This window comes from Cryptomeria japonica, chromosome 9 (assembly GCF_030272615.1).
Source record: "Cryptomeria japonica chromosome 9, Sugi_1.0, whole genome shotgun sequence".
Classification (NCBI taxonomy): domain Eukaryota; kingdom Viridiplantae; phylum Streptophyta; class Pinopsida; order Cupressales; family Cupressaceae; genus Cryptomeria; species Cryptomeria japonica.
In genome coordinates this window covers 119,162,839-119,234,927 of record NC_081413.1, presented here as the reverse complement: position 1 = coordinate 119,234,927, position 72,089 = coordinate 119,162,839, and the positions used below count along the sequence as shown (strand labels likewise).

General features: G+C 35.9%; 1 protein-coding gene across 1 annotated transcript; it reads left to right on the top strand.

Moving 5' to 3' along the window:
• Nucleotides 1–32,385: 32,385 nt before the first annotated feature.
• On the top strand, nt 32,386–45,119 carry LOC131062771 (peptidyl-prolyl cis-trans isomerase FKBP62). Its single transcript, XM_057996500.2, has 13 exons — nt 32,386–32,785; nt 34,550–34,636; nt 39,872–40,132; nt 40,536–40,616; nt 40,737–40,817; nt 41,676–41,870; nt 42,215–42,304; nt 42,483–42,658; nt 42,911–43,033; nt 43,274–43,420; nt 43,769–43,896; nt 43,997–44,117; nt 44,693–45,119. Exons 1-13 carry the CDS (start codon nt 32,581–32,583, stop codon nt 44,777–44,779), a joined length of 1,782 nt encoding a protein of 593 aa, XP_057852483.2. The 5' UTR covers nt 32,386–32,580; the 3' UTR covers nt 44,780–45,119.
• Nucleotides 45,120–72,089: the final 26,970 nt, after the last annotated feature.

Here is a 72,089-nt window from a genome sequence, read left to right as displayed (position 1 = left end):
TGTACTATGACTGGCATTATTTTTTGACTAGACTTGATGTCAGAAGCAAGGTTTTACCACTGATAGAGGAAGCATTTCAGGAATATGAGCATTTGGTTGAAAATGAAAATGAAGTTGCAGTTGAATGTTTGGTTCAGCATTGGAACAATCTTCCAGAAGACCTAAAGCAGGGTGAACCCCATTCACTGCCTAATTATCATGCAACCACACAAAGAGCTCCCAAGTACATCCACTTGGGTAGGACAAAAAGCAATAAATGGCTACCCTTGATATTTCAGCCACCTATCCTTATGTGGCCATTGAAGGGATGCAGGGCTGCAAACAAACCATATGAGGAGGCCACAGAGGAAGCCAGGTGGACTAGGCTGGAAAAGATGAAGGGGTTTTATTGGAACTTAGCTACAAGAGGAACATGACAAGGATCCATAGGTGATTTACGAGTCAGTGCTTGGATAAGAAATTTTCCTCTTGCTGGAGGATCAACAAGACATTGAGTTGGGGGGCATGATGAGTTGAAATATTAGCTCTTTTATTCCTATAACTGATAATTTTTTGCCATGTTTTAAGTTGCATACTGGGATAGTGTTTGAGTCATGTGATGTATTAAAGTTTGACTATGTGCATTTTGGATGATTACTAAACCCATTAAACCCTGTACTATTATGACCTATTATTCATGTTGCCATGCAGATTATTATAGGCAATATCATGTGTGAATGTACAAGTGTTATGATTAATGAAAATAGATATATATGTATGCTTGTATGTTCTATATTTTAAATGCATGAATAAATGAGATGTTGCAGAAGCTGTTATTGCAAGCCAGATGGTGAATCACGTCATAAAAGTAGTTGGAGACATTCAAGGGCAGTTAAACATTCAAAACAATAGAGAAGATGGTGTGCGTAAGAATCGACAAAAGAATAGCAAGGTGATACCAGATTCATTTATGTTTGTCTTTAGCAAACGTCAATCTTGAAACACCACCATGCTATATTCTTGGCTATGGTTTAGCTGAGTTCCACGTTTTCTATGGATTAACTTCTCTTAGTAGACATAAATATTTTTTGCCTCATTTCTTGGGTGTGATCTAGATAGTAGGAAGTTTTTTATATTTTTCTTATAAATAAAAGCCTGCACCTCTTCTCAAAGGTTAGACAGGGGTTAGAGGCAAGTTTAGACAGTGTTTTTAGAACTTGAAGCATTTCTTTCATTTCATGTGTTGTATCGACTTTTGAAAACAATGAATAAAAGTGATATTATTTTGAGTATATATAATCATCTTTGAAGTATGGATACACTCATCCAAAGGGGCCCACTTGGCGAGTATTCCCATGCATTTGTTAGATTAAGTTTTCCCTTTGCTGCAGTAGATGTTCTAGCGATTGACTATTCCTGCAGCCACTAGAACCAGATCTTGTGATTGTTTCTGCAGCCAAATCAAACAGAGTATTTCCTGTTTGTCAGCTCTAAACTTAGTTAATAGTTATTTAGTTTGAATTTATTGTTAATGTTAAGATTTCTTGTAGTCATTCAGTTGTTATGTTTTCACTTATTTATTTCGAATAGATTTAGATGCTGCAGTAGTGCATAATAGATTTAGTTGCTGCAACAGTGCAGAATAACTATCGCAGGAACTTAGTGCATATACCGTGTAGACCCATTTCAATTAATACGTCCCTGGGTTGATAATTAAATGAACTTCAATCATGGAGATAATAGCTACACATAATGAATGACCAATCTCTGGGTTTATACTTTAGCTCTAGTTATTGTTCCTATTGGCACAACAAACATTTTTCAAGATATGATTGAATCACAATTGCTCCCTTGAATGTTTTTCACTTGAGGATTAACATAGACCTCCTATAAGGGTTTAATGTTTCTTTTAAAAGGACCCTCAATCTGTAAGAATGTCTAATGAGGCTTGTTCAACCATTGGTGAACCTGTTGTACCCTGCTAAGTCTTGATGATAGGTCTATTCAATGAGCCCTGGAATATTATACTCCTTACTAAGATTTACGGTGATCTTTATGGACTATCTTTCAAACTTGTTGATGTTATATTTCATTCTCTATTGTGTGCTCATTATTGTACTATATCTTTGGTTTTAAAATCTGCTCCATAATCTTTGACAATCATTTATCATATGAATGTTGCTCTTGGTCTTGAACATGAGATTTACAACTCCACACATTCATTCATGGCAATGAGAATACTGTAACAACAAATACTTACTAGCTTTTATGATGGCTTCCACATGTGATAGGTATCATTACTTGAGCAAGCACACTTCTTGAAACATCTTCAATTCCTCCCTATAAAACTACAATATCCAAACCATTCTCCAACTGTTGGCAACCTTTGAAGCATGAGAAACTATTAATAATAAAACCTAAGAAAATTAGGGATTTTCCTCTCCTTGCGTGGGAAGCCAAACCATGGTCAATGATTCTAACCCAAGAAATACTAAGTGAAAAGGTAAGTTTTTTCAAACCAACAAACTTCCCTCCAATTCATGCGTGCTTCTGGTTAAAACTATTAGGGAATTTAAATATGACAACAATACTTTGAGACTCAAAATAGTCTTAATGTCTTGTAACATGGATCTTGGACTTCTCTCTTTTTTTTTTCTTTTTTTTTTTTTCTTTTTTTTTTTTTCTTTTAAGCAAGTCTAAGGCTTTTAAAAAATGAAAATGTCAAACCTCTTTCACAAAGCGGAAAAACCTACATAACTTGTTAACCTTTAAAATGCACAATATTTGATAAACAACCATATGCAACAATCTAGACCAAAGGTCAAAATTGGCTAACAATAACAAAATTGGGCATAACATCTTCATCCATATATTTGTATGCATCAAAAAGATCTATTACAAAAATTGGGTGTACATCCTAGCATTACTGACAGAGATTCAAGAAAGGAAATCAACACAGAGGAATGCCTAAAAATATAAGCTATCCCTAGTCTTCATTAGAATCCATCTCGACCTCTGCACACACGTTTCACACCACCATTGCTTTGACAATCACATGACATTCTGGTCCACATAATGCATGATCCTGACCAACATCAACCTCCTTGACGTCTCTAACATCGTTTGGAATCTATTCTTCACCCAAGTCCATAACCCAGTCATTCTCCTCCTCCTCATTTCCCATCTCATCGACGCCAATATCTCTACAGCCTCTCAATCCTTCCTCCATGACATAATTATAGAACCCACCCCTCTGATGACCCACCTTAATGCCCGAGATTCTCAATACAAGGGTGATACTTTTGTCCTTGTCCGACTAGTACAACTTCAGACTCTCTAGTTCTAGTGTTTGGACAATCAAATACTTTTTGACTTCTAAGCCCCTTCATAGTGACATGTAGTAATTTTGTGCCAATGCAATGCAAAAGTTCCTATATATGTTGCCCAAGACTGCATCTATTTCTCCCAAGAAGGTGTGCTTGAATATCATTTGGTAGACCTTCTTAGCCCTCAGTTTTCTAACACCCATATAGACTAACATTACTAAGAACATGGCAGGAATGTCCATATTGACCCTATAGCAGTGCTACGCTTTCAGGAATTCATCCCCTGGGATCTTCTTCACCGCATGTAGAACAAGTGGATGGATGGTCTCCATTACTGAAAGTAGCCTCTTGTCTGATATTTACCCCAAGAAAGTCATTTGTTTCTTTGAGGTCCCTGACAAAATGGGTGTATCCATCTTTTGCAACACACTTCTACCCAACCAATTTCCTGATTTGATGGGTTACTATGAAATTCTTCCACCTAGCCCTACCATAAATAACCACCCATCATTTTCAATAAATCTTTGGCACAAATTTAGCAATTGTAGACACCTAAAACTTACACAACTAATACTTGATCATTTATATCATCCCATCTGAGGAATAGTCCCATGGTGGGCATATTCCATCTTGCACTTCATCTTTTCATATCATTTGATCATCTAGCTAGGATTATAGTTGTATTCATTTTGATCTTGGCATATCCTTCAATATCGCTCTTTAGGTTGACGCTAACTTAGTTTAGTTTCTATTTTGATTTCTAACTCTAACATAATGTTTCATGTGTGTGTTTGATGTTGTTTGATTCTCTTTTGCAAATTCCATGATTTCCTGCACACATTTTTGGTGCCCATTGTGGGGCTAGACCCCTAATTTGATCAAATTTTTAACGCTAACTGGGCAAGTCTGACCCATATTTTATAGAGAATATTTTAGTGCATGCAAAGCCTGTAACAACGCAGTCATGGTACAAAGTAGCACATACATTGACTGTTTTAGTGCATATACCTGATCCTGTAGTGCATATGTGCAAGTTTTAGGTGTCTACAACAATAATATTTTTGATAGCCCTCTTTGTCCTCTAAATCTTACCTATGTATTACGAGATATTTGTCATCTTTGCTTGCCTATCTAGATCATGCAAAATTCCATTCTCAATACAGATCGCCACCGCCAGTGATATGTACCTCATACATTCCCTAGGTCAATGAAGCATGCTGCCATCCAAGGATATTAATTTCTCATATCATACTTTAGCTTCCTTAGGTTCTTTTTTTTTGTGATGACTTGGCAGGATTAGCCCCACCAAGTCATCGACACATCATCACCATATCCTTTTGTTCCCTGCCACCCACCATCTCAATGATCTTGCATGTCCTTACATCTTGTGAGTGTCATTTCACATATTTCCCACTTTATACTCCACGTACTCTCCCTTATCAATACTTGGTTAGTTGTCCACACCACCAGACTAACTCTCCCGAGTAAACTACCATCTGATCAATCACACACTTTCACATTTGAAATTAAACCTTCGCCACCTGATCCAAAGATATTCATGGCTTGTATATCTTATTATTGGTGGATCCTGTGAGAATAATTACCCTTTAAGATGTGCAATTTATGATTCCCTTGCTTTGTCCTTATTACCCTCCGTAGTACGCTTGGCCAACTCATTCGCCATATCATTCCCTTCTCTATAAATATGGTTGATTCTAAAGCCCTATAGGCTATCAATCTTTTTTTTATTAGCTCCATTCATCTACTCATCTTTCAATTTGGCACATGATTCCTTCTAAATTCATTGACCACGATGAGGGAGTCTACTTTTAAATGTATTTTTCCTACCCTCGCTTCCCCTCCCAGCTGTAATCCCCTCAAAGTAGGTCTAATTTTTGCAATGTTATTAGCTATGTGCCCAATTGGTTTTGAAGATACTACCATCACACTGACCTCCTCATTCCTCACCACACAATCGATGCCACTAGGACTTGGATTTCCCTTTGAAGCAACATGCACATTGACACCGATACAACCCATTTTAGGGGGAGACCATTTAAATTTGTTTAATTTTGATGTTCTCTTCGCATTGTATACAATTGGTGGGGTCGTCAGTCCTTTGAAGATTTTGGTCATCTCCCCATCCTAATTGGTAAAAGTGCGTACCTTTGTTGACTTGCAACTACATTGGCAATTTTTACTACCAAGGCTTCAATCTTCTTTATTAGACTTTCTTTGGGCATCACTTGATACTTAAATATTCTTCTATTATGCTCCTTCCAAACCACCACAGAGGGAATAATCTGCCATAGACAACCAAATACACCTATTTATGCCACTCTGGCCACATATTGAAATAATCTCTCAACTCATTGGAGAACAACATTTGCAAATTTAGTTTCATGGTGAAGTGTTTCCAACATGACTCTGAGTATGCACAGGTGAGGAGTAGATGATTTGCATCTTCATTATTTATCTTTCATAGTGGACATCTTCCTGGACCAAAAATACCCACCTTTGCTAATTTGTCCTGAGTTAGAATTCTTCCCTCAATGGTCATCCATGCAAAAACACCAGCTTTAGGGAGATAGTTCTTGCCCCATAATAAACTTTTTGGCCAATTACTATCACCCATGATAGCTTGCTTGATTTTGTATCCCAAATTGACTTTATACTCCCCATTAGTAGAAGCATGCCATTTGATTAGATCAGCATGCTCAGTGACTTCAAAACACCTATTTTCCAGAATCTTTGCTAGGGCATTTTTTTGATCTTGAGGGACATTCAATTTATTGAAATATTTCCACTTCCATTTCAGAAAATTGTTGACTATTGATATATGTTTGTAGTTACACACTTTACTCCCCCACACTCTTATGGTCTCCCTCATAATCTTTGCTAGCTGAGGATTGTTTCGAAGTGCTAAAAAGCCTTCCCATGAATCATCCCAAAAAGATGCACATTGACCATTCTTTATTTCCTAGGTGATATGCTTGGTGATCATGTCTTTGTTATCCAATATGAAGTTCCAAATTACCGAGTCTCTTAGCATATCTCTTATAAAGAGGAATCTGACAAGATCGTCAGAGTCTAGATACTTCCTCCTAATCATTCTTACCCATTTGTGGTTTCTCATGACCATACTCAATCCCAATTTTGCACCCATGACATGGTTCATTATGCTAAGTTGTTTAATACTAGTCCCTCCAACTCTTGATGGTTTGCATATTTTGTCCCAAGATATCAATGGTGTTTTTTGACTTTCATTTGTTCTATTATAAAAAAACCTCCTTATAATACATGTGTGATAATACTCTCAATAGCTCCTAGAATCTTCATGCACGACATGAGTATATTGGTATTGCTGCCAAAACCATCTTTATTAGCAAAATCTTCCCTGTCGAGGTCAACCACTTCCCTTTCGGGCTTCCATCTTTCTTTTTCAACTACTAATCAGATTAGCCATATACCCTTTCTTGTTTTCTCCAACAAATAAAGGCATTCCCATAAATCTCCTAGGTAAATTTGCCACTCTAAGATCCAGAATTCTTGCAATGTCTCTTTGCAAGCTAGGTTGTATATTTAGAAAGAAAACTTCTGACTTACTCCAATTTATGCTTTGCCCTGACACCCTATTGTATCCATCCAATAAACTATTGATCATCCTGGCTTCACTCCTAGCAGCATTGGCAACAAGGATCGTATCATTTGCAAATTGTTCTTGATGTGTTACAACTTCAATACCCTGGGGTGACACTCATTCCTCTCCAACTTTCATTATATCGCTTTGGCACAATACTTCTCCCTAGAGCTTCAACCATGATTATGAAGAGAAAATAAGAGATGGATTCCCCTTACCTAATTCCGCTCAACAAGTCAAAGAAGCCTTGGGAAACACCATTGACAAGTATAAAAAAAATTAGGTTTTTTAATGCAACTTCCAATCCATTCCACCCATTTATCTCCAAACCCAAATTTAGACATCACGGATAGGAGAAATTGTCTATCTACTAAGTCATAAGCTTTCAAAATGTCCAGCTTTATGACCATACTAGGAACCCTTAGTTTTTTGGTTGAATGAATTGCTTCATGAGCCAGAATTATGCCCTCCACAATAGATCTACTTGGGGCAAAACCACTTTGTTCCTCTAAGATGATTTTGTTGAGTACTTTTTTTAGTCTATTGGCTATCACTTTTGTAACAATTTTATATGTTATATTGCATAGAGAAATTGGACAATAATCCCCCATACTCCTTGCTTCTTTCTTTTTTTGGAATTAATTCTAGAAAGGTGTGGTTAATTTACCCAACCATGATTGTCATTCTTCTTGATTCCTCCACAACATTGGTTAAGTCCACCTTTAAGTTCTCCTAGAACACCTAATAGAATTTGGTCAAAAATTCGTCAGGCATCGAAGCTTTGTTAGGGTTTAGTTGAAATGCAACCTTTTTACTTCCTCCATGGATACTAGTTTGTACAGTTCTAAATTATCCGCCTCATTGACAATACTTGATATATTGCTTAAAAAATGTTCCCTTTCCTCTCTATAGTCTTGACTTTCTTGGCTCAATATAGTTTGGTAATACCTATCTACCTCTTGATTTGCTTCTTCTATTGTTTGGTCACATTACTATCCTCCTCTATTTCTACAATTCTCTTCTTGCATTGATTGAGATTTGTTGATCTATAAAAAAAATGGTTATTTTATCCCCTTCTTTGAGCTACACCTCTCTTGATTTTTGCCTCTAGTAGCATTCCTCCCTCGCCATTAGCTCAGCTAATTCATCCTTTAGTTCTTTTATTTTTCCAGTTGCATGCCTCTCTCAGTGACTAAATTGTTCAAATTCTGTAATTCTTGTTCCACCCTTGCCTGTTCCTCAAAAATGTTCTTGAGGTGATTTTGATTCCATTCCTTCAATCTACTTTTTATGTGGGATAAATTTTTGTTGAAAACAAACAATTCAGAATGGTTTCCAGTTTTATTTCATCCCACCAGGTTTTCATTAGTTCTGCTAATTTTCAGTCTCTCAGCCACATATTTTCAAAGCGAAAAGAGGAACCTCCTTTTGAATCATCCAAGTTGATTGTCAACTGTATCGGGAAATGATTTGAGCCTGAAAAATGGCAAGATTGTGGAATCATAGAAGTTTGTGGTCTTTTACCAATCCACATATAAGAAAAATCAATCCAGCCTTTTTGCAATGTTCGTGAATCCTTTCCTTCGATTGGTACATGTATAGATCCCATTCTTGTTTTGCATATCCCACAAAATATTTTCATCTACAAATTTTTGAAAGTCCAGCTGGACCCTTGTCAAACTTTGAAGACCCACCTGTTTTACAGTATTATCCAAAGTGGTGTTGAAATCTCGCCCAATGATGACTTTCTCTTCTCTCTAGGCTTGCATCCATATAGTCAATTCTTTTCATAGCTCTCTTTTTCTCATTGTTGATGTAGGACTGTAGACATTAATTATCACAAAGTTTATGATTTGATGAAGAGATTTACATCGTACTATCATCTAGTTCTGATTTTCTACTAACATACTACAATTGATTGTTAAAGAGTTCCAAATGACCCCCATGCCTCCTGAAGCTCCATTAGCCTCTTTGAAGACTCCACTCCACTGTCTCCATGTGTTCATTCTGATATGAGATTCCTCCTTACTCCATTTGTTTCTTGTATGAGAACTATATCGGCTTTGCTAGCATCCAATCGACGTCTGAATAAACATCATTTGATAGGGGCATTTATGCCCCTAGAATTCCAAGATATTAGTCTCATGGCTCCTCAAGAAGGAGATTCTCCTTCCCTTCAATTAGTTTCCTTTGCCCTTTGGCATTCCCTGTGATGACCAATTTGGATTTGTTGCATTTTCTTCCGCCCTTTTTTTTTGTTTTTCGATGAAAGGCTTTCTCACATTTGATTTTGTTTGCTTGATGCTTCTTTCCATAGCTATATCTATCATATCCTCTTCATAGTTTCCATCTAAGTTAGTGTTGGCATTATGTGAACCGGTATGAGGACATGATGACATTGTATATTGTCATTGATGTCAATATGCTGAAGAGGAGAGAACCGGTATATGTGAGAACCGGTATATGTGAGAACTGGTATAACACTGCAAACCGACATGTGTGCCAAAGTGAAGTGGTGTGTTTGTTTAAGGTGAACTGGCATGTGGTTATGGGAACCGGCATATGTAAGCTTTGTATGACTACCAGTTGGTAGTCTCAACTTCAGGGTTTCCAGTTGAAGTGCCTCAAGCCTGTGTGACTCAATTGGTGACTTTGTGTGATGAGTTAGCATTGTAACGAAGAACAAATCATGCTGCCACGTCAACCTTGTGTGCGTGAAGGATCTTGCATGAAGGAGATTGTTCCTATCTACCTCGGGAATATGCAAAGTCTATAAACGGTGATAACATGTGATGGGTTATCAACTGCCATGAAATCAGTGGAAAACAAACGATGGAGAACGTCTTGAGATTGGATCAAGACTGTTGCATTTAATGCAATGTGCTCAACGGCCAGGATTGAACCGTTTGAATTGCTTAACCTAACAGGTTTAGGGTTTAGGGTTTATGCTACCGACCTATCTGTTTCCTATAAGGTCGATGTTGTGTTTCTTTCTGAGGTTGTTGGCAAAAGTTGTGTGTATGTATCCAAAAGAAGAGATACATGATTCTTGGCAGACCAGAAGAGAGAAGTGATACCTGCAGAGTGTAAGTGCAGAAGGTGAAGAGGAGCTAAAGCGGATCTGCATTAGCATTGAGTGCTATTACTAGATCATTGTAATACCTGTTGATCTCTAACCACTTCAACAGTTGGGAAATCCCTTAACAGGGTAGCCTTAACCAGCTTACTGAAAATCCTTTGACAGGGTGACTCAAAACCATTGAGTTCTTGAAATCCTCTAAGGTAACCTTTAACAGGGTTTAACCCTTAACCGGGTATTCTAGCCATCCCTTAATCGGGTGATCCCTAACAGGATCGGTTCCTAACAGAACCTATTGTATCAGTCTTTAACCGGACAAGGCTCCTAATAGAGCGAACTTCTAAAGAGTTCAAAAATAGCTTGTGGGTATTCATCCCCACTGTGGTTTTTCCCAGTTGGGTTTCCACGTGAAAAATCTGTGTGTCATGTGTGGTGTTATTCATGTGATGATTTGAGTAATTTGTGTCTGAAGGAAAATCATATTGATCTAGCTGTTTATATATCTTTTGATGATAGATTACCTTTTCATGCACTAGGGTGAAATGGAAATGAAGCATTAGATTGTATGAGAAGATAAGTGTCAACCGGTTTATGCTTGTCTCAGTTATTCTGGGCTTTGCTGGTTGTACTTTGTTTAAGACCGGTGTTACTGTCTGTCTGCCTATGCACAGTGTCTACTGACAAACCGGTTTTAGTATTGTGCATTTGTCTGTCCTGATTCACCCCCCCTCTCAGTACTGATTTGGTATTATCTGTTCATCATTGAGTTATCAATTGGTATCAGAGCGTCCTCCAGGTCCTCTATGTTATAAGCTTAACCGCTTGAGGTAAAGATCCCAGTCTAATGATGAAGAGGGAAGGTCCAAAGTTCAACAGAGAAAATTTCAGTATATGGAAAGACATAATGAAGATATACATGAGAAGCATGGGTGCTCAACACTGGAGCTATGTTGAGAATGCCTATGTTTCCCCTACCAATACTCTCACCGATGACCAAAAGAGAGAGATGTAGGAGAATGGGAAAGTCACGAAAGCCCTAATTAGTAGTTTATTTGACATTGAGTTTATTGATGTCCAAGATAAAGTAAATCCCAAAGAAGTATGGGATACTCTTGAAAATATCTATGGCGGTGATGAGCATGTTAAACAAGCTAAGGAAGAAAGCCTTAGAGGGAAGTTTGAAGACATGCGGATGGTTGAAGGTGAGACCATTCAACAATATGGAATAAGAATCAAAACTGTTGTTGGAGATATCAAGAGTGTAGGTGGTAAAATGGAAGATTCGACTATGGTAAGCAAAGTCCTGAGATCCTTATTACTGGTCTATGCAATAAGGGTTGCTGCTATTCAGGAGTTGAGATCAATAGACAAGACTAAGGTATCCCTAGACTCCATCATTGCAAAGTTGACAACTTATGAGCTAAATAGTTTTGATGGCAATGTTCAAAAGACTGAATCAACTTTTAAAGCTTCTGTTGTACCATCCAGAAAAGGAAAAGAAGCTAGCACTAGTGGTGAACCAAGATAGAGCGGAGAAATGGATGATGAGAAGATTCTGATGGCATTTGAAGCTCTTCTTGCCAAGAAACTCCCTAAAGGAACCGATAAATACAGAGGTAAGCTCCCTTTGAAATGCTTTTCTTGTAACCGAATAGGACATATTGTTGTAAACTGTCCTAATGGTGACACCAAGGACAAACCAGAAAGGTTCAAGAAATTCAAAGGAGGAAAATAGAGAAATTGTTTTGTGGCAGTTGATGAAGGTGTCACAAGTGAGGAGTCAGAAGATGAAAAAAATGAAGATATTGTGTTTGTTGTTGTCAAGGAAGATGTGTCAGACAAGAAGGCTCTTGTCTCCCGCTTTGATAATTCCAATGAGTGGATTATTGATAGTGGCTGTTCTCACCATATGACTGGTGACTGGAGCAAGTTTCTATCCTTGGAAGAGTATGATGGTGGTGTGATTCGCTTTGGTAATGATGCACCATGTATGGTCAAAGGTAGAGGGTCCATCTCTCTAAATGGAAAGAGTAGTGCTGACAATGTGTATTGGGTTGATAGTCTCAGACACAACCTTCTGAGTGTTGCCTAGCTGAATGACAATGGTCTCATGCTGGAATTCAAGAATGAAGTGTGTAGAATCAAAGGAAAGAATGGTGAATTGGTGGCCACCGACATGCAAACCAAAGGTAACCTATTTCAGCTGAATGCAAATATAAGTACATGTCTTTTGGCTAAATTTGATGATAGCTGGATATGGCATAAGAGACTCTTCCATGTAAACTTTGATAACATTGTGAAGGCTAGTAAGATCAAGGCAGTTAGAGGATTGCCGGTGCTGAGAAAACTGGAAAATACCTTGTGCAGAGAGTGTCAATTGGGGAAAATGTCTTCCTCAACCTTTAAAGGTAAACCTTTCACTACTGACAATTTGCTTGATCTTGTGCATACTGATTTGTGTGGTCCTATGAAAACTAGGAGTGTGCAGGGTGATAGGTACTTCGTGATTCTCACTGATGACTGCTCAAGAATGATGCGGGTCACATTCTTGCAAGATAAGTCTGAAGCCTTTGTAAAGTTCAAATATTTCAGAGCATTAGTGGAGAAGGAAAACGTCAAAAGGATCAAGTGCCTGAGAACTGATCAAGGAGGGGAATTCACTTCTGATGAATTCAACAAGTACTGTGAAGAACATGGCATGAAGAGGCAATTGTCTGCCCCCCGGACTCCACAACAAAATGGCCTAGCAGAGAGGAATAACCTGACTGTGGTTGAAGTAGCTAGAACTATGTTGATTCAAGGAAAGGTAGCTCACACCTTTTGGAGAGAAGTGGTGAGCACTGCAGTCTACACAATGAACTGGGTACTCATTAAGAAAGGTAAGGATAAAAATCCTTATGAGTATTGGACCGGTAAGACACTTGTGGTTAGCTACTTTAGAGTGTTTGCTAGCAAATGTTACATTAAGAGGAGCAAACACTAGAGCAAATTTGATGCGAAATGTGATGAGGGAATATTCCTAGGGTATTCCACCAAGAGCAAAGCTCTCAAGTATTTCAATAATAGGACTCAGAGAATTATGGAAAGCATCAATGTAAGAGTTGATGAAACCGGTAGTGAGCAAGCGGTAAATGAACCGGTTGTAACCTTTTGGGAACCGGTTGTTAGTCAACAAAGTACCAGTAACAGTGTTCCTACACCGTTAGATGTAGATGCTGATACTGATGGAGATGAGGATGAAGAAGAAAAGCAAGAGGAATCTGTCAAGACCATTCCTCGGTATGTCAAGATGAATCATGATCCTAAGCAGATCATAGGAGATAAGGATGCAAAAATTCTTACAAGAAGAAAGGTCAGAGAAAACTCATGTATGATCTTGGAATTTGAGCCTAAATCATTCAAAGAGGCACATAAAGATGAAGACTGGTTAAAGGCAATGGAAGAGGAACTTGACTAGATAGAGAGAAATGGTACATGGTCTTTGGCACCTAGACCGGAGCATAAAAATGTCATTGGTACCAAATGGGTTTTCAGAAATAAGCTGAATAAGGATGGCACAGTGATTAGAAACAAAGCCAGACTAGTGTGCAAAGGATATGCCCAAGAAGGAGAAGACTATGGAGAAACCTTTGCTCCTGTAGCCAGATTGGAAGGAGTTCGTATGCTTCTTGCATATGCAACTTTTAAAGGATTCAAAGTATATCAAATGGATGTAAAATTTGCATTCCTAAATGGTGTACTTGAAGAGGAAGTGTATATAGAGCAACAAGAAGTGTATATAGATAGTGACATGGTGTGTAGGCTACATAAAGCCTTATATGGTCTAAAGTAGGCACCTAGAGCATGGTATGAACGCCTGCATTCCCATATTGTGAAGATTAAATTTTAGAGAACAAGCGAAGATAGCAATATCTACTTGAAATCTTAAGGAGATCAGATCCTGATCTGTGAGGTATTTGTTGATGACATTATCTTTGGTGGAGATGACAAGATGAGTCATGAGTTTGCAGATGAGATGAAGAAAGAGTTTGAGATGTCACTCATAGGGGAGATTAAGTTCTTCATTGGATTGCAGATTCAGTAGATGAAAGATGGAATCTTTATCACTCAGTCCAAGTATGTCAAAGAGGTGTTGAAGACCTTTGGCATGGAAGATAGAAAACCGGTTGGTACACCAATGGTGACCGGTTGTAAACTATCCAAGGAGGATGACTTAGCATTGGTTGATGAGAAGGAATATCGATAAATGATTGGTAAGTTGCATTATATAGTGCATAGCAGACCAGATATTGCACATGCAGTTGGCATAATTGTAAGGTTCCAAAAAAGTCCAAGAGAATCCCACTTGGTTGCAGTCAAATGGATTCTTAGGTATCTGCAGGGAACTATTGATTATGGATTGTGGTATCCATATAGCAAGGATTTCAACCTGAAAGTATTCACAGATGCTGATTGGGCAGGTAATGTGGATGACCGGAAGAGCACAACCGGTGGTGCATTCTTTCTCGGTGGTAGACTGGTCTCATGGATGAGTAAGAAGCAGAGTTTTATCTCTTAGTCTACAGCGGAAGTAGAGTATGTTGCAGCTTTCATGAACTGCACTCAGACAATTTGGATGAAGCATGTATTAAATGGCTTCAAAGTTCCTGTATCTGAACCGGTAAGTATATTTTGTGACAATACTAGTGCAATTAACATCTCCAAGAATCTGGTTTTACATTCTAGAACCAAGCACTTTGAGCTTAAGTATCATTTCTTGAGGGAAAAGGTTCAGAACAAAGAGATTGCACTGGAACATGTTTCCAGTAAGGAGCAGTTAGCAGACATATTCATCAAGCCTCTCCCAAAGGCTACATTTATGTACTTAATAGGTGAATTAGGGGTGTTGCCCCTTCAGGAGGTAAACTAAAGGTATATGCTCCACATCAGTCAGGTATTGCATAGTCAAATTCTTTTTGGACTGATGTGTTGAAGGATGCTACTCCTCAGGGGGGGCAGCATAATGGAATAGGGAAGTTTGTGCCTCCACTTTGGCATTGTTGTCAAAGGGGGAGAAGAAGAGAAGCAAAGCAGATATCTGCAGAAATTGGGGGAGAAGATGTGAAGCGGAGAGATATCTTTGTATATTGCCATCAATGCCAAAGGGGGAGATTGTTGGCATTATGTGAACCGATATGAGGACATGATGACATTGTATGTTGTCATTGATGTCAATATGCTGAAGAGGAGAGAATCGGTATATGTGAGAACTGGTATGTTACCAAGAACCGGTATAACACTACGAACTGGCATGTGTGCCAAAGTGAAGCATTGTGTTTGTTTAAGGTGAATTGGCATGTGGTTATTATGGGAACCAGCATATGGAAGCTTTGTATGACTACCGATTGGTAGTCTCAACTTCAGGGTTTCCGGTTGAAATGCCTCAAGCCTGTGTGACTGGTGACTTTGTGTGATGAGTTAGCCTTGTGCGCATGAAGGATCTTGCATGAAGGAGATTGTTCCTATCTACCTCGGGAATGTGCGAAGTCTGTAAACGGTGATAACATGTGATGGGTTATCAACCGCCATGAAATCGGTGGAAAACAAACGATGGAGAACATATTGAGATTGGATCAAGACTATTGCATTTAATGCAATGTGCTCAACGGTCAGGATTGAACTATTTGAATTGCTTAACCTAACAAGTTTAGGGTTTAGGGTTTATGCTACTGACCTATATGTTTCCTATAAGGTCGATGTTGCGTTTCTTTCTGAGGTTGTTGGAAAAAGTTGTATGTATGTATCCAAAAGAAGAGATACATGATTCTTGGCAGACCAGAAGAGAGAAGTGATACTTGCAGAGTGTAAGTGCAGAAGGTGAAGAGGAGCTAAAGCAGATCTGCATTGGCATTGAGTGTTGTTACTAGATCATTGTAATACCTGTTGATCTCTAACCACTTCAACAGTTGGGAAATCCCTTAACAGGGTAGCCTTAATCGGCTTACTGAAAATCCTTTAACAGGGTGACTCAAAACCATTGAGTTCTTGAAATCCTCTAACAAGGTAACCTTTAATAGGGTTTAACCCTTAACCGGGTATTCTAGCCATCCCTTAACCGGGTGATCCCTAACAGGATCGGTTCCTAACAAAACCTATTGTATCAGTCTTTAACTGGACAAGGCTCCTAACAGAGCGAACTTCTAAAGAGTTCAAAAACAACTTGTGGGTATTCATCCCCACAGTGGTTTTTCCCAGTTGGGTTTCCACATGAAAAATTTGTGTGTCATGTGTGGTGTTATTCATGTGATGGTTTGAGTAATTTGTGTCTGAAGGTAAATCATGTTGATCTAGCTGTTTATATATCTTTTGATGATAGATTACCTGTTAATGCACTAGGGTGAAATGGAAATGAAGCATTAGATTGTATGAGAAGATAAGTGTCAACCGGTTTATGCTTGTCTCAATTATTCTGGGCTTTGTTGGTTGTACTTAGTTTAAGATCGGTGTTACTGTTTGTCTGCCTATGCACAGTGTCTACTGACAAACTGGTTTTAGGATTGTGCTTTTCTCTGTACTGATTCACCCCCCCTCTCAGTATCGGTTTGGTACTATTCGTTCATCATTGAGTTATCACTTAGAATCAAAATCAGGGCACTCCCAATCTGAGAATCAGGTCTGCCCTCATTCTTAGCTAGTCCAACACCAATCTCTTTTCCTTCCTCAATACTATGTTCTTGACTTTCTTCATTTTCCTTGCTAATTGCCTCATGATTTTCCTTCGATCCCATTTCTCTACACTTTGTGCTGACCATCTTGTTACTTGCTATCTCCTTTGTCCTATAATTTGAACTTTCAATCCCCTTCCTACCCCTGCATGTCTGTTTTCTTTGATCAACAATATCTATTGCAAGATTCCAAGACACCATTCCTTCCTTTTTATCAGCCCTATTCTTGTCTTCTCCCTTATGCCATTCAATTGCCAAGGTTTCACCTTTTGAGGGCCAATATTTGATTTATTTTTCAATTTCTTCCTTCAAAGATTTCTTATCTTCTAATAGTCTTCTAAGATATTCTTGCCCTCATTCTTTACTAGTTTGGTTGTTAGCAATCCTAATAGGGGGGCTGTATTATTTACATTCTTTGCCATCTCAATATGTTGTATTTTCCTTTTTTTTGAAGCCTGTTTATTGGGAGAGAGGGTGTTGTTGTTTCTTTGTGTATTTTCCTTCCAAAGGCTTATGTGTATGGACCTTCATGTAGTCGCCATATAGTTTGATTCCAACCCTTCCTCGGGCCTAAAATAGTTACAGGGTGATACCACAAATCCATTCACTAAAATGCAGCTACTTCCCATTTTGTTGGTGTCCAACTCCACCTTTTGCCTCCATACTCCATTATCGGTTATTATCTCAAGATCCTCTATTCTATTGACATCATTATCTACTTCCACCAAAATTCTAGGGACTACATCCAACTTTCCAAAAAAGAAATCTTCATCTATTCCAATGAATAAACCTATCTCTTCTCCTATTCTACTGATGACCTCCAGTGACCAATATTCCGTAGGCAGGTTTTCTAGCTTAAACCACTTAGGAGATCTAGATATTGCATGTTTTTTGGGGTTAAATTTTTCTTTCCAATCCAGTATGTGAAAGGTATAGCCTTCGAAAAAATAAGGAGCTCAACCCATAATAACTTTCTTCAAACACTTGTCTATGCATTTTATAATGAAAAAACCTTGAGAAAGTGTTTTGACACATACCTAACCTTAAAAGTTGTTTTGTCACCATTATGTAATTATTTCCATTGGGCAAGTTGGTCCATGACATTTGGCAAGAAAGGCACAGTTTTACAAATGCTCCCAAACTGAAATCATTGTCTTACCCAAGATGATAAAGGCTTTAGATCTGGGATCCAACTTCTCTTTCCCCTTATCCTACGCATTGGAATTTTCTGCCATCCTTGGCTGTCGAGAATCTTGTGAATTAGGGTTTTTTGGAACCCACATCTCTTTCTTTTTCCATGGTCTGTTGGTCCTTTCAAATGATCTCCTCCAACCATTTTTGCTTCTCCAATTGCTCACTCGATTCGATACTGATGAGGTGTTTTCCCTGAACATCCCACTCTTGTAGTTATTCATCGGGCCACGATGGCTCATTCCTTGGTGTCTCTATTTATCCCTTTTAAAGCCTTGGTGGTCATCAATCCTTCGATACTGCGAGTGTGCATTCTCCTTCCCTCCGTCCTCCCTACCTTGCTTAAATCCATCATGTGGCTGCCAAGCCTTGTCCACCCATTTACCTCCTACATAGACCCATTGTGGTCTATATTCTTCACCGCCTTTTTTTTCCCTTGATTCTACTCTTTCCTCCACTTCAAATTTGACTTCGCTCCATTCCAAATCCTTCAGGTCCTCTACGTATTTTCGCCATGGATAACTTTAAGAAACCACCCCCGAGCAACTGTGTAAAATCCTGGTGAATCAGACATTATTTTCGAGGGGAAATTTTCATATTGATGGGGAATTTATTTTTCAAAATAGGGAAAAAATTATTTTGTATCGGCGATTTTTTTCTAGGGTACGAAAATTCCATAAATTTCTGACGAATAATACCTTGTTCTATGGGGAAAATATATATTGTAGGAGGCGAATAATTTTTGTTAAAAGGAACAAATATATAATTGTATGGGCGAAAATTTTTACTCCAAGGAAAAATTATTTAAATGTATTGGCGATTTTTATCCACCGCTTGAAAATTATTTAATTGTTTTGGCGAATATTTTGTTATTTATGAAAAAATATATAATTTATTGGCGATTTCATGAATTCATTGCCATTAATAGACAAGGCACATCACATCACATCACATCAGTACATCACATTAAGTCCGGACTCTGCACGATGTATCAATAAGCGTAGCCTCTTTTACACATGAAGGGTGACACATACTTAAAATCCATCAATCATTTTAAACCATTTGATGATCGTAGATCAATGGCTGAAGTTTCATTTCGACCCAATATTTTGAAGAGAACATAGCTCACCAAAAAGTGCCCGGAATGGAATTGGATTCAATAGACATGTATCAAATGTCACGAATCATGATCGATTATTTTGGTCATTTAATATATATCTATTCACTTACTACAATCCACTCTGTCCCCACAACTTCCAATGTGGTGCTTGCCAACTTGGTACTGGTTTATAGTTGTTTCCAATTTCACACACTAGTGCATTTATGGGAAAGATTTGCAGAGATACGAAAGATTTAAAAAAATTTAAAGCATTTAATACAGTTAGAGGAGTAATTATTACAATCAAGAGCTTCAACTATTTATATACGATCTCTGCTTCTTTCATCTTCAATTAGCCTTTTCCATTTGGTAGATAAATCGTTGGAGCTCACGGTATTTAAATTCTTCCTCTGGTTTAGGTTTATAGGCTCAGGTTGTTTAATTTGTTAATTTGATTTCTCAATATGGACACTCCCATCCACTTGAGAAGCATTTCTGTAGAGGACCAGAGAGCCTTTCTGGGCTCCGTTAGAGACCCAACCCTCCAATCAGTCTGCAAGGAGGTTGAGTCATTCACCAATGAGGCTATGCGGGTGGTGCTGGGCAGAGAGTTTCTGCGAAACGAAAATAGATACCATGTTAACACGGACATTACATCCCGGTTCTTGGCATCTCTTCTGGACCTCGAAGGAGACAAGGTGGATATGTTGATGTTGTTGAGGAAGGTTTTTAAGGAAGACTTCCTTGGAGATGAAATTACTGTTGTCGTCCTTGCAGAAGTAGGGGTGGGGATCCCTTGGGCAAGTGAATTATCCAAGCTTCTCCTCCCTGACCAAACAATGTCAGTGGCCAAGCAACCATTTCTCCTGAACCTGAATGCGAAGCACTTGACACATCACAGGAAATGGGCGCGGATTGGTAGGGACTTCCTTTGGAAATGGTTGCTCCTGGATGAATTTCCAAACTACACGTGGCTTGAAGAATTCTCTCAGCTTATGCTATCTGAAGAATTCTACATGGAAGGAGGGTCAGATTCTTAGGGAAAAGTTGTAAATCATCCACTACTTGTGCCCTAGCCCTGACCCCCTAGTAGTTTTTTTTTGCCTATGTCCTCGAAACCTCACAGGCTCAGTGGCTCACTCATTTTGGCTTTTAAGTTTTTGAGGGACTCAAGTCTCAGACGTAAAAATTGTAAATTTCTAAAGCATAAATATTAATAATAATTTTTCAAATTCCAGTTTGTTTCAATTTGCCTCTTAGAGTCTTATGGATATAAAAATGCTTTCTATAATTCTATTTCATTTTTATTAATGAAAGTTTTTCAAATGCTTTTTGTCTATGAGCTATGTTATTTCAATATTTTGTTAAACAATGGAAATAAATTTAATACTGTGATCTTTTTTATGTAATGCTTCTTCCTCTATATTTAATATATAAAAAAAAAATTTAGTTCGTTCCATTAATTATTTGTACATTGATAATGGTTGATTATAATTTTATAAATATATATAAAAAAGAAGTTTATCTCACGAAAAACAAGTGAATTAAAACTAAAAGACCAACTTACTTGTTGTTGAAGTTTTGAACTAGTGCATGTGTGGGTTGGTACTGAGTACATGCTATGATTTATAGTTAAGATTTTGTCATAATGAAGAAATTTGAGACATTTATGAAGGGTAGATGGGATTGCTTTCATGGAAGAGAACCAAGGGCAAGGATGTCCCAACCACACAAAATTGATCTGAAGTTGGTTTTAGGAATGATAGCAAAAATGACATCCAAGCACTTAGTACCAACCTTAACGGGAAGAGTAATAGAAACTATAGTAGGACAAGAGAAACCATCTAAAATCTTAACCACTAAATCAAATTTATCATATCAATATGTTACTTCATGCAATTGTAAAGTATAAAGATATTCTTAACTTATTACATTCACCATACATGTTGGATCAATCATCAATGAGAACCCCTCGTGAGAGTATGTCTTTGATCTTTGCAGGTGATATATAGACTTATAGTGGGCCATCAGGTGTTTCAAATTTCAATAGTCTCACTAGGAATCTAGGATCAAAGGTAATGCATATTGCATAGGTCCTTAGGAGGTGCAGGTTTATCAATAAGATTCACCACATTATTTATCAATAAAATTATATTAAATTAAAATTTATATTAAACTAAATTTATGTTGAACTTTTATATATAGTTTTAGTCTTTATTTATTTATTAAATTAAATTAAATTAAAATTTATATTACACTAAATTTATGTTGAACTTTTATATATATTTTAAAACTATTTTTTAAAATTATATATCGTAAACATATTTTTAAAGAATTTTGTTAAACTTTAAATTAATATTTTAGATTTAATATTGAATGTTTTCTTTTTTATATTAAACTTTTACCTTTCAAATTCTATATCAAAATTTATATTTTTATTTAGTTATTTTTTTTTATTCTAGAAACTAAGTTTCATGTTCTATACTATTTTTGAATTTCATATTTTTACAAATAATATATTGTTAAATATTTAATAGTTATCTCAAACTATTGCACATCTTTAAATGTCTCTTATTATGGGACCCACGACATCTGACAACAGGTACCATTGTCCGTTGGATGAGCAAAGATCAACGGCTTAGGGTGGATTTCGGCCCGAATGTGGGAAGTGAACACATTTGTGAGAACTTCGCCCGGAATTGAACGTTTTAAATTTAATTAAATATAATTAAGTTTATAAAGCTCTTTTCCGGGTGGAAGTTTAAAATTTTAAATGATTAAACAGACTTAAAAACCAGTCCTGAAAAGTGACACGAGTATGGTGACGTGCCTGAAAAATGGCCGAAGTCGTGGGACCCACGACATCTGACAATAGGTACCATCGTCTGTTGGATGAGCAAAGATCAATGACTTAGGGTGGATTTCGGTCCGAATGTGGGAAGTGAACACATTTGTGAGAACTTCGCCCGGAATTGAATGTTTTAAATTTAATTAAATATAATTAAGTCTATAAAGCTCTTTTTTGGGCGGAAGTTTAAAATGATTAAACAGACTTAAAAAATAGTCCCGACTCTCGAAAAGTGACTCGAGTGTGGTGACGTGCTCGAAAAATGGCAGAAGTCATGGGGCCCACGACATCTGACAACAAGTACCATCGTGCGTTGGATGAGCAAAGATCAATGACTTAGGGTGGATTTCGGTCCGAATGTGGGAAGTGAACACATTTGTTAGAACTTCGCCCATAATTGAACATTTTAATTTTAATTAAATATAATTTAGTCTATAAAGCTCTTTTTCGGGCGGAAGTTTAAAATGATTAAACAGACTTAAAAAACAGTCCCAAAAAGTGACTTGAGTGTGGTGACGTGCCCGAAAAATGATAGAAGTCATGGGACCCACAAAATCTAACAACAGGTACCATCATCCATTGGATGAGCAAAGATCAACGACTTAGGGTGGATTTCGGCCCGAATGTGGAAAGTGAACACATTTGTGAGAACTTCGCCCAGAATTGAAAGTTTTACATTTAATGTCCTCAGAATTTAGACTGAAAGTGAAGTAATGAATGTTTTATCCTTCGGCGGCGAATTGATATTAATAATAATTAATAAAATTACAACATGATTCTAGATATTTTGCCCTAAGTATTACTTTTGTACTTTTCAGAGTTTTCAAAATAAGTGACTCATAAATCATAATTGTATTTCATTTCATGGACAAACCAGTAAATTGAGGGAGATTCTGAAACAACTACTAGATTGAGGAATGCAAGTTGCAATAGAGACTGTCTGCGCCAATCCAGTGAAATAGAAATTTTGGGTAAAATCTAGAACACATCCCGCCTTTTTTAATTTTTTTAATCTCATTGTCCAATTTGAGGGTTAGCATTTTTAGGTTTGTATCTAGCATTATTTTGAATTATTAACAATAACAACGATGGGGAAAACGGGAAGTAGTAGTTCAACATGAAGGCAAGTGAAAAAAAATGTACCTAATTGAACTGGTTAAAACACCAGGTTTCATTGATGAATACCATGATATTTATGACCCTGCTATCCATGGTGAAAAGCGTATCATAGATATTAGATATGCATTGTCTAATAAGGCAGATCCATCCAGGGCAAAATTTATTGTTTTCAATGCAATGTTAAAACTAAGAACAAATAAAACCGTATCGTGGGATGCTGGATTGGGAAGCACGGTGTTACATGAAGTATTCCCTTGCCCTAATTTTGTCATGCTCTGCATCGAAAACTATGATGAAGATAAAAAAGCAATCGTCAATAAAAATACAAAAGAGGAAATTCTATCCATAAACGTGGGAGAATTTGCTCGTTTGTTGAACCTAGGGTTTGAAGCACAAAACTCAAACGTCCAAATAGACCTAGGAAAGATGAAAGAGAATTATGAGAGTCTTGATTCAAATCACAAAGATTCATTTATCAAAGCTCTAATAAAGCATGGTACTCAGTTGGATCAGAATCATAAGCCTCCTTATGATTCTAACATTTTTGTTCCATGGGTTGGAGATACTATTTCCTTGCTGTTGTTTTGCCTGGGATTGGAAAATGATAGGGAAATGGGTGCAAGCCTTCTTGAAATGATTTTTAGGATCCATTGTGTAGGTTAGCCAGTAAGATATAATTTTATTGAGCACATTGTTCAATCCATGCAAAAACAATTACTAAAGATTAAAAAGGTTCTTGTAAGACATTTAGGTTCTCATCCTACTTGTTCTATCTCCTTCTATCCAAGTATCGTGCAATATTTGAGATCAACAATCTTCAAATTGTGAACTATAAGATTGATGAGAATACTCGGAATAGAACAGTGTCCAATATATGAATGGACACCAAAGATAAGGATGCATGATAACAGAAAGAACTACAACCATTTTGTAGACTTCTTTTTGGCACAAATGTATAATGAAATTACAAGCACTCCAATGCCTAGATTGCCTGTGTCTTGTAGAGATTGCATCCAACTCATAAGTCAAATACAATTGGCTGACTAGTTCTTCATGGAAGAATTCACTGTGTTAAGGTTTTACGGATCAACAGTAAAACCATACAAACTTCTAATACATGTGACAAAGAGGGTATTTGCATTGGAATATGTACGACAATTGGAGAGCATAGATAGACACTTCTATGGTCAACAAAAGAAGAGGATATTTCCTTCCTTGCCTTTCTCATGTGGAGGGTTCACATTTGAGAGAAAAGCATTCAATATGGCACATGATTTTTTGACACTTTTTAGCTTTGGTGATGAGGGTCTCTGGTAGTATGATCCAATCGGTGTAGTTCAAGCAAGGCTTAAGAAAAATGGGAACTCTTCAGCATTATGTCAACATGAAAGTAAACCATTGCTAGAAAAAATCTTAGAAACATGGACTCCTGGGATGAGGTAAAAAAAGAGATGGAGAAAATTGCCGCTGACAATAACATTTCAACAGTAGAAATGTCATCACAAATTATGGCATTGCACACACAGAGGACAACAGAGGATGGCCAGGGCATCCAAAATAGGAGGTCCTACAATTTCTACCAAAAATCTGCTAATCCATCTAATAAATCTATTCCCAAATCAATTCTGCAAGAATGTAAAGAGATTTATTGGAATCAAACCAAAATAAATGATTTTTGGACTATGAGGAAGAATCTCGGTGAACCAAAGACCAGTGCAGAATTTGAGACCATCGACAAGGATGAAGAGTTTAGCAAATTGCGGAATATGGAGAATCCCACAACAACATATGACAAGAGTGAAGATGATGATGAGTATGAGGTTGAGCCCACTCCAACAACTACTACAGTCCCTAAAATATTAGGTGGAGTCAATGAGTCCATGAGAGAAAAATATAGCAAAGGGGCAAACATTGTGGAAAAAATGGGTTTTGAAGGTGGTGGTCTAGGTCCCAGAGGAGAAGGCATTTGGTATCCAATTGAGGTACAACTTCCATCAGATTCAAAATCAAAAGCTCTTGTTAAAACCAATCATTGGACTTGATTCTTCAGATTCATCACGGAAAGATACTACTCATTACCCTCAGGGTCCACCTACATTTGTTTCAAGTTCAAATCCACAACCACCACCACATCATGGTATTCCCATTGGTGGTGAATCAAGTGCCATTGCCATTGGTGGGGAATTTGGGGATAGTATTCCTATTATTGTTCAATCAAGTGTTGTTGTGATTGGTGGGGTTGGCATGGGTACTGCTACTGATACTAATTGTCTTGGTGTTGGACAAAGGATACAACAAAATATCTCTCGCAAGAGGCCACTAGTGGTAGATACTCAATCTCATACTATTGAGAATCCTATATCAAGTGCCACTGACACTACAAATCAATTATTTGTAGCTTCAGATCACACACCTCAAAAGATTATGAAAACTACACATGAAAGTGTCAGTGGGACAGGATCAGGAAAGGTTGTTGGTAATCCTAGTAATGCATTAGTTAAAACCACAAGCATAAGTGGAACTGGAGCCTCTGTTATTCCTATGTCACCTTTCAAACATTCAATTGCTTTAGCAAGCCCAGATTTTCAATTTCATGATTAGTATGAAAAATTTGAACACACAACAAATGCAAATAAAGAAAAAAAGAGAGCATTTCATAGGGCTGCCCTGACTGAAGTTTTAGACGAACAACCTTCAAGGAACAGGGTATTTCCAATATATGACCCACACAAAGATATGATGGAGTTCATGGTTGTTATGCCCCCAACTAAAGATAAAAATCCACCACACAGTCAGATAGATCCCTCTGAATTTCAAGTTGGCACCCTCCAAATGGATTTTTCCAAAGTACATAATGTGGACAAAATTAGTGTGTCAAAAAGAACTAATGAAGTGGTCTACACTTCACTGCTAAAGGTGAAGAGAGAAAAAATAAACTGGAGAAACAAATAGAAAAGTTATAGGCAGACCTGGCAAATGAAAAAATCAAAGAGGAAAGCAACAGATAGCAAGTGCAATAATTTACAGAAAATGATGAAAAATTCGGGCTCTACAATAGAAATTGCAGAGCAAGAGAAGATGGATGCAAAATTGAAGGACCTGAGAGAAAAACTGGCTAAAAGCAGTAAAAAAAATTGATGAGAAAAGAGCCAGTTTTAAAAAATTATACAAAAGTTATGAGCCTGTTGCTGCCGAAATAAGAAAAACACAGGACCTATTGGACCATGAGAAGGAAAAAGAAAAACATTTGCAAGAGGAAGTAGAGGAAGAAAGAAAAAAATGTGCACAAATGAAAGAAGACCTGCACAATGCAAATGATAAAATTAAAACTTTGGAGGATAGATTGAAACATAATATGAAAAATACAACGAAGTATATACAAGAAAACATTTGGTGGCAAATAATGCAGAGGAGTGACAAGTTGTGTGAATGGTTTGAATTGAATGAAAGGTTGAGAGTAATTTATATGAAAATCAAGGGGCACTTTGAGAAGAGCATACATGTTTATTCAAAAGAGGATATGGCAAAACAGATTCTGCAAGTAGTCTATAGTACCAGTGACAGCTACTTGGCATCCAAGGGAATTAAGAGCCGCATTGATGCAACAGTTAAGACATCATCTATCATTCAAAAATGCCAAAAACTAAGGGAAACATCATAAGTTATGGATAAATGTGGCAAAAATATATTGAAGCTGCAAGAAAAGAAAACTAATTTGATTAAACTTGGTTTGCCTAAGACCATTGACCCATCAAATAAATTCATTGGAAAATAAGCTTACAAAAAAAGCATGGAGATAAAAATGAAGTCCGATTTAGACTTGCTTCCTAAGGACACAACTCAAAGCTTTCTAGAATTCATCCAACCATTTACAACTCTGAATTTGGTATTGGGTGAAACAGTGATGTCAAGTCACTCTTCTAAATATGGAATGTTGACGAAGTTGCAGTTGACTTTCCATAGTTTACAAAATATTGACCTTCCATCAGACAAAGAGTGGAGCACCCTACAAAAACTGGCACAAAAATCTTAAGAATCATAGTATGTATTGCACAATTTTCTTCTTTTACTCTTAATTTCAAGGTTTTATGTTTTTTCTGTTTGGAATTTGGCATCGCATGAAATAACTTTGTTTTATGAACAAGAAAAAACCAACACTCTCTATTGCTAATCCAGCCTATGAATCTATGATGCATAGTGCAAACCTTCAGCCTGTAAATTTGTATTCTCAAATTCTCCCAAGTTTTAATATTTCTACATTTCTCTATTTCCGATTACTAGGTTTTGGGCACTACTATTATCTATATTTAATTTTCCATGGCTTGAGTTAATATTTAATTTTGAACTCTATTTTTTGAACAAGAGACATCAGACATGTAGCAGTTGTTAAATTGCCAATCTGGTCTGTGATGGCCATGTAAATCTGTGTTGAATTTGTGATTTTGATGTTGAGTCTTCACATGTTGCAATTCAACCTGAAGTTGTTGTTGCTCCCTTGTTTCTATAAAAGGGAATTTAGGGTCATTTGCAAAGGGTTCTGAAACTTTGTATTGACTTTTGCATGGAGAATCACACAGATTTGTGTATTACCATTTAATGAATTGTATCATATGGCTATATTTTGAAAGAATTAATGAAAATCTAAGTTCTCAACATGTTACATTACCAGACATGGTTTTGAAATGTATTACTATTGAATGAATTGTATCATATGGCTATATTTTATTACCAGACATAGTTCTGAAATGTATTACTATTGAATGAATTGTATCAAGGGAGGTTGGTTTTGCATGGAGAATCACACGAATTGGTGTATTACTATTGAATGAATTGTATCATATGGTTCTGAAATGTATCACACATATTTGAGACTCAAACATGTCCAAATAAACAATAAACATCTCTGTATCAATAAACACATTATGGTCTTTTATTATGCTATTTTAAATCTGGAAATAGAAAGTTGAAAAATACAATTACAAATCAATATTAAATTCTAATTGCAAAAAGTAATATGCTTTTGTAATATGAATGATGAGATACAATAATAAGATTAATAAATACCAATCTCTTACAGTTGCCATTCATCCTCATCAAATTCAGAGCTTTCTTGATTCTTGTTTGTGGTTTCTTCACTCTGAGTCTGTATACCTTCGTTGAACTGCATCTCAATGCTACCAGTAGGTCCTGTACACGAGTCAATAGTCCCACTGGCACTTTGGTTTGAAGTGTTGCCCAAACCTCTTCTTTCACATTTGGACCTCCAGATTTGCAGTGCCCTATTGTAAGGAAAAGTGTGGATATCATACCTAGATGTATAGAGCCTCAAGCAATTTTCCAAATTTATGTCTAGTTTGTTTCTTAGCTTTGATTTTAGGAACCCCAAAACACTGAAAACTCTCTCATCTTCCACCGAACCTAATATCATGGTAAGACATAAATCAACAAGCTTCAAATATTCTGGCATTGAATCATGCAACGCTGCGTTCTCAGCTATATATTTCCAAAGCCTTGTTACTGATCCCTCTTCGTGGGGCTTCTCCATTTTGCCATATTGTTCTCTCATAGTGTATAAAAAATGAGATGATTGCTCTCGAAGATGAGTTTCGCCTAATATTCCATTTATAGTTACTCCATTCAATTCTCTAGATATGCAATATTGTTTTATCAAAGTCAGTAGCTTACTTCAAAAGTCAGCTGCACTGTTGAGGCTCCAATAATGAGGAAACACAATAGACATGGCTTCGAGTAGGTTGTCAGGAGGGAATTTGCTTCTAATTTGTGAGGAGAGATCATACACAAATTTCTTCACAGAAGTAGTTACAGTCTCAACAATCTTGTCGAAATCTTCCCTTGTAACTCTAGCTAGTTGCTTCCTGGGGCGCTTTCCTAGTTCCTCGGGGTTGACCGTGGCATAGAAGTGTATTGGTATCTCATCTCCTCGTACATTGGCACATACCTCCCCGTCTGCACCAATTTGTAAAAAGTTATCAGGATTGCTCAAATTTGTGAGTGTCCGCCACTTAACAAATTTTTCATCAGATAGTGTTGTTTGATTTCGATAGAGATTGTCGAGGGTCATGCATGTCATCTTACACAGCGTAGCATATTCTACAATATATAGAGCTCTTTTTTGGGCAGCCTTCATAATATTCCTCATTTCCTCTAGCATGGACAGAAGAGCTGCTAAAGTTAAGAGTGTCTCTAGATTACTTAACCTTCGAAGAAGGTCAGGAAATTTCGATTGATCTGATTCGTTGCGAGTTGTGTGAAATAGTCCAATCAAGGATGGATATTCTGAAAAAACTCGATGCACTGGACCATCCAAAGAGATCCATCTGGTATCATTATCCTTGAGAAGCTTGTTCACATCAGTTATTCTATCAACAAAGTGTTGAAATTCCATAAATTGCTTGGGACTTCGACAGAAGTGTGAGTAGAGCTCTCTAATTAAAATTTCAATTTTTTTTACTGAAGCAAACTTGCTCACAATTCCAAAAGCTAGATTCATTCTGTGAGCCATGCAGTGAATTGTAGTAATGTACAGTGCAAATGAAGTTTCAATGTTTGTACAAAGACCGTTCCTGTAACCTTGCATTATTGAAGCTCCATCTGCTCCAACACAAACCAGTTTTTTAGCTACCGTCATGTCATCCATACCTCCATATTCAATTAAACTTCTCTTTACTAGTTGAAATAAATTTTCCGTTGTCACACTCTCCTTCATTTTAACAATAGATAGTAGAAGAGGTTTGCGGGTATGATTCTCTACAGTATAAACATGCATGTATACCCATGCAGTATTGTCTACTGTTGTAACTTCGTTTAAAGAAAATGCAATAAAGTTTGACTCTCTTATTTTTTCCTTTACATCTTCTTTTTCAACCTCAGCAAGACAACTTGCCCATTCCCATCCACAATTTACTAACCAATGTCTATTAGGATAGTTAGGAACTTTCAAAAAGTGTAATAAACCACTAATTGATGGGAAATATGTCATAGCACGCCCTCTGCTTAAAATATAAATCACAACGCTTAACTGAACAACTTTTCCCAGTTGTTCTATTTGCACTGTTTTTCCAAAACTAGCTTCAATAGAACCTTTAACTTCAACAAGCTTCGTCTGTATTTTCTCATGAAAATAATACTCTTCGACATTCCTCACATGCTTACATTCCTCCTTTGTTTTCCATCTTATCACTGATTTTTCAACCCCATCTATCATTTGTTTTTCATAAACTTTACTCATATGCTTTTCTATGGTGTCAAATTTTAGCTGCAACCTAATTTCCTTGTTATGTTTCCAAGTGCAAATCTTGCACCTGCATTCTATTGGAGGCTTGCCTTCAATTGGATTCTCCATTGGTTCAATGAATGGATACTTTGATGCCCAATTAATTTGAAAATTCCTCACTGACATATCCCACTCCCGATCCTTTTTTGATTGTGGTTCATCATTTTTTGATCTGGCTTTTCTTTTCCCCTTCCGTGCATTATCATCAATGGCATTATCACCCAAGTCGATTATATCATTCCGGCTAACTTGGGCATCTACCAGATAATCTTCTTCAAGATCATCCTAATCTGAGATATCAGGTTCGTCGTTGTCTTCAACATGCGGTGTAGGTTGCGAATTTTGTACTTGTACTTGTGATGATGTACCTTCCTGATTTTCACCACACTCTTTTCCAAAGCCAAAGTACGAAGACAACGTTATGCTTTTTGTTGGCCTCTCATGGCCTTCCCCACATTCAGGTTTCCTACCCTTCTTCTTGTTCGACATCTCCAATGAAATAAAGGCTGCCAAAAAAATATCAATTTGTTGAAGAAGCAATAATAGACTATAAAGTATAATATATGTTTCATTGGCCCTACAACCTACAATCTAGATGTCTAAGGTCTGAATGTCCCGGCTGACCACTTGGCACTGACGAGTCGCCACCGAATAAAAATGAACTCAATAGTGCAAACAAATATAGATAAATTCATAATAACATTATAGCACTTCAAAAATATGATCGCTCACCGTTAGGTCACTAGCAGTTGCCAATGCACTCAACAACAATGATTTTCCTTAGTCTGAAACTTCGCTATTGATCATAATTCAGAGCCTAGAACCCACCAAATTGTGTAGAGATAGATCTGATATTTGCATGTATTTATACCAATCCTTATATGGCAAATTCCACGGGAATTTTATATGGTATACAAATATTTGGCGAATCCCGCGTAACTATAACACAACTTATGTAATTTTTGAGGCGATTATGGGTCGTCCAAATAATTGGCAAATACAATATAGTTGGCGAAAGTTGGGGTGAATGGAGACACGCGTCGACAAAATATCGGGCGAATTGGGTCCTCCTAGCTAACAAATCTTCACATGCCTATAGGTGAATTATGTTTGTCTATTAAGGCAACCTTGGAGAGTGCAGGCGAAAAAATTAAATTTACCGTGTGTCCACCATATATTGTATTGGCGAAATCCTCTCATAGAAACATTTAATTACATAAAACATATGGCGATCGGGTCGTGAATTTGACGGAAATTGATAATGTTCTGGTGACATGGCCACCCCCAGTCGATACAAAATATTTGCCATTTCTTAGGTCGCCGACGTGAAAAATTCGCCATTGGCGAATATTCGCCACTAAAGTAATCTCTGATTTTCATTCCTGCTCCAAGTTGAACTCCATCTTTAAGAATTACATTCAAATTATTATTATTGAGATGTTTGTTTTGAAAAAAATCATTGCTTCAATATAATTATCAATTAATAGAAGAAATAAAATTTTAATTATTATAACTAATGCGATGGTTAAACAATCACTTCTTAATTTTTTAATTTTGTCACTTTTTTATATTTATATATAATTGTGTTTGAATACCATGACTTAGCAATATGAAAGTAAATTTAAAGTTCATTCATGCATGCCTAGAAATTGAACAAGCTCAATCATATGCCACTTAAAAATGAACCTTATACTAAAGCAATTAATTTAGAGGTAGTGCGTGATTGTACGAAGGTAAGTTCAAATGAAAATGCACTAGGAATGAATATATAAAGAATGCATACGAATGAATATTAACAGTAATAAATAGAATAAATAAAGAATGCATAAGAATGAATATAAACAGTCATAAATAGAAATGCTTAAAATATGAATAAAAGACAAAACAAATACAAACAAGATCGCTTACTGAGAAGTTATGTCAAATTCTTTAACAAAACCATTACAATACAATAAATGACCCTTTTCAAAAAGATTGAGAAGAAACAACAAGAAAGAAAAGAAAAGGAAAGAATCTGCACCAAATTTTAACGACAACAGAAAAAAAAACATGAACTCAAAATGCTTCTTGTGCTTTAGAGGTGGGTCCCACAAGTATGGGTAGACTGAACAGTGTAAAAGAAAGCTCTAGAAAGATTCTAAAGCGTTTTCTTTTCTCTCTCTTTTTTTTCAAAATTGTAACGACAATGAGTAAAACCCATGTCTCATCTGTACAAAAGGCTGCACACAGGCAATTCAGCATTTCACTTTAATTCTTTTCTGAATTCATTCCAGTTGTGTAAGCTTGGAATAAATTTTATCAATGGCTGTTGATGACGATGATCTGGAGATCTCTGATGCCGAAGAGATAGATGATGATGATGATGAAGAAGAAGGTGATGAGTTGGAGTCTGCGCCGCCCATGGAAGTGGGGGAGGAGAAGGAAATCGGTCGTTTTGGTTTGAAGAAAAAAATTATCAGAGCGGGAAAAAATTATCAAACACCAGAAAATGGAGATGAAGTTACAGGTAAGTTTGATACCATTTCACAGTTTGAAAAAAAGAAGTTAATTATTTATTTATTTTTAATTAATCTTTCTTCTAATGCAAAGATTATGTAACTGCCACGATCGACGGGTATCTTTATAAGAGACGTATAATTGGTTGTTTGAAACAGAAGAATTGAAATTTTTGTTGGCTAAATAGCTACTTTATTTATCAATTTTGGATATATCTTTTTTTAACTTTCTCCTGGGGTTTTGATATTCTGACAACGATGAATTTTAGCTTTCTATAATGATTTAAAGAATAGGACTTAAAAAATAAAAGGCGTTTCGGGAATCTTTACACACAGAGATTAATTTACTGGTGTATGAGTGTTGATCGGATGTAACAACTTTGCCTAGATTTTATAGAAAAAACGTGGGTCAGTAGGTTTTTTAAAATGTTTTTTATTGACAAATTATTTTAAATTTTCGTTGTGGAAAATAAGCCATATTGTTGGCGGCTTAAAATGCTTGGGCCCTATCATAACTGTATAGACACTGTGTAGGTCTTTGGTCTTGCTTTGATGTATATTATTGAGTTGTCTACATTGTTGCCAGCCTTATGGGTTTCTTCACTCTAAGACTATTAACAAATAGTTGAATTACAGAGGAATCTCCTTTATCAAAGTCACTTGCAAGTCGCACTTAATCTTGTACTTTTTGTGTGTGCCACATTTAGTGCTTTATGTTGGATTCTACCTAATTTTAACAAAAGAATCTCTTCCATCTGAGCTACCTATGACTTTCACCTGGCCTCAGCCTTAGAGGATTGCTGCACTTGGTCAGTTTGTGTCATATTTTACTCAATTCTAATAAAATGTTGTCCGGGGATTGAACCCACGTATTTTATTAAAGGCTTTCATACGTTTATCAGTTGGGCTCCTCCTAATTCGAAGAAACCTGGAAAATATTTATTGAACCTAGATTCTATTGTTAAAGCCCCTTTATTTTTTTCAGCTGGGCTCATCCCATTGGAAGAAATTTAGAAAATATTTGAAGTTTGGAAAAACTCTGAATTTTAGAATGGTTTGCCAAACTTATTGTTTCAATAAATATATTTTTAAGCACTACGTAAACGTTTGAGTTATAACCTAGGTTTTGGTATTTATGTTAGTAAAATTTTGGTTCCACAATGTTACTATGAACAGCATGGATAATTTTAAGGATTGATATAGAATGGTTGGTGAATTGGCTCATGGAAAATGATATTTATTATTGATGAATTTACAAGGCTTAGTATACTATTAAATTATTAATACAAGTATGTTACTGCATAATTATACACAAACCATAGAGAATAGTGCAAATTTTTAATTAATTTTAAAATTTACTATATAGTAATTTCAATTTTCATATATTTGTTATGGTTAGGTAAAAAAAAACATACACTGATTTGTATTCGAGAAAATCTTGTTTAAAAGTTCCATGTCCATAAAAGTGGTCAACTAATCAAGTATTATTATTTGTTAGATGTATTTTGATAGCTGCTATGGACCAATTTGGTTTTAAAAAATGCTTGTTTCAATTCAATATCTTTATCCTTGTCTTAAATGTTTAATTTATTTCAGTTTCTATTTTTATATGCCATATATTGTCTAATTTACCTGTTGAAAATGTTGTGAAGGTCAATACAATTGGCCTAAAAGATCCTCATAAAAGTTGTTATTTTAATTTCTGTGTTTGAATTTTGAAATATTATCTTATTTTAAAACATATACCGTCCTCGTTTTTTCTTATTTACTTGCAGTGCATTATACCGGAACTTTACTGGATGGTACTAAGTTTGATTCTTCCAGAGACAAGGGCCAGCCTTTTACATTCACAGTTGGCCAAGGTACGCAAACTGTTCACCTAAAAATAAAGTAGTGGATATTCTATGTGAATGTGCATTGGTTGACTTGTTATAGGGCAGGAATTTTGGTAATTTTTACCAAAAAATGAAATATATGGGATAGAATTTAGAATCATAACTTTTTAAAAAAAATACAGGACTTATTTTGAACAATGTAACCTTTCATTTGAATAATAGAAAAAACCCAATTTTGAAAAAGAAAAAAATATTTCTGATTTCTAGACTCTTTTATGGCTTTCATGCTCCACTAGAGGATTCATCAGAATCATAATAGTGCAGCGTGAAAAGCATAATCTCTAAATCCTACTCCAGTCCTATTTAACAGGATTTCATCCTCTGATAAAAAATATCCCACATATTAGGAAAATGTTTGTGAATTAAAACAGAAGGAAAAACAAAATTAAGCAAGTATCCACAATTTAAATCATTCTCTAGCAGCTTTAGTAAATAGTGGGTAAGTTTGCAAAACTACATCTAGTTTCAGAATATTTCAAAACTACAGAATTCTGACCCATTCATAGAATAAATTTGCATCCTCTATTATGTACTTTTTCTGGCAACCAAATGTCTAAGCCACTACTCTGAAATGTACATACAACCCAGTTCGTCAAGTCAAAATATCAGCTTAAGGAACTATCAATAAAAGGAAACTGTACCAGACTATTCTCCCTTATTTATTCTCTCCTCAGCATCAAGATCACTTTATTGACTCCATATTTCTCTGCTACATTTCTTTTTGGAGGAGTGAATGGATAGTCAGAAGGCTTTGCAAAATACCATGATGTTATACTATTAACTAAATCTCCATTATTTGACATCTCCAATCAAGGTGGTAATTGAAACATTTTAATGCTCAAGCTCTTTTATACATATTTCGGCAGCCATGAATTGTGCCTGGATCGTTCATAGGAATTTCGATAGCCACATCAATTTCTTTGTTCATAACAAGTCAATAATGTATTTTACTTCCAGTGTTCTATTCATCTGTCATGTTTTGTGCAGTCGAAACCTGAGCAACTCTTGATTTATGGCCAGCTTTCTCACCCTTAACTTCTAATCCTTTGGCCAACCTTTCTATGATATTCAGGATCAGTTTTGCTGGGAGTGGTTTTGGTAATTCCTTGATGCACAGATCTTCAATGAAAATTCGTATCACACCATTACCAATAATCTCTCTGCATACCCCAATTGTACATTCCATGATCTTATGGGGAAAGGCAGAGCAACTCTTAATTCCAGCAAATAGCAAAGCAATAAAATTTGGACTCCTTGCTGTATTTTGAATGACCAAAATTTCATTCCCCACTCTACACCATAGATCGGTTTGCTATGAAAATAGAAGTGTAAGAAGCAGAAGAGAGTCTAGCACTAACTGAAGCCCAGGTATGGAAAAAGAATAGGTTTCTCTTCCAGTTTTTGTTACATGGGACAGAGATCACAAGAGATAAAGAACAGGTTGTTTAATGATTTCAGTCCTTGAGTAGCCCAAGGAGCGCAAAACCCACTCCTACGGAAGCTTATGGTATCTGCGGTGAAATAGAGATTTAAAACTGGTATAGGGACTGCTTAAAGGTTAAAAAACAGAGGCTGTGAGGCTGAGAATCTTGCTGAGAGGAACCAGCCTATTAAGTCTGTACTGTTAGTTATTGAAGAACTCTATATGGCCATCTTTGGACTAACAGTTTGAGATGTCTTACAAGTATGAACCCTAAACTGTAGGCCCAAATTCACGACGTTAGGAAAGTGATGTAGTATTGAGCATTTTTTGTGTTAAAAACTGTTGTGGGTAATACCACAAATCATAAAGCAATATGCTTCTAGTTTTGAACATGAGAAAGTGATGCAGTATTGAGCATGAGAAAATGGGTCAGTTTGATCCTCAGGGTTATGCATTCTTAAGAGGCTTCCAAACACAAAGTCACACTGAAACCCATTTTGAGTACAAATTTATCTTTGCAAAAGGAGTGTGTGACATTGGCAAGTGAGAAGGAGAGGTAAGCTTCAATATCAGAAAGTCTAGCAAGCCCTCATCTTTTCCTCATCAAAATATCAGACCAAATAGGCATATAAAATCTCATGCAGGAGAGAAGAGACGATCACATATTTTGGAGATTTTCCACAGCTAAGAAATTCCTTTTCTTTGCTCCCTCAACTTGTAAGGAGCTCTTCTATGAGTATCATAAATTCTTAGGTCACCAAAAATATTTGGTATGTTTTTTATTGGGCATCTTTGGGCTTCCTATGTATTGAAACTTTGGTAAGATTTTATGGTAACATTTTGAGTAGAAGAAGTTGAACTTGTTCTAAGTTCATTTTTGTTTGCAGATTTGCAAACAGCTACAAAGTTAGTTGCGGTGAACTGTGGTATGTTGAGATGAGTTTCTGGTGTTGCAGTTTAACATGGAGACTTGTCTAAGTCTAGTGTTGCTGTGTTCTCAACCACAAGTCATTTGGAGGAGAGCTCACAACATATAATTGTATAAGTAGGTCATCGGAGTGTCTATGATAGTGTAGGTGCACTTGTGGCATTATTGAAGTAAATGTGGTGATGACTAGGAGCATGCTCATGTTCAAGAGGATACTCCAGGGTACTACAAGTAGCTAGAAGCAATTAGGAGTTTGTCTATGCTACTGCAAACTATAAGTGATAACCTGAAGGTGTGAAGTTTATCATAAATGAGGGACTTTAGTTTCTGACTGCTACATTCTTTCTTATCTTAAGGTCTGAATAAATAGGTTTGAATTCCTTTTATGTATTGATGAGGACTGCCGATATCTTATAAAAATAAATTAGATTAATATAAAGTGTGAAAATTATAGAGTATGCACCGCTGAACTGAGAAAACAAGAAGACAGGGGTGCAAGATCACCCACTAAAGATTACCGTTATTATTTACTCGATTTCCTTTTTGTTTTAGTTGTTGAATCCAAAGTGGTTTGTTTACTAGCAGCCATGGTCTCTGAAGTCTCATTGGATCTGATTTCTGCCTTTTTCTTTCTCTTCAGCTTTTTGGCCTAGGTAATGAGAAGCAAAAGTATCCTCAGCTACCAATTGAACATCCTCTCAAGCTGGAGCTAAATTCGTATTTTCAGCATTGGATGTCTCTTTTTCTGGTACTTGAGACTCATCTGGGACCACCATCTCATAAGGAACCACCTCTTCAGAAACCTTCTCCAGAAAAACACCTAAATCTTCCATTGGAGCCACCTCCAAGGACAAAATAGAAAAGGGGTTGGGAAAAGAGGGATCTGTGATTGTTTTGTCTTGATTTTCTTTCTATTTGCTTGCCAATCTATTTATTTTTTGGAAGTTTTATTTTTTGTCCACCATGGATTGGGTTATCTTGGGGCAATTTATTGGAAACGACCATGGTGATGGCAAACATTATATTAAAGGGAATATAGTCATAGTCAATTTTTTTATTCTGATCAAACTTTTTGAGCTTTCGATTAGCAATTTTAGGGAGTCCTTTAAGAAGCTCCACTTTTACACAAATACAGGATACAAATAAATTATTTTTTTTGGGCAGAGCACAAGCTTTATATGTTCCAATAGCATTGCCTATTAACTAAAAACTTCTTCAGTGGTAATCTTACCCAAACTGGCACTTGAGAGGATCAAAACTACACATTGAGTAATGAAGGTACAAATCATTGGAGCTTATATAAACCAAGGGCCACTTTGAAAAATCAGGTATTTCTTTTCTTTGACTGAGAAGTCCACAATGAAGAAACCCCTCCAATAGAGAGATATGTTGATTTCTCCTTTGATTAAAGGCTTGCATTCTTTGTCTACTTAGTCGGAGTTTTATATGAAGGCTAAGCCCTTGTGAATTTGCCCACTAGAGCCAACTCATGATATTTGACAAGCAAGTCTGTAGCTTCTCCCATGGAGATGTCAATGAAAGGAGATCTTCTCCATTTTTTAATCATCCAAGAAGATTTATTGCCAATCCTAGGAAATCAGTGATTTGTAATCGCTGTGGGGGAAGGGGATGAGAGGCCAATACCCAAGCTGGCTGCAGCATCATGATATGAGCAGCAAGCCATTCAAAAGGTGGCACAAGCAGGAACACCATGAAGAAAATAACAAATGAATTCCCAAAAGGAATGAACGTACCACAAACGCATCTAATTGAAATGAAAGTAGAATCATTCAAGATTATCATAAAAGCAAGACTATGGAGTGTAGATAAGCAGTGGGAGGGTTTCATAGATCAAGCAACTGTTTAGCAATTGCAAAACCCAACACCTTCGTTAGTATTCCTATGCCATTTGGGCTGCCCCATCACAGAAACCCAATGAGGACTGCTAATATTGTAAAGCCACAATTCAGCCTTTTTGAATAGCTGGACTCTCCACTATGAAGTTGGTTGAATGTTTAGTGTGTAAAGCATGTGCTAGGACTAGTTGCCCCTCTTGATTGAAAACTCCTCCTTCACTAGCCAAGCGTGGGTTTCCTTGAGCAACCTAATGGAAATATAATTTGATGAGATCACTAGCAGACAACTTTCGTTTTTCAATCTCCTTATGCTCTCTAATATCCTGATGATGGATCATGGAGTGTGATCTGAAATGTTGATGTAAAACAATTCACACAATCTAATCTAGAAGCGGCAATAGAACTTTCATCTGATCAAGGTGTTCCTAGGCCATTCAATCTTGCCTCTTTAGTAAGAATATTTCATTAGAATCATCTTCTTACAAAAATTTACGTGGTGGATTTTTTTTTTTTTAAAATCTTTGAAAAATAACTAATCAGGTAAAAAAGAAAATCCCACAAAAAAATAGGCTCTAGCAGAACATGATTTTTTTAATGCTTTACATGGCTGATGGCTCTGTATGGTTTCTTTTGAACATTTTAGCTTTGGGTGTCTCTATTTATTGGATTTTGTTGAAGGGATCAATATTCTTCATAGATTTCCATACACATGCGTTTGAGCATATTGGTTTTGGTTCCTTTATATGTTTCTATATATTGCAATGTGTAGATTAGATGGGGTCAGTCTTCTTTGTATGTATCCCATGTCATCTAGTTCTTGATAGGCACATCAAGGAGTTGTCCGTTAACTAATTTTCAATTTATCTAACAGAAATAATTTTGTTGAAATGCTTTCTTTAGTCCACTGCTACTAGTGTTTACATAGATTCATTCAACGTAAGTTTTATATTCATTTGAATTATATGATCAAATTTTCTTTCTCTGAATTGTTTCAGGTGAAGTTATCAAAGGATGGGATCAAGGAATCATTACAATGAAGAAAGAAGAAAATGCACTCTTTACAATACCTCCAGAATTAGCATATGGCTCTGCTGGAAGACCTCCTTCTATTCCTCCCAATACCACCATTCAGCTTGACGTGGAACTCATCTCTTGGACTAGTGTAGTCGATGTATGCAAGGATGGTGGAATTCTCAAGAAAATAATCTCTCAAGGAGAAAATTATGAGAAACCCAAATATGCAGATGAGGTGACTGGTAATTGATCTGAACCCGAAAGCCATTTTTTAATGGTTTGAATATCAAATAAAAAAATTGGTCTTTATCTTCTTTTCTATTGTACAGTTTGTTTGAGGTATATATATTTTCATGAGATGAGTGAGAAACTATTATGTGCCTGGTAGAAAGAGTGTTTTCTCCTTTGTAAATGAAGCTGGGGAATGTATCCTGTATTTTTGCATTAATTGTTCTGAGAGTTGAGTCATATGTTATGTTATTATGGTTTGAATTATTACTACATCATGTGATCGCAGTGGGTGTTAGTTCCCAGGAAACAAAAGTGGATGAATTTTTGGCAGAAAATAAATGAGATTTTTTTTAATGGCAAGTCATGTGAAAAGAATGATCATTTCAGTTAATTATGCTTCATTTATTGATCCAGTGAAGTATGAAGCTAAACTTGAGGATGGAACAATTGTGGCAAAAACAAGAGAGGGAGGCGTGGAGTTCTATGTCAATGATGGTAATGACTTCTATTAATTTGCAAAATAACTGTCCGCACTTGATGTTATAGAATTTCCTCTTTGCAATTGCTAATGCTATTTGATTCTTATTTTTATATCATTATACATGTGTGCTGCAGGAAACTTTTGTCCTGCCATTGCAAAGGCAGTGAAAACAATGAACAGTGGAGAAAAGGCCATTCTCACAATAAAACCTGTGTGTATGTGTTCCTTTCTTTTTTCCCTGTATGTCTTTGTGAATTAGCAACATGCCATCAACTGTACTTTATACATGCTCTTTGTATCTTAATTGTTGTACATGTGTTCATCTCGCTGACTATGAATGTATCATGAAACATTGGTTACATGAACATCTGTCACGTTCAGCCAAAGTTTGTTTCAACTAGTGATGCTGTTCATTGGAACCTGATTTCTGGTGTGATACAAGACTATTTGATTTGGTCTGGGAGCCCTGGTTACTCTGAATAGCCGGTCAAATGAATTCTTCAGGCTTCTTTCTTGTTGGACTAATGTTCGTCTTTCTTTTTGGTTGATATGTATAATCTAAAACTACATTCATTGGATGGGTAAAAGTAAACAGTATTTCAAACATTTTAGGATATCCCATTTTGCTTTCCATAAGCTGTGCTGGTTTATTAGCTATTTGCACTCTTTGGATAATAGTTGTAATTATTGAAGATTTCTGGAGGCCTCCATCTAAGAACTTTGTTTATAAGTTCTAGTATCTGTTTGTTGTTCTTAGGGCAAAAGATATTTCAATACGAGTTCTGTATTCCTGTATTATGTGTTAGATGCAGCAAATGGTAAGTTCCTTTGGGTAGGAGCACGCCCTCCCTTTTTAAAATTTTTTCCTGTTCACCAAATAATCCAACTACATAACATATGGTATGAAAGGAAATTCACTCTGCCTTTTCTCATATGTTGCTGCTGTTTTAATCTGTAACATTGGATTTAACTATTGTTTGTTTTCTCAGGCTGAAGAACTATTTTGCATTATAAATATGTTGGTTGTATAATTAGTATGTTAATAGTTTGTAATCTTATGTGGATTTGCACAGATGCTTTTGGTGAGCAGGGTAGAGATGCTGCAGGGGTTTTTGTTGCAGTTCCACCAAATGCAAACCTTATTGTCACTCTGGAATTAATTTCATTTAAGTCTGTGAAAGAAATTACAGAAGATAAGAAGGTTGTAAAGAAAATTTTGAAAAAAGGTGAAGGGTATGAAAAACCAAGCGATGGAACAGTTGTTCAGAGTAAGTGCGCATTCCAAGGATTGTCAAATTGAATATAAAGAAATTGTCAAATACATTTAATTTTTTATTACTATGTATTACTCAGGGATATTTAAAAAAAGACTTATATCTAGCTTCCGGACAATTTCTTTGTATAATATAACTCAATGATATAGGTTTTACAGTTATTAAGGGTATTGAATGTGAATTTGCATTATGGTGACCTAGTCATAATGCATATTGTGGTCAGGAAATGCTTGAAGCAACCAGATTGTATAGACTCAAGTGTCCAGTCATTTATCTTTATTTGTTTTGGCAACAAATTGAAGGCACTTTTTTAAATTTAGAATTATGATGTCTGACAGTCAGGTATATCGCTAAGCTACAAGATGGCACGGTCTTTGAGCAGAAGGGATCTGAAGGCGAAGATTCTTTTCAATTTATAATAGGGGAAGGTGAGTTTCAAACTCATGAGACTAAGTACATAGAATGTTGGAGTTGCAGCAATAAGAATGTGTAAAAATAATAAGATGAGAAGCTTTAATTTGCTTTGTTAAAAATAGTAAGTAAAATGTTCGAAGTGTGATTTCACATTACTAAAATGATTTTTTATTTTAATTTGGTTATTTGCAGAACAAGTTATTTCTGGTCTGGATAAAGCTGTAGCAAAAATGAAGAAGGGGGAGGTAGCTCTAATTACAATATATCCTGAGTATGGATTTGGAAATGTTGACATCCAAAGGGATTTGGCTGTGGTTCCACCAAATTCAACTCTCATTTATGAGGTTGAAATGGTGTCATTTAGAAAGGTAAGAGAGGAAAGGCATACTGTTATTACAGAGTATACAAGTAAACATTTAACTTTTATGGCATTAGATTTTGCAATAGGCTTAAAAGTATTTTATTCCTCTTCTAGATATGTCATGGCTAACTAAATATTTATTCTCAGTGCATTGCTTAAGAACTGGAGTGGCCCTTTTTGATTCAAAGTCTATTGCTAGCCAATCTGTCATTGCTAGACTATTACAGTAAGATCTAATGGTCTAGTGATCTAATGATAGGAAAAGAAAGCCTGGGAGATGAATCCACTAGAGAAAATTGAGGCTGCTAAACAGTTGAAAGAGGATGGCAATAATCTGTTTAAGATTGGAAAGTACCAGCGAGCGGCAAAGAAATATGACATGGTATGATTGGCACCTTAAGGATCTCTAGGATATATTGAACACGTTGGTGACAAAGCACACATAAGTGTTGCTTTTGAGTTCAATAGTTTTTCTTTGGTGACAAAGCACACATAAGTGTTTTTTCTGTGTTCTAGATTTTTTCCGTTGTCATGTATTTCTTGAACTTTAGTAGTAGTCAAGGTTCATACTTCTCTTTACAGTTATTCTGGTGGTAAAGAAGTCTCGTGTCATCTGAACCAGGCTACAAATTATGTAGAGCATGAGGAGGAGTTCAATCCCGAGGATAGAAAACAGACAAAGGCTCTTAAAGTATCTTGTTGCCTGAATAATGCAGCGTGCTGCCTTAAATTGAAGGACTTTAAGGGAGCAATTAAGCTATGTTCAAAGGTAAATAAATGAGTAGAGCAAGAATTTACAGTTTTGGAGCTCATAATTTTGATGCATGTTGTTGTGCAAGTTCATCCTCTTTTGGTATCTAGTTAAATTTTTGTGTCATAATTAGGTCGATTAGCAGGTTGACTGAGGATTGTTGTAGTAAATTCACGTGCTTGCTGGACTGGTATCATGAGTAGTCTTTTGGTTTTGTTTTTGTAGATCCAATCATGAGTAGGTTTGAGTGGAGCAATGTATATTGATTCCAATTTAGTGGTTTTTCAGTGGAGCATTACAGTCTGTAATCTCATAGATTATCAATGGGTAATTGCAAAAAGTTATATGGTATCCTGCAATCCACAGGTTCTGCAGCATGAATCACAAAACATCAAGGCTTTGTATAGAAGAGCTCAAGCATACATGGAGACGGAAGATCTGGATTTAGCTGAACTAGATATCAAGAAAGCACAGGAGATAGACCCACAAAATAGGTACACTATAGAGATCTTTGACTTTACTCAAATAATGGGCTTAACTTACTGAAGTATGAATTTCTTAAATGCTGTATATCTTTTCCTTGTTTATGTGCAGAGAAGTGCGACTGGAGTATAAGACACTAAAGAAAAAGCAGATTGAACACAATAAGAAAGATGCGAAATTCTATGGAAATATTTTTTCAAGACTAAACAAATTGGAGGCTTCTGAAGCGAAGGTATTGATCTGAGTGAACGGTCCATTGTGAGAGCTTTATGAATACAATTATTCAGCAATGCCTGCGTATGCACAATTGTGATTTTTTGTTGTTTGTTTAAAACTGTAAAAAGGCCTTCTGTTCTCTTATTATTTCTTTAATTTTTAGTGAAGCAAAAAATGGTGTTGATGTCCCATTCTTCTTGGACGCACTTTGGCTTTGATAACTTTTGAGAGATATTTTGACGATTTTTATCTTTCATGTTTCTGTATCGACCTCTCGGTGAAAGCAGTCCAGGTTGCATTTTAGGACCTAAAATTTTGTCATCCTCATATATGTCCTATGTTTGTTATGACACAGTGCGCCTGCATACAGTGTAGGATTAAAGGCCACCTTATCGTGGTGGGGTATTTGAGATTGAGTTACACTCAAATATTGCCATTGATTTTTCTGTTTTGAAATCCTTTAGCATTAATGAAAATTCACAGATCATTCACGCATAAGTTTGGAGATTTACTAAACACTGTACATTTCTTAGTCTAGTTTCTTCAAATGTTGAAATTGACCAAAAATCTTGTTGTGATTGATTTTTACAGAAGGGAGAGGGTGAACCGATGGACGTTAAAAAAACAGGCAATGATGAAAACACAAAGCCAGAGGAAATGGCTCTAGATTCCAGATAATTTAATCCAACTGTTATAGAGCTTGCTTTAAAAGGTGAAAATTGTGAAAGTCATGTTGAGTCCAACAAGGTGGCCTTAGAATGAGGCTTTTACAAGTTTTTTAAGATGAAGTTCTCATCTGTTCGTGGTACCCTGGCACTCTCAGGATTTACTGATATTAGCACCCTGAAGGATAACGTAGTGTGTTTTTTCGTTTCAAATTTCAAAGTGGATCAGTATCATATTGTCAAACAACAAAATGGTTTGAGACAATTTGACTAAGAGTCATTAGAAGTCACTTTGAAAATGTGTAGGCCACGTTCAATCAATTTTATTCTATAAATTGTCAGTTTTGCCAGAAGTTGATCTATATCCCAATTACTTGCACGCGTTTGCATAATGGCAGTGTCAATTATAGTTTTATGCATGTAGATAATATGTTTTATATATTCCACACCTGTTGGCACTCCGTGTGAGTTAAAAGTTAAAATGGTCCAGGTAAATATTTTGTAAAATGAGGTTTTAAGGGGAGTACTAGCATTCTGATTGAATATGTATGTGGGGAAGGATTATCAAAAAGATTTGAGGCCTTCGACTTTAATATACATGATATTATAGTTGGAAGCAACTATAAATGATGTTAGCTTCATCTGTAATTAATGCCCTGAGCAATGGAGTGTAATGGCGTAAGGGTGAACAAAAATCCTCACCTTTTATCTTAAATACTATAAATGATGTTGGCTTCATTTGTAATTAATGCCCCGAGCCATGGAGTGTAATAAGGGTGTTAACAAAAATTCTCACCCTTTTATCTTAAATTTGATAGCCATTTACATGTGAGAATATTAATATTTAATAATAAACATAATATTTTTAAAATAAGTATAATTTTTGTTTCCATATATTTAGTAAATAAATAGTTTCAAAGTAAAATAAAATAACTTTTCAGTAAATAAAATAGTCTAAATTGTTATGTGTTGACATAGTTTAGATAGATGTATTAAAGATATTTGTACTAGTTTGTTATATATTTATAGATGGTTCGGTAGGGTGAATTCTAATTTAGTTAACTCTAGGGGTGTATTTTTTTTAAAACTCTTTTAGAAGGTGTTTACCCACTAAAGTCTCCTAACATTGTAAATCGATTTAGAAGTGGCAACATTCGAGATATCTTGCAAGTGGTGACAAGGACAACATACCAATTATTTATATATATGTATAGGTTGGAAAAGGATGTTTTCCTTCCCTTGCAAGTCTCCCACCCACTGCATTTCAAATGTAGCTCCTGCTCGTGCCGATTTGTTTTTGTTGACGCTTGCCCTATCATGCACTAGTGAAGGCCCTCCTGTCGGCGTGGGTGCAAAGTTCCCTTCTACACCGATGCCCTTTGTGTTGGGTTTACGTCCCTTAATTGATTCCCCTATGGAGGGTGTCTCTACTCCGGTTTTGGGTGAGGATGCCCTAGGGTTATTGTTGCTAGGGATACTTGGGTTAATGGGGATTCTCAATTTGGTGATGTTGATGGCAACTTTGTAGTTGGTGCTATTGCTCCGCATAGAGGTTCCTTTGTTGGGGAGCGTAGCTTTGCTCGTGTGGCCAGGTTTGCTACCCAACCCGCCAAAGATGTTCGTCCTCTTCCTTATGCCAAGTCCTCCCTTGTGGTGGCCTATGGATAGTATGTTGTGGACAACATTGATTTTAACCAAAGTTGTGCTCTGGTGTGCGAATTCTCTGGGCTTTGGCCTTCTTTACCAGATCTTCATTGTTGTGTGAGTAACTCATGGAAGCTTTTGGTTGCCCAAAGAACTCTTTCCATGTGCTAAAGGTTGTTTTATTGCTTCCTTTATGTCTTCTTTTGATCATGACCAGATTTTGGGCAAGATGTGGGCCTAGGGAGTTCATTCCCTCTTTGTTAAGCCCTGGACTACTTCTTTCAATCCCCTTACCGAACCACTCAATGTGCGTCTAGTTTGGGTTCGACTTTCGAATCTTCCGTTTCATTTTTGGGAGCACTCTTGCTATGAGGCCATTGGCAACTGTGTTGGTCATTTCTTGATGGTTGATGGTGCCACGACTTCCATGGGCCACTCCACCTTTGCTTGTATCCTGGTGGATATTAACATCTCCTCACCCCTCCTTGGGGATGTGGTCCTTTTGGTAGGGGATAGACCTTGGACTCAATCGCTGGATTTTGAGGGCCTCTCCTTTTATTGCAGAAAATGTTTTGCCATGGGTCATTTAGCGTCAGATTGCTCCCTTCCATGTCACAAGGGTGTGGCTATATAGTGGAAGGATGCCACCTTGGATCACTTGACCCATCTATGCTACCGACTCAGCTGATGAACCACCCTATGTCGATAATGTTGTTGTCCATAAGAATTCAACTCCAGTTGCTCTTGTTTTGGATTCAACTCTTGGCGCCTCTAAATTGCAGCTTCGCTCTACACCTATTGGTTCTACTCCTGATGGTGCTCCTCAACAACAACCTGTTGTTGTTTTGTAGCAGCTGGCTCCTGCTATGCAATCACACTCTCTTGACTCTACTGTTGGTATGCAAGCAGGGTCCTTACCCCCTGATCATTCTCTTGATGGTCCCAATGATAGTATCGCCCAGACTGTTGTTTGTCGCAAGCGAAAGGTGAAGTTCTTGCCCCCACCCGCCAAACCCCTCCTTATTAAGATTTGGGTGTCCCCACCCCTCCTTGAGTTGGGTCCTGGTTGTTGAAGGTAGACAATTTTTTTGGTTGTTGCTAATGCGTTGTTGATAGTCTTTGACTATGTTAAAGGGTCAATGCCCTCATTAACATTGCTTAATTAAAAACATACCAATTATTTACAATTGTTGTTAGGTCCATTGCTATAGTCTAGTTTCATGAAGAGGTTATAGTGGGAGGAAGTCGGGTTTGTAGTGGAGTGAGTAGCTAACAAAAATCTTCTAACAATTTTGTCTTTTTATCGCAAACCTTCATTATGAATATTTGTGGTATATACATGAGCACACAAATATGGGTATAACAAGCTTGAAAAGTTAGAAGCCTAATAAACTAGCTTGGACATATTGAACACATTAACATGAAACAAACACTCACACAAATATATAGATACAAACATAGACATAGATGGGATGACAAACAATAAAAAAATAAGATGTTGTGAGGAAGATAAGGTATCATTCAAGGGGAAGAGACATTGATTGAGGAAGGAGCTTCAAAAAAGAATGTGAAGCAAGAATTGGTGTGAAATAGAGCAATCACAAGAAGGGTTGGAGAATGGTTGGGAGGTAGGGGTAATTGCCTGAGGAAGTATGAAGATCTTTGGAAAGGAGACAATGATTAAGAAAAGACAAGGAAAGGAAACTTTTAGTTTTTAACTTCAATTTAATAGGTGATCAAACCATATTGGTTATTAATATTCCCACAATTTTTTGAATGCAATGGTGGAAGTCTTGAAGAAATGGTAATCATTGCAAAGTTTATAAGAATTAGCCAATTGTGGATTAGATCAAAGGCATGGTTGCGGCTAACATGGCCTAACTGCCCATAGCCAAGCATTATCTTTTTTGACACTAAGCTTCATGTATATTACTCTTTAGTTAGAGGAGGGTAGAGACAAAATATTAAAAGAGGGTACTAGTGTGGTAGATAAAAGGAGAATGAAAATGGAGGTAGAAGAAGATTTTGGGAAAGCATATTGGAAAGGGTGGTAGTGCAAGGAATAGATGCTTTTGAGGAATTGGAAAAGGAGGAAGTAGTGGGTGAAAGAGAAAATGATCTAAGCATGCATGGATAGTTTAGAGAAGAGTGTGTTGAACAACTATAATGGAGAGCAATATGTAAGGAATGCTTATGAAGATAAAGTAGGCGTCGCGGATTAGAGGGTGGCTAATAAAAAAGGGTGGTATGTAAAGATGTTCAATAGACATTTTAAAGTTTGATGCTAATGAATATGAGATTGGGGAAGTTGAGAGGTAGGAAGACAAATGCAAGGCAGGCAAAGGAACCAAATATAGAAAATGTAGAAAAAGGTACACAAGGACCAATCACCAAGTTCTACCATAAGGGAGGTGAGCACCTTTGGTGTAACAAGAAACAATGAAGGCGCTAAGTTGGAAAAATGCATTTCGCTAAATGGCTAATTGAGGAGAACAACCCAAACATATTGATCTTATAAGAGACTAAAGTGAGTGGTGAAGATTATTTAAGCAATGACTAAAAAATTGTTTGGTGAGGCCGTGATGCACTTGGGTCAATAAATGGTTTTTTTTTTTTAAGGATGATTGTAGGTCAATTGGCTTCTTGGTACATGCAACTTAAATTTCATTCTTGTTAGATGTTAAAGGATTTAGGCATGGGTTAATTTCATTTTCTCTTGCATATGAATCAAATATACAACTGAAAAGAAGAATTTAATGGGAATATTTGAGAAAGGTTTTATAGTTAGAGTAATAATCAGTGATGGCTAATAGGGAAGGTTTCAACACAATTGAGTCGTTATGAAAAATTATGAGGAACTATGAAGGCTTCAATAGGATCAATTTATTTTGAATCATTATACACAAACTTGTTATGACATAAACCAAAGGGGTTGTTTTCCTTGGAATGGTAGAATATTGGGAGGGGAAAAATCATATGTAGATTGGACCATTTTTTGATGAATTTGGAATGAGTCTCAACTTGTGAGAAACTTCCACAAAGGCCATGCCTTTTGGGGGCTCAAACCATTATCTAATTTCATTTAATTTGAATTTTAGGTGTAGATTTAGGAGGGAGTCCTTCAAGATGGAATTTATGTGGTTTGACGAGCTATATTTTGATTTTTGTCTTCAAGAAAGGTGCAAAAAGGAGGTTAAGGGTTGTAAAAGATCTATCCTATAGAGGAATTGAGAGTGGTAAAGGTTAAGGGTTTGTCTTGTAGGAAAAATGAGGCTGAAAAAAGACTAGACATAATTGAAAGGATGATAGCAAATTGTAATTTCTCTAAAGATCTTAGAGAGGAAAGAAATGTGCACTTTGAACAATTTTAATTCCATTTTAACAATGGAAGAACAATTTTGGATTTAGAAATCTAGAGTTAAATGGCTAAAGTAAAGGGACTAAAACACAAAGTTCTTCCACTTATACACTATCATCAAAAGACAAATCAACAAGAGAGAAAATTGTGCTCTTGTCAAGGATTGAAAGATGAAAATTGAAAATATCAAATTGGAAGGGGTAAGATTTTCAAGGTTTTCCTCATAAATGACAAGGATTTGGTTACCTAAGAGTTCATTCTAAGATGCATTCCTTTTATGGTCACTTAGGAGGATAATGAAGCTTTGCTTATACTTGTCTCCATGAAGGAAATCAAATACTGTTTTATTTTAGAGCAGAGAAGGCTTGGTTTTTGATGGATTTTGTGTAGGATTTTTTCATAAGTTTTGACATCTATTAGGGGAGGATATTTGGGAGAAAGAAGAGGAATATAGGAAGAAATGGGCCATTTTGAGGAGCAAGAATTTAACCTTTTTGGAACTGATAGCAAAGGCAGAAATATCTCAAGGTATTTTGATGATTTTATATTGATTGACTTGTTCAACACTATTCAATTGACTAGGCAAAGGAAAAAGGATGACATTATAAAAATTGATATGAATAAAGCTTATTAATAGGTTTCCTGGAGCTTTGTGGATAAGATTTTGAGAAAGTTAGGGTTGTATCAAAAGTGTTGTGATTGGATCAAAAGTTGTGTTATGATAGTCCTCTTTGTTGATAAATGGTCAATCGAGACAATTATTTGAGTTAAGGAGGGGGATGAGGCAAGGTGATCCCCACTTCTTGTTTCTTTTTCCTTATTGTAGTTGAGGTCTTAGGGAGAACCATAAAGGAGGTAGCTAATAAGAATATTAAATATCACAAATTTCTTTGGATTAAAAATGTTACTCTCCTTGAGTTCAAGGACACACTTCTTCTATTTGGGGAAGCGACAACTAGGGGTGCAATAAAATTTAAAAAGGTTTAGGATTTGTATGAGATGACAATCAAGGTAAAAATTAAACCTCATAAAATATTATTATTTTTATTTTATTTATTTTTTCTGAAAATCCACAATGAACATTCTTTTAATATAAGAACATTGTGGGTTTTTATTCTTTTCAAATTTTAGTTATATATTAGGGATACATTTGATGGATAAGAGGGTTTCAATGGATAAGTGGAAGAAGGTGATGGAAATTATTCAAAATAAGCTATCATCATGGAAGGAAAGATGGTTATCATTTTTAGTAGGATCACCCCCATTGTGACTCTATCAATTATATTGGTGTTATTAATGTTTATATTTAAGATGCTAGGAAAAATCACATAGGCAAATATGGATTTATAGAGGTCCTTGTGGTGTGGGATAGGGAGCAAAAGAAACATAATATGATCAAATGGTCCAAGTTATGCAGTAATAAGCATATGAGATGACTTGACTTTCAATAATATAAGTTGAGTAATAGAGCCTTGGTCATGAATTTATTAGGGAGGATGTTAAAGGAGGAAGATAGGTTACTGAGTAAAATCTTGTAGGCCAAGTACTTGGTGGAAGGAGATGTAAAGAAAGTGTTATCTAGGCCTAAGCCCACACTTCGAAGAGGCTAGCGAGTTTGTAATTTCTTAAGGAAATGTACGTGTGCAATTAAAAATGATTTACATGTGAAGAATATATTTGATTTCGGAGAGAGGCTTGGGAAGAAAAATAGTATTTCATTGTTATGGAGGTTCTAAAACCATGGTTACTTATTTTGAAGACGTGATGGGTGTATGAGTGAAGGATAACACTCAAGGTGAAGGGATATTTTAGGAATGGTCTTCACAAGTGCCATTAGTTATAGAGTTGGTTACTTCTTGTAAAATATGAAGAATCAAACTAGAAAATAGTCTACACCTATTATTGCAGGGAAGGGTAAAACCATTTAGGTTAGGGAGAAATTTAGCAAGGTTGTAGTCAAAGAGGCCTATGCATAGATTTTCAGTGGGTAACAGGGGAATTGTGATTTTCTAGCATCATGGATTTGGATTGGAAAAGGGATGCCAAAATCCAATGCATTTTTATAGATCATGGTGAATTGGAGATCTTTAGCTTGGGATAGATTGTCAAAGTTTGATAAGCTAGGTAATTGAAATTCATTTTGTGGGAGGATTCTAATGAACATATTTTCATCCATTGCTTTTTTGTGTGCTAAAGTTAGGATTGGCTTATGTAGTGTTGGGAAATAATGGGAACCCTCTTGAGAGTGGTAAAAGAATTAGTTAGTGGATGAGTATGTACATCTAAATCTCTTAGGTCTATGACTATTATGGGATCTCTATTCCTCTATGCGTGGAAAGGAATAGAAGAATATTTGCAGAGAAAGAGTTCAAGGATGAAAAGGTTTAGGACATGATCAAATCTATGCCACAATTTTGAAGAGATCCATCTCGAGTATGATTATGTCTTTGAGAAGGATGATTTACCAATCTTCAAAGCATCGCCAGGGCCAAGATTGGAGTAATTGCATAAGTTTAAGAAGAAATATAAAGTAAAGAAGAATGTGGTATAATGGTTGTTTCCTCCCAAACTAGGACAAATGCAAAAAAAAATTGATGGAACTATGAAGGGAAAGTAGGGTCTAGTTGAGGGTGATTTTTTAGAGTTGATAAAGAATAGACATCTGCAATGTATGTAAATTGGGAACTAGGGTTTCACCAAGTAAGTCCACTAAATAACCTAATTAAAACATCATAGATTGAAAGACGATTGATAGATCTAGACTCAATCCAAGTGAGGAAAGGTTTGAGATTTTGATTGAATTCAACTGGTTAATATTGATTATCCCCTTTCTTAGTTGAATTTGGAATGTAGTTGTGAAATTAGGGTAAATGTATGGATAACTAAAGTAAATTGTTGAAAACAGTCTACTAAGATATCCCACAGAGCCACAAATTGAGATTTGGGAAAAATAATATGTTTAGACCATGTTCCCAAAAGTTTGACCTAATTTTTCAAGACCGGGTACCGCAGATCTTCCTTGGTCCTCAAACTTTTTCGTTGTCGAAAGCTAAACTTGTTTGTTATTGTTGACATTGCTGGAATTCCTATGTACAACTCCTACACCTATTTCATGCACATAGAAAGAGAGGGAAAGATGTTGGGAATAGGGGTTTGCCTTAGGTCAAACCCCAATTTTGGAATTAACCATGAAATTGAATTGATGAATGTAATGAAAGACTATTATAAAATACTTTCCTTTTGAGGGTAAGGGTGAAATGCTTGAAACAATAACGTATACCTTAAGGAAGCTTTGTTTTACCTTCACACAAAGGTCTTAGGATTTTATGTAGGATGTATTCATAAAACATTGATCATGGATGCCATCTTCAATACTTGAACTTGACTTCATTGCTGCTCCAATGCTTGATGAATGACTGATTGCTTGCTCACTTGAATTCGCTAGAGTGTAATAGAGATCTTGATTGCAGTTAGGTGATTGATTAGGTTTCAAATGAGAGGGGTAGGCCTCCCTTTATACTTTATCATTCAAATATTTTTTGAATTTTTGGAATAGGCTTACACATGATATAATTTCCTACTCATTTGAGATGACCATCGAGAGGCCCCAATTTAGGGCTTGATTAGGTGGACCAGGACGCCCAATGCCTTGGTTCTAAAAATTGAGACTCTAGAATGAGGGGGGAGATGGAAAGGTGATGAAAATGTGAATTTTGAATGTGGTGTGAGCATAATCAAAACTATAATTAGGCATTGGAAGTCAAAATGTCGAAGTGAGGCCTAGGTGAGGACAAAATTGTAAGCGAGTACAATTTACAATACTACATTTATCTCCCACTTTAGCGGGAGTAAGAGACTAAGCATACTCACGTTAAAGTAAAAAGTTGCATTGAAAAACTTCCACCAAGATACCAAAGAGATAAGACACACTAAGCCCCCATGGGACTTTGGTGTAGGAGCACCTAAGTCAAAATTGGTCAAAGAATGCATATAGGGATCTAGGGGCATGTTTAATGTTCATTTGATGTAATAAGGTCATATTAAGACCATTTTTCATGTTTTAGTGCATGTACGGTCATTTAGTGTAAAAATGTTAATGTTGTCAAAAAGTTGTCAAAGTTGCTTAGCAACTTGACAACTTTGGAAGGTGAATGGTCATGTAGTTCAAAAATTAGTTGTGGTCATTGGAATTTAGGCCAAAAAATATTTAAATAGCCTCAAAATGTTAGAGGAATGGTTGTTGAACACTCGTGAGGAGGAAGCAATAAAGAACACTTTGTTTTTCTGCAATTTTGACTATCTTTCTGTACTTTTTGTATGTTGTGTGGTTTCGTATAGGTAGATAGGGCTATGAAACCCAGTGAAAATGAAAGGTCTCCGAGTCTACTTCAATTTGCATCAATTTTGGTTTGATTTCATAGAGAATTAAGCAAGCTACAACTGTTTCTTTGCAGGCCGCCTATAAACCCTAGGTGACAAGGGTTTGTAACCAAAATGTGAACGAAACTCCATTCCACCATATAAGAATTTGGCCAAAATCAGTGGAATGAAAGATTTTGATTTTTTTTCATTTCTTTTTTTTCAAATTTGTAGCAAAGGATGGAGTTAGGAGAGGTTTCCTCAAACCCTAAGCCTAACATCTCTATGTGTTAGGCTAGTTAAGAGGGATAATTGTGAGGACAACAAGGCAAATAGAGGATTCAATGAAATAAATGATGGATTGTGGATATATGTGATGCATCAAGACCTTACAAACTAGAGAGAAGTTTGGGAATTAATTTGTTAATACATGCTTTGGAAAAGTGGCCTAATTAGGCCTTGATGCAACGATAAACCTCATTTTTGGTGGATATGTTCCAAAAGACCTCATAGCCATTTGGAGATATAATTTAAAAATATTTAATGGGTATCTAAATATAGTCTTTGTTTGTGGAGAAGAGGTCTGTGTAAAAAGTTCTTTTCACCAGTCCTAAATTGAAGGGCTACTAGGTCTCTAGGAGTAAGATAGGGAATACACCTTAGAGAGTGTTATAAAACCACCTGGGTGGAAAAATTAGGTTGAATATCTCATATACAATTGATATAGTCCTTAGGCAATGCTGTGGAGCAGTTGGAAGTTCATTGGTTGTATGGTGCCCTTGATAGGCCTAGTTGTGCATACACCGTTGTTGTATCTCCCTATAAGAATCAAGCTTAAGTCAAGGTTGGGAATGTCATCATTGCTTAGGATGTGAGAGAAGTATTTTCTCAATGGTCCTCATCATTATATATCCCTATGCCCAATATTAGATAGGTGAGTTGGGAGAAAGATCTCCCTTGATAGGGAAGTGGTATCATTGCAAAGTGGTGATTGTGATTTGTTGAATCATACTCCTCCTTTGTTGCATCAAAATTTAGGATATTACTACTCTAATATTAAGATAAAAGGGACAAAATAAGAAAGGATAAGAGAGACTTAGTAATATTCACTTACTATTAGTCATGAAAAATAAAAATAAAAATAAATTACAAAGCAAAAAGCTCAGTTTGTAAAGTAACTTGAGTATGGAAGACATGTCATGGTGTGTGCAAAAAGTGCAACATTGTGCGGAGTGTATGCCCCCACATTAAAGTAATTGGAAATGATTTATTGAGAGCAATTTATTTAAGGTAGCATGCATCCAAAAGACAAGCATGTTATCACAATGTGATGCCCCCAATAAAGGACAAATCAAAGGATAATGGTCACAAAACATATAGGAAAAGCACATAAGGGATCGACTAACTCTGGGGTTAGTATGCTCTTAAGATAAATAACGTATATCAATAATATTTGTATTGAATTGACCGCATCCCCCAAATGTAGTGGAACTACAAACACAATGAAAGAATATTTTTTCAAGTTAATATGGAAGAGACTAAAATGAGATCTCAATGATTCGCATCGTCCTCAAGTAGACAACACAAGGCACAACATATAGAAGAAAGGAGATACAAATAGAAGGATATCACAACAGATTTAGCCTCTTTATTACCTTGCACCAATGGATTAACAAGGATCATCCAAAGAGAACCTAACATAACATAAAAATATATCAAGCAACACATCACGGGGGAAGCAAATTAAGAACAAGCAAACACACAAAAGAGAATCTACAACATGAATGAATCTAGTCAAACAAATCATCCACCTCCCAATCTTGTTGAGCATCATTTAGGGATAGTGGAAAAGATGCAAGAGGAGCCACTTCGATCACAACAGATGGAGCTACTGCAATTTCCAAACAAGGACCATGCTTTAATGATGAGTAACTTTGCTTGTCACTAGGAGCCAGGGTTAATGCTTTTGAAAAATGTGAAGATAAATCATGATTAACATCAATAAGCTCATACATATCATCAGAATCATTGAAATCAATATTGTTAGCATGAACACAATCATCATCTAGATTAATAAAAATAGGATCTCTAATGAGAAAAGAACTTGAACCATCATTTTTATTAATCATTTTTAATCTTGGTGATTTAAGTTGAACTTCCTACATAGGGTTAGGAAAAGGATGGATAAATGGGATGAAGTCAACATTTGGTGTCCTCGGGGGAGGAAATGGTTTAGGAAGCAAGCTCACAAGCCTTGGTACGATGTCTTTGTCGGTATTCTCTCACACAACGGTTCCTTTTTGTTTTAGCCGAGGGTTGCAAAGGTTGAGGACCAATGGACATAGACTTATTTTCTTCTCTTAAAGGGGAAGGAATGAAGGAAACCCCACTAGGTTGAGATATAGAAGATTCCTAGTGCTTTCCTTTGTAAGATGTAGGAGGTAGGACTAAGGCATATATAAGAGGAATAAAACTAGTAGGAAGAAAACCAGATCCATTATGAGGAGGAGGAATATCCATAGGTATAGGATCTCTGGGCTTACTCAGGGACATGATCGTCTCATTTTTCCACCTTTGATAAGATAACAAGAGAATTTCACTTCGAGACTTAATAGGTTCAGGTTGTTTAGGCTAAAAATAATCAAGGGTGAAATTTCTATGCTTTGTTGTGGGTTGGTAAATGATATGACTAATTGATATGATAGTAGCATTATGAGGTAATTTTAAACATTTATAAATTTTAGAAGGAATAGATTTCATGGAAGAGAGCCAAGGATGTCCCAACTTCACATGAAATTGATCTGATGTAGGAATGATAGCAAAATTGACATCTAAGCACTTAGTACCAACCTCAACAGGGAGAGTAATAGAACCAATAGTAGGGCAAGAGAAACCATCATACACCTTAACCATAAAATTAGATTTATCATATGTAACTTGATGTAATTGTAAGATATAGAGATATTCTCCAGTAATCACATTCACCATACACACTGGATCAATGAGCACCCCTCACGAGAGTTTGTCTTTGGTCTTTGCAGTGATATATAACAGGCCATCAAGTGCAACAATAGTGTCACTATGATCAAAAGTAATGCATAGGTTTTTGTTGGTTTTATTTATTCCTCATAATTACACTTTACTTAAGTTGACCTAGGATAATGCATTCATTGTAGTTTGCATATGAGACACTTAAGGAAGTGTGTATCTAGGGAACATGGTTGTAGGAGAAATTCCACCTTTTGTGGTGTTATCTTATTATCACATTCCACCTTTAGTGGAATATTTTATTTATTTATCCTACCTACCCTTACCTACCCTTGTTTCTCATTGGGCCACATGTCATTATTGTGTGCTCTCATTTTCCTATGGCCTTGCCTTTATAAGAAGGCTCCTTTACATTGTGGACAATCTCAAAAAAAAAATTCAATAAATAAGCACATTGGGAATACATTTTTTTTTCTTGTCCACCTATCATACCTATTTGTATCGTATTCCAATCGCTAGCAAAGGGGGGTTATTTTTCTCCTCATTTTTCTTTATGACATACCAGTTGGAGGTATATTCATTTGCAGTCTTCTATAGGGCATCTTTTTGGTGTTACCATCTTCATGTTTCTAGATTTGCACTATGTCATCTTGTATTCTCTTGCATGAGCTATGTTGTACACACACTAATATAAAGTGCCACACCTCTTTGTACTTTGTCATTGATGACATATTTGATTTAATCCTCTTGTACTTCATAGATTAGGAAATATCTTGTGAGACTTGGTGCATGGCTCCAGTTGAGACTTAGATTGTACAAGTTTGTGCATGGATCCAATGAGACTTGGATTGTACTAATTTACCATTGATGTTTATCCAAAAGATGCTCAAGTAGTTGTCTCCATGCATGATCTTCATTATGTTTCTGTGAGTGATTCATTTGTCATTCTTCATCGACATTCGTACCTAGTTTTGTCACACTTTGACATTCTTGGTGCAACATTGGCTCTATTTCTTCCTAACGGGGAGGAATTTTGGTCAACATCATTGGACCATATATGTAGGAGATTCTACATTGAGGGGGGAATTTATGGTCTTTCCTATTCTCTCTTATGGGGGGGACTTTTACCTCGCATGAGGTTTTGTTCTTTTCATTCTTCATTGAGAGCATTATGTGTTATCTCTCTTTTGGAAGGGAGATTTTTACCATTGGTTTTTTCTCTCTTTCTCTATTTGTGAAAGATTGCATTGTATTTGTACATGGGTACCTAACATGACATAGTTGTCAGGACCCATCTTGCATTGTTATCTTGAGTGTACATTCCCCTAAGTTTCACTTAAGGGGGGGTGTTGGAGTAAATTATGCCTCATTATTACACTTAAGTTGACTTAGTATAACTCATTCATTGTAGTTTGTATATGAGATACTTAGGGAAGTGTGCATCTAGGGAAAATGGTTGCAGGAGAAATTCCACCTTTTGTGGTGTTATCTTGTTATCACATTCCACCTTCGGTGGGTGATCCACCTTTAGTGGAATATTCTATTATTTCTCCTACCTACCCCTACATACCCTTGTTTCTCATTGGGCCACATGTCATTATTGTTTTCTCTCATTTTCCTATGGCCTTACCTTTATAATAAGACTCATTTACATTGTATGTAATCCAATTGATCCATTTTTGCATCTTGATGAGAATACACTTTTTTTTTTGTCAGTCCTTGTCTCTCTTGTGTTGTGCTATCCATCAGGTTCTAGATATTGGTTATTACTGGAAAATTCTTACAATTTTTAGGAGTTGTAGGTTTATCAACAAGATTCACAACATTGTTAGATTTCATACCAAGGTCATTGAGAGAAAAGGCAAGAGACTTAAACTCAACAACATTGGTAGAGTGAGAAGGCAAAGGATTGGTGAAGATTGGAGGTTTTGATTAGGAGCTATGGATTTGTTTCCTTTTCATTCACATTAGCTACAGATAAATTATTATTATCAATGAAGTCTTGAATCTTATTCCTCAAAGTATAATATTTCTAGGTATCATGACTAGGTTGACAATGATCTTGACAAAAGGCTTTGGGATCATGATAGGGTGGAAATGGTGTAGAAGTGTCAATTGTCTTGATGGGGGAAAGTTTCAACACATTAGCATTTATCAACCTCGACATTATTATATGCAAAGACTTAGACAAAGAAGTTAATTATTTTCTAAAGTATTTGGATAAAGGGGCAACACCTGATGTCGTGGTTGCCACTTGAGTGTTGATGTTGTCAGTTATCTTGATGTAACCTTTTTGAGGGTTTAAACTTTGCAAATGATTGATGAGCACCCTCATTCTTATCAATTGCAGCCATTGAAGAGGATGAATCAAATTGACTCACTTGAAGTTGATAATTATGAAGCACTGCACATAATTGCATAAAAGAAGTAAACTTAGAAAATGAAAGCTTATCTCTAATATCTTTTTGTAAATTAGCAATAAAAATTCATTGAATATTATGATTAAGCACTTGACAAGCAATTTGAGAATACAAATGTTAAAATCTACCAATAAAACCAATCACTCTTTTTTTTAACTCCTTGCTTACAATGAATCAAATCATTCAAAGTAATTTTAGGTCCAATATTATTTTGAAATTGTTGAATGAAAGCATTAGCCAATTGTTGAAAAGAAGTAATAGAATAAGGAGACAAAGAACAAAACCATTGCAAAACTTTATCTCTAAAGGTTCTAGTAAACAATTTAGTCATAAGTCTTTGGTCATGAGCAAAATCACTACACAACGTTTGAAATGTCTTCACATGAGTCTAAGGGAACCTTTTCCATTATACAACTCCAATTGAGGGACTTCCATATGTTTAGGGGGAATTGCACGAACAATGTCATTAGATAGTGGGCTCGCTACATCAAATGTGGGAAAATTGAACTTGTATTGGGTAATGGAAGCCAATTGATGTTGTGAGGATGTAATAATTTGGGCTAAGTTATTGATGGTTACTTTGGTGGATGAATTGAAATAGAAAATGTTGGATTGTGATGGAGTAACATTGTTATATGAAGGTGGAGTTTGAGAATAAGGAGGTGGAACATTGTGGTATGTTGGTATGGGAGATGATTGGGATACAAATGGAAGACTCATGAAAGGAGTTATGTAAGAATATTAATTAACGAGATTTCTCCCTAACTAACATGTGTAGGATTAATATTTTGTGTGGAAGTAGTCATGGCAGAAGATGAAAATGTAGGCCCACACTAATACATTTGGCCTCTAATTCCGACGATCATTTCTGATGATCTATGAGATTTCTTTTGCTTTATCGGATTGATTTGTATTTTTCTCAAAAATTGCCCCGTGCTCGTTGGAATTCTGACGTGGTAAAATTTCACGTCGGAATTCTGACTAAAAACCGACGTCTTGAAATTTCACCTCGCCATTCCGACGAACACAGATTTTACCTGTTGATTAGCATATGTTGGTCTGATGATTTTCACAGCCTCTAGATGTCTTGTTACTCATCGAGATAATATAAAATGATGACCTCTCTTCCTACTGATCGGTGCGAGTTATCCCACTAGTCTCATCGGCCATCGAGATAGCTTAAAATGTGTCCAGGCGATGGGCATGATTTCCTTGATGTCTTTTCCCTCGACGTAGCTCCTCCCAACACGTTATGTCTCCTCAGCATAAGCTTTGACCCTATATCATCTTAACCTTTGCCGATGCTTTTTACTTTTGCCAGTGTCCATCGGGAAAAGTCTTACTAATAGCATCATTGGCTATCGGCAATACATGATCTCTGCTTTTCCACTAGTGTGCGTTATGCTGATGGACTTCTCCGGTGTATTATATCTCGATGACATGCTTCTAGTTGTGTTACCATCAGGTTGAATTTTTCCGATAGTGAAGATTTCGTATTTCACGTCAGAATTCCAATGAACACGTGATATTTTTTTTAAAGAAGTAACTACGCGCCATCATTATATGCGGGCTCATCAGGGTGCAAAAATTGGGAGGAAGCAGACATAATTGTTGCAAATAGATGTTGATGAAGAATTCGCCCGTGGAAACAACAAGTGGCCTTTTCTCATTCACAATCCACTCTTTCTCTTTCTCATGAGTCCCTATTGAGAATTGAACGTAGAACCTCTTCCTTGCAAATTCGCCGCACATAGGAAGCAACCCATTGGAGCTAGAAATTGTAAACCCTAGGGAATTCACTCTATTTTTACTCACCAAATTCAAATTGAAGAAACTTGTAGCAGCAGATGGTGGTGTCATTAATCCAAAATGACTGTCACCATTATTGTTACCACCTCTTACCTCATGTGCTTCATGTTGTGTACTGTACAAGAGGTTGGTCCTTTGGTTCTTGTCATCAAGATTTTTTTGCAAGTTCCTTTGCTTTCCTTGAATTCTATTGTTCTCTTTGTTTAATGGTATCGACTTGGTAAAATATGGATCCTCAACCTTCTTAACCTTTCCATTTTGCGGTTGTCAGTTATAAAGACAAGTCGTTGGACATACCAATCACCCCAGTTATGATTCACTATCTTTTTGTCATCAAAATATTTAGGTCTTGATTCAATTATAATTTGATCTTGTATAACGAGAATCCCAAATAGAAGTTCATAATTAAACATGTTACTCCTCCCCTTGGCTGTTTCTGACGTTAAGCCTCAATTCCTCGGGCCACATACCCCTAAAACATCCATAAAATAAGATTAAATGCATCAATAATGAGTAAAAATTAAAATTATGGCAATTATTAGGGCACAATTGTTGCAGATAGATGCTCGACAACGACTGTACAAGAGGTTGGTCCTTTCGATCTTGTCATCAAGATTTTTTTGCAAGTTCATTTGCTTTCATTGTGTTCTCTTGTTCACTTTGTTTAATGGTATCCACTTTGGAAATATATGGATCTTCAACCTCGTTAACCTCTCCATTCTGCGACTGCCAATTATAAAGACAAGTCACTTCATAGCTTCTAGAGGGGTCAACAATTCTTTGCGACTGTAAACCCTTCCAACCCTCAAAATAGCCCTTTGTATGGAAGCAACTTTTCTAGGTCCAAGGCCAGCTACAAATTACAGAGGAGAAAACATCCATTCATGTGATTCTGCTAGGTTTGTGTCAACACCAACTTGGTTGGTTACTGTAACCATTACCTGCTCGACAATTCTCTGCGACTGTAAACCCTTCCAGACCTCAAAATGGCCCTTTGTATGGAAACAACTTTTATACAATTATTTAGGACTCTATGGGCAGTTGGTTGTACAATTTTCCCCATTGAAAGGGTCTCTTCATTTTCTCCAGTTAGCAGATAAAATTCCTCATCTTGGGATGACTCTTTATATCATAGTAGCAAAAATCGTTTGGGGAAAAAATCGGCAAACCAAAAGTGTTAGATTTTTTTTGAAAAAATGGGGAAAAAAATGAAAAAAAAATCATATTTAAAAAAAACATAACAAATTGTAGGCATATAGACAAAAACTATTTTTTTAAAAAACTTAAGGGTGTTTCCAAAGCATAGAGATATAAAGAGCAACTAAAATAGAGTTTAATCCATGAATTGTAGAAAATTATTTTTTGTTGTTTACATTCATATTGTCGATTCAATCTTTATGTCAACAAGAGTTTCCCGCTTTTTATTGGATGTATATTGTTCCACACTTCTAGCATATTCATTAATATCAAGGGCCTTTGACGCATGGGGATATTTTTTGACATGTTCAATTACCATTTCTTGTGTTTCCTCATCCATATCATCTATATCTTGTCTTGCATCTTCACAATATACATCCTCAGCCATTTTCTTGGCTAGTTCATGTGCATCAATAAAAATCGGAAAAAAATCATATTTAAAAAAAACATAACAAATTGTAGGCATAGAGACAAAAACTATTTTAAAAAAAAACTTAAGGGCATTTCCATAGCATAAAGAAATAAAGAGCAACTAAAATAGAGTTTAACCCATGAATTGTAGAAAATTAATTTTTGTTGTTTACATTCATATTCTCGATTCAATCTTTATGTCAGCAAGAGTTTCCCACTTTTTATTGGATGCCTGTTGTTCCACACTTCTAGCATATTCATCAATATCAAGGGCCTTTAATACATGGGGATATTTTTTGACATGTTCAACTGCCATTTCTTGTGTTTCCTCATCCATATCATCTATATCCTATCTTGCATCTTCACAATATACACCCTCAGCCATTTTCTTGGCTAGTTCATGTGCATCAATAAAAATCAGAAAAAAATCAGATAAAGAAAAAAAATAAAAAAAATAAAAAATTTGTAGGCATAGAGACAAAAACAATTTTTTAGAAAAACTTAAGGGTATTTCCATAGAATAGAGATATAAATAGCAACTACAATTGAGTTTAACCCATGAATTGTAGAAAATTATTTTTTGTTGTTTACATTCATATTGCTGATTCAATCTTTATGTCAGCAAGAGTTCTCGCTTTTTATCGGATGTTCGTTGTTCCACACTTCTAACATATTCATCAATATTAAGGGACTTTAACACATGGAGACATTTTTTGACATGTTCAACTTCCATTTCTTATGTTTCCTCATCCATATCATCTATATCCTGTCCTGCATCTTCACAATATACATCCTCAGCCATTTTCTTGACTAGTTCATATGACACAAGTTTTGGAAGAATTATCATCTTTCATTTGAACCGTTGGATCTTTCTATAAATTGGAGGATAAGTCTGTAACAATGATATCAAGAGACTGACTAAAGCGATTGGCTTCATTATAAGGTAAGGGCAACATTTTTCATGTTTGTCTTCCTCAAAGTATGGTTGGTGTCTATTAAGTTGTTGTCTTGTAAGGGTGTTTTGAAGATCGAGAAGACACTTTTGATGGGTATTAATCCCATAGGTGTCAAGTATGCCTAATTGGGATTGAATGTTTCCAAGGTTTGTGTCACTTCAATTAAATAATTACTGAAAACTTTGAATTGCTTGCTTGTAAATGAATGCTTTAAATAAAAGGTTACTTTATTATAAGTATGATTTCTTAATTGAGATTACTCTGAAAACATGTGATTAAATTATCTTCAAACACTAGTAGACCAGTGCCTTCACCCCTGACATAATGTTCCAGTTAGTCTTACTGAATTTAACTTTGCTCTGAAAGACCAATAAGACAGAATGAAGCTTGACATCCAATCCTTCAAACTGATAATCAAACTGAAACTTAACCTAAACTATAATAACATAGGATAAGCACATTGAAACAATATAAATTGGTAGATTTATCACAAGGAACTAATCAAACAATTAAAAAGATAAATACCATCAAAGATGAAAAACACTTGATCTTTTTATTGAAATAAACATAAGATAATCAACTGATTACATATAACACAATGTCTTTTCACTAGTTTGGCATTTCTAGAAAATAAACCAAGATCATCATGTCAAAGGCATCTATATGAGTTGTAATCAAAATATAATATGCAGTCAGTCTTATTGAATTTAACTTTACGTTGAAAGACCAATAAAACAATTTGAAGCTTGTCGACCAATCCTTCAAACTGAAAAATTAATCTCAATCACAATAACATAAGATAGCACATTGAAGCAATCTAATTGAATAGATTTATCACAGGGAACTAATCAATCAATTGAAAAATTAGATACCATCAAAGATGAAGAACACTTGATCTTTATATTGAAAATAGATAACAAAACCAGTTGATTTCAATAAATATTGTCATACCAACTTGATATTGTCTTTCTTAAAAAACAAACTTCATAAGCACCACATAAAAGATTGTCTTGATAGAGTAAAAAATATAGATGAGATTCAGTTTCACAATGAAAGGGCCTACCCTTTCATTTGGAATTAAACTTATCTAAGTCTAACTAAAGACTAACTACCTAAAAACTAACATTTCCTTGAGACATTTTTTAAAACCAAGTCCGATCTCCCAACATCTTGCCACATTTCTAAATGTTCTCTAGGTATTTTTCTGACTTGCATGTATCTATATCATGAATTATGTCCCTGGCGATGATCTCTAGTGTGACAAAATTCTCCATCTGTTCTATAGTTTTTTTACTTCAATTCCATCAGTCCAGGCAATATCAAGGGTGGCATTGAGAAGACCCTGGCATTCTGAGATCCATTTATCCTTATCTTTAATCTCACCTTTCTGATCAACCAATTCTGGGAAACCGTCGAGAGTTATGTGCTTTCACTCATCATACTCAATTTGTAATTGTTCATCAAATTTATTGTGTCTTGCCAACAACTTCTTTATCTTTTCAATCTCCTCGTTTTCTGCTTTGGCTATTGTTTTATCATGCAGTCTAGTCCCCAATCTGTTTTGAATCCTATTTGCATGTTCTTTTGAAAAATTGTCCAAAACTCTTCCAGAAAGACTTGCAAAGTCTCAAATCTTTTGGTTAACAATACAGAGGAAGTATCTATCCTCACACTTTGCATTTGTTTAAGCATCTTCTTGTTTTCTTGTTGTAATTCCTCACACTTTTTCTTCCACTGTGAGTTATCAGGAGAAAGAACCATTGGCACTGGTTGCTCACTTGTTCTCAGCGGTTCTTCATACAATCCTTTATATTGGTTTCTTTCTCTTACTATCCTGACCATTTGTACCTTGTTAAACTTTGAGATATCTACTCCAATATCTGCAGAAATGATGGGATCAATCTCCCCAACTTTAAGCTTCATCATATGGCCAAAGACCTTATCAACATCAATAATCGTAGGTATTTTATGAGGAGGATATAAATCCCATAATAATAAGGCTTCCTCACCTTGACCGAACCTTGACCCAATGAACACATCATTTACACCATGTATATCTAATTTAAACTCCTTATTCTCTAAACGTAATAAACTATCAAAAATAAACAAAGCACTAATATCCCATCCAGGATATAAGATCACTCAAGCCTCTATAAGTAGTTGTTTCCCCTTTTGAAGAGTCATTGTGGCCAATTCAACATCTATTTGTTCTTTTAACTTCCTCAATAGTTCAACTTCATTTTCTGGTGTAATGTTGGGAATAGAGTCCCTCAACTTCTTTCTTTTGAAATTGTACAAAAATGATTTAAATTCTTTTGACTGTATAAAGACACCATCTGAAATAAAGGCTGAATATTCCTCCAACCTGGAATTAGCAAGAACCTCCAATTTTGTCACAATTTGCTCTTGTACATTGGGCTCTTCTTCCTTTGTCGGTACTTGATACCTAGAGATGGCTGCATTTTCATCTGATTCACTTTCTGCTTCCTCCTCCTCAGTTTCCATTTCCTACAATCTTTGTCTCTCTTCTGCCAATTCTCTATTCAGTCTATCAATTACCTCTTGGGCTTTTTCATCCTCCATATTTCTAAACATATATTTAGTCTCCATAGTTGAGTGCAGATAATCTCCAAAGTTTTACTTTTTCTTGCAAGAATGAATATAACCTTCAGGATCATAATTTTTCCTAGCATATTGCTCAAATAAGTTGTATTCTTCCATCAATTTTATATCAATTATATCATAAGCTTTAGTAGACACTATTGTAAAATCTCCAAAACTTAGTGTTCTAGGTAGGATGGCTTGTTTGCACTGATCTGCAAAATGTTTAGCATTTGACACACTCAACTGCCTTACAATTTCTAAGTAGGCTATTATGTCTAGAACTAATTTAGGCAACATATAAGGGCTTCCCTCAAATTCATATATTTTGAAACATGTGAAATCTTTGTTTACAAACTAGTCTCCCCAGTTATGGTCAACAATTCACCTTTCATCACAATCCTTAGGCCTTAAAAATCTCTTAATTCTATCAGAGGTAGATCCTTCACATGTAACCCCATATATCTTGTACAGTGGTTTCACTATAAGTTCTTCAAAATTAATATAATTGGATCTCATATACCGAGAATTCAAAAGAGATGTCCATAATTGCACAGGTTGTTCTTCACCTTCCATGTTTGTTGTATTCAGTTTTAAATCTTCTGGCCACAAACCCTTCACATGTCCATAGAAAAAAACCAAATGCATTAACGGTGAATAATTCCTATTATCTTTAAGGTTTGGAAAACCTTCATGTAACTTCTCTACCAGATATGCAACATAGTTAAAAGGCCTACGCTCATACATTTGTATGTCAAAAGCTAAAACCAATGGCTCGGTACTCGCCAAATCAGGCACCTCAACTCCTCCTACTTACCTACATGACATGTATGTATACTACAAGTAGTGTCTAAATAAATCAATGCTAAATGGTGGCCCATCTTACTCAGTCAATTTTCCTAGCTACATTTTATGAATAGCAATTTTCCAACCACTGTATGTAGTGTCCATCCTAAGATATTCTTCCTCTAACTCCCCAAAGGATAGGGGTTTGTTGGGGTTGGGATCTAAATTAAAAACTTCATTCATAGTACCTGGGGAAAACCTAATGAATGCATCACTAGTTGGGAATTGAATGTATCTCTTCACAAAATTGTAATTTCTAACCAGAACCTCAAGCAACCTTATATTCACAAAGACATTTGGGATAGTTAACTTACCCAAATTTGTCATCCAAGGATTGCAAAGTGGAATTTCCTTGTTTCTTCTCAGATAATGGAACATGAACAAGTTGTGTCCCCTCTCCTTAGTCCAAGCATCCCCAGCCTCTTTGTATCTATCTTCCAACTGATCCCCTCTAGGCAGGTGTTGCTTTGACCTTCTAGACTTCGGGCTGGTTGCTTACATTTGCTTAATAATGTCTTCAATTAGTCTTCTAACAGGAGGCACATCCTCTGTCTTAGTCTTCTTTCCCTTAGATTCTGAGCTCTTTGCTACCCTTTTCTTTCTAGTTGAACTTGAAGTGTCTATCTCTGTAATCACAATTCTTCATTTTGGTTTTTGGAAACTCAATGTATTCTCTCTGTGAATTATCTTTCTCTTGTGTGACACTCAAATTAGGTAATTTTAGTTTATATGCCCAATACATCTACATACAAATTTGCATTGATGAGTTTCTCATAAAATTGCCTCATGTGAACCATAGATGTACCTGCTGCAAGCATTAAATAAGAAATCACTTTTTCTATTTTGAATTTAGATATGGCAGCGACTCGTCGACATGTGTCTCTCCGATGTATACTTCCTTTTGGCACCACCTGCAGAACCCTTCTTTTATTTTGGTACTTTACTCTCCTTTATTAGGATATCCTTAGCCGATAACTTATCTTATGATGTATTGGTGTAAATCAACTTGATACTCACATCGGGCATCAAGTTAGATCATTAGATATCATAGCTAGCATTGTTTCCCCGATGACTTTCTCCTTTGGCGCAACTCTTCCGTTGTAGTCGACTCCATCGTCATAGGTCTTCCTGATGACATCCTCGTTCTACTTAATCGACCAAATCTTCCATCGGGTATAGGGATAGCTTGGAATGAATTACAATGATAAGCAACAATTTTCTGATGAAGTATGTTCCATTGGTACATGCTTTCCCCATGTCTTTTTTAGGCATCGGGGTAACTCAAAATAACACATCCTAATCCCTTTGGTTATGTCGATGACCTTCTTTTCGTTATAACCTTCGCCGATGGATTTTCTTCGTTGCCTTTATCTGTATATGATACCCTCATAGAATGTTGGTCTTTTTTATTCAAGTGTTCTTATCGGGATAACTTAACCTGATAATGCAATTTTCAATTATTTACAACTTTTACTTCTTCTTAGGAATACGCATATTAATAATCTGCTTAATGGATTCAATATAAACTGAACAAAACCTCTAACATACATAGGAGCTCTACTTTTTCTCATTATGTTCCCTGAGATGATTTTGAAATATACATTTTGTCAAGACTTGTCAAAGTGAAAGCTCATCCATGTCAACCATCACATAAAACCCAACAGTAACTATTGTTATGATAGAAAGTGCTCAATGTATAAAATCAAAAGAAAAAATATAAGAGAATAGCATTTTTAAGAGAATAATTAATTTGAAAAATTATGTGCTATCAGATCTTATCAAAGTGCTTTGACATTGTTGCAATATAGCTATTGCTCTTGTGATATGTCAATGATTGTTGTTCATGATGTTACTGTGTTGAATGTTCAATGGTTTTGGTTCGTTTTGCAATTTTTCTATGTTTAAGTATTTCCATTTGGTATATCATACTGAAACATCATTTCATAACTAGCATTTCAATTTCTTTATAACTAGTTCTAAGAAGACTTTCATACTTGCGACATCATTTTTATTAGTTTGTGAAGGTTATAGATCGAAGTTTTGTAATCTGAGTATGGAATGTGAGTCTATGAAAAGACTCAGTAAGGGCCCTTTCTATCCCTTGATACTTCTCTAAATTTACAATCCTCCAAATGTACCAAATAATTTCACATGAAAGCAAATTCCATAACTAATTAGTGTATTTTTTAAGTCCTTTACTAAAACCAAATACAACATCAAGTATGCTAATATACCAAGGAATAATAAACCCAAACAACTTCCAAACCTCCTTAGCTACAAAGCAGTCAAAGAAAATATGTCTACCTAACTCTTTAACCTTGCAAATATTACACAAATTATCATTAGAATGTTTAGATCTAATAGGTAACTTATCAAGTAGAAGCAACCATTTAAAAAAAATCTTCTTAGGAGCAACAAGAGAGTTCCAAATATTCTTAAACAACTTGCCCCATTGAGTAGGGGATGAATTCGAATACCAAACAATATTAACATGATTAACAATACTCTCATTATACATCAAAGAATTATAAATAGAAATATATTTAGCATCACATATTTTGGGTAACTGCAAGGAGATCATACAATTTTAAGCATTTGCCCCCTTGATTTTTGGTAAATTTGCAGTTTATAAATGTGGGTTGTGCTTGCCATGGGATGAAATTGTTTACTCATTTTGCTAGGAACTTGGGCTTTGATTATTTTTTCATTTTGTCCAATATCATGGCATTTACCTCAGGAGGACTTGAATCAAATAAATTGGGAAGGCGAAAAGGCCCTTTATTCAAATTGAAAATTTAGTTAGCAATTACATACTAGATATATAAGAAACACCACATGACAAGGACATAATGCAAGTGATTTACCTTGTGGAAAACTAAATTAGGAAAAAAATCTAATAAATAATCTATTATCATCAATATACTAGTAAGATCCCCTATAGGAAGAAACTCTAGAAACCTTATAAAATTCAAACGTGTCCTCACTTCTCCGAGTAATTTTGTCTTACTTGTAACATAGTGAATTACTAAAATTATGAGTTGATTCCATTCTCAAGGATCACTATGAACACCTTAAGGCACCCTCTCACTTATATAGAAGGTAATAATTTTAGTGATCAAAAGTAATAATAAAACTCATAAATAAACAATACAAGCAAAAACACAAGACAACACACACAGATTACCTTGGGAAAACCTCCAAATTGGAGGAGAAACCCAACATTAAGTTCAAATCAAAGCTTTCAATATAATGTTTGGATTACATGAGCAGATATCAGATATACTTATCTAATTGGTGACTAATCACAGTCACTAACTGAAGTCTAATGTGAAGCCTTGTGTTCAGTGCCTAATCCAACAGATGCAAACCTGACTGTTGAATGAGTTGTCCTCAATTAATCTATCTGATTCACTCAAGTTGACTGCACTCAGGATAATTCCAATGCACAGTTGATGGTGCTTATAATCATCTCACTCCAACTGTTTGCCTCCTTAAGTAGTTTTTTAGATGCCATGATGACGACAGTTTTGTTGATGCCATTTGGCATCTGCACTCAACATATTTTGTTGGGAGGGAGAGAAAGAGGGAGGGAGGAAGAGTTGGTGGGAGAGGAAAAATAATTTATTTTGAACATCTATCTCAAAAGAATTTGTGACCACTAGCTACACTAAATACGTTCTCTATTAAGTCCAATGTTGAAAAATGAAAAAGAAGATTTAAATGGTTTTGGTTCGATTTGTAATTTTTCTATAGCCTGGTTTTTTGTCCCGTGAAGAAAAAACATGTCAGATAATATCAATGAAGAACAAAATAAGAAGACAATTACTAGATTGTGTTCTAACTTGAAAAGAAAAGGTGATGGAAAATGTTATTGTCCTTGCAAAATTTGTAAGGGCTTAAAGACTAGAAGACTTCTAATCAAAACAACTAAGAAACATTGTAGGCAGCATGGTCACATTGAAGGTGACATGATTATCATCCATTGGTAAATTGTTCATTAAATTGTTTTAATAATTTATATACATAAGAAATCACTTGATGATGAGATCATGCTCATGGTTTATTTATGTTGATCATTTTTATATAGGTTGAGTACCCCAAGAAACATGATATGGACCAACACAACCCGAAGAATATGGTTTTCAAAGTGGAGGAACATGGAGGTGTGAATATCAAAGCTGAAGATAATGATCCCATGGAAGATGACGATCATGTGCTAGAAAACACAATTGAAGATGATGGTACAAATACATTGATCCATGACACATTTAGTATTGGCATAGGTGATCATGATGATCAAGATGACCTTGATGTTGTTCATGATTTACCTCTACTTGAGAAGGCATATGAGGCCCTTTACAAAGGCTCTCAAACAACTCTTATCTTTATTGTATTGTTGTTGGTGAACTTGAAGGTTATGAATGGTTTATCCAACATAACAATCTCATGTATGTTAAGGTATGTCATATATGTAATTATAGTTAAGAAATGGTGAATCGTGTACCATTAATATTCTTTATATTAACAAATTATATTTTTTTTAGATTGATAGGCGAGTTTTTGTTAGCACCATCAAATATTCTACCTCGCTCATACCAAGAATTATCTGCCATTATGAAAGATATTGGAATAGAGTATCAAGCAATAGATGTTTGTCCCAATGATCATATTATGTATCATAAACAACATGAATTTGGAATAGAATTCCCTGAATGTCATATCAGTAGATATAGA

Excerpts from the sequence above, each read along its gene's own strand:
- LOC131062771 (XM_057996500.2), top strand. The coding sequence starts at position 32,581 with ATGGCTGTTGATGACGATGATCTGGAGATCTCTGATGCCGAAGAGATA. Across the intron at positions 40,133-40,535 it reads ATATGCAGATGAGGTGACTG|TGAAGTATGAAGCTAAACTT; the intron begins GTAATTGATCTG and ends TTATTGATCCAG. Across the intron at positions 42,305-42,482 it reads TCAATTTATAATAGGGGAAG|AACAAGTTATTTCTGGTCTG; the intron begins GTGAGTTTCAAA and ends GGTTATTTGCAG.